Source organism: Microtus oregoni, unplaced genomic scaffold (genome assembly GCF_018167655.1).
Source record: "Microtus oregoni isolate MIOR12 unplaced genomic scaffold, Mior012 000041F_ref0000270, whole genome shotgun sequence".
In the NCBI taxonomy this organism is placed as follows: Eukaryota; Metazoa; Chordata; class Mammalia; order Rodentia; family Cricetidae; genus Microtus; species Microtus oregoni.
The window spans coordinates 6,433,995-6,506,083 of NW_024543208.1; the positions used below are offsets into that span (position 1 = coordinate 6,433,995).

General features: G+C 38.8%; 1 protein-coding gene across 1 annotated transcript; it reads right to left on the reverse strand.

Annotated features, from left to right (window-relative positions):
• Positions 1-31,957: 31,957 nt before the first annotated feature.
• On the reverse strand, positions 31,958-39,399 carry LOC121433785 (sperm motility kinase X-like). The gene is made up of 2 exons (XM_041632359.1): positions 39,009-39,399; positions 31,958-33,771 (listed from the first exon to the last, which is right to left on the reverse strand). Exons 1-2 carry the CDS (start codon positions 39,397-39,399, stop codon positions 31,958-31,960), a joined length of 2,205 nt encoding a protein of 734 aa, XP_041488293.1.
• Positions 39,400-72,089: the final 32,690 nt, after the last annotated feature.

Here is a 72,089-nt window from a genome sequence, read left to right on the forward strand (position 1 = left end):
GGGCAGAGAACTGGGCAGGTGTTTCCCAACCTGGCTAAGGACTGCTGCAGCTGCTCACACAGAGCTGTGAGCTGAGAGTGTGTAGGTGTCACAGCAAATATAGATGGCTGAATGTGTGTCAAAGGAGGCTACAAAGTGTGGCTGCAGCCAAGTAAGTGAGAGCATGGGACTACCTGAAGGCAGAACCAGTCATTCATGTGCAGCTAACTCCGGTGTTTAGAACCCAGGTGCCTGTGGAATTTAGGACCTGTGGAGTTTTGGTGGAAGCTGTAGGAAAAGCCCAGATTTGATCAGAGGGCTTGGGACTGAACAGCTGCAGGACCAGGCAGGACAGAAACTTCCATCTACACAGAACATTGAACTTTTTCATTTAAAATGGTATTTTATTATTTGTGAAGTTCATACCAATGCACTTGATCATATTTAAATAATTCTCACACAACTCTTAAGAGAACAACTGTCATCTTTCTACTCATTTTCTTTTATGTTTTTCTAAACATATCCTGGATATCAGACTACTTGCTTCAGTATAGTAAACCTACAAGGGGTCACACTCTTAATAAAAACTTACTCTGCTGCTCCTAATTCCTCTTAATTATGAACAGATTCTTGGGTAGATATAATATTTCATGCCCATCTAGCCACTCAATGCTGACACTTTATCTGGCTTGAATTTGTACAGCTATAATGTATGCTATCACAATGGTTGTGAGTTTACTAATTGCTCTATGGTACCCCATAAACTCACTTTATTATAGTTGTCTATTTCCTTTGGCTCCTGTAATATTTCCACTTCCTATTTTACAATAATGACTAACCACTGGAAAGAGGGGATAAGGCATAGATGTATTATTTAGGGATGACTAGTCAACACTTTCTTATGCTTTCTGTCTTGGTCAGTTGTGGCTCTCTGTTTTAATTGCCAGCTACTATGGGAAGAAACTTTTCTGATCATTGTTGGGATATGTATTAATCTCTGTGTATAATCATGATTGTTTGATACTTTGTTCATTTAGTAGAACAATAGTAGTGTGTTGTTCCCTAGGGCCTATGGCCTATCTAGCCATAGGGTTTTGGATCCACTAACAGTTCTAGGTATGAATTTAATCTTGTGGTGCCATACTTAATCCAGTCAGGAAGTGTTTGGTTACTTCCTTAATATTCATGCCATTATTTCATTAATGCCCATATCTTGGCATCCTAATTGCTATGCTGAACAATTTAAAGATATTTCTTAGATACATTATTTTTCTTCTTTTCAGAATACTCTACTCAGGTTTTTAGCTCATTTTTATCAAGTCTTTCTTTTTTCTTATGAAAGGAAAAATCCTGGTATAAACTGTTTCAAATCTCCCAGAGCTCTGAGAATGTAACTTCAGGACTCTGTGTAATCAACTGTACCAATTTGTATAGTTGTCAAAAGGATCCATGGAGTGTAAAATATGGCTTATATTGTTAAGGTTAGGCTGGCTGAATGATATGCTGTAGACTGTTTTTATAAAGCAAACTAGTCATCAAGAGAGTATCTAATAACTGCTACTTAGATTCAAATTGTCTCATCCCCTTTGTATTTTCTCATGTACAGGAAAAAGAAATAAGAAGTGTTTATAAGAAGTTAGATAACATTAATAGTAATTTTTATAATGCTTAACACATTCTCAGTTTCAGAGTCATGTGGATTTGCCTGGTCTGTCAATTATTTGTAAAGCTCACAACTGGGTTGAGAAAAATGCTATCACCAATTCACAGGCCTGTGAAGGGTTCTCTCACTGTATAATCATATCAGTGAGGATTCTCTTAATAGTAGAAGAATATAGCTGAAAAAAATGGACCCCATAGATGTTGTCTAAAAGTTTCTTTGAAAGCAAAGAGAAAAACAGTGACACAGCCACAGACAGGTAATCATAAAGGGCCCTAAGACAATAATAGTTATTGGATTCCTTCATTGTCATGGATCAAGCAGTAATTCAAGTTTACAAAGAGAAGAACAATTTCAGATTTTTAATTCTTATTTTATCTCATTAAAATATCTTTATAATTATTCATATTTATGTTGAGTTTTATTTGACAGCTTCTGAAATATTTTGACATCTATTCTCTCACATTCAGTGGTAAAGAATAAACAAATGGAAGTAACTGGCCTTAGTGAATTATACCATATTTCAACTAGATTTCACATTCACTTTGGGATGATCCAATTTTTTTAAAAAAAATGTATTCTTTTAAATATCTATATTCAAGGTCTGGACACATTCAATATACACCAATGCAAATGTATTAAACTCAGAATAAAGAGTTTTCATGGAAATCTCTTTATGATGAACTGACAGTCATGTTAAATTTTTATTTTGAGCTTTTGAAAAAAAATACACAAAGATAATATTGGTTACAACCACAGCTCAGAAGAGACTAGTTTTCTAATTGGAACACATTAAAGAGCTACTACATACAGCCATGGATTCATCGATAAAAATATTAACTTGATTTTTGTGCTTTTATGAAATTGCCTAGACTCTGGTACCTAGTAATCTTGATTCTATCTTTTCCTGTCTGTGAACCCTGAGGCAAGTTGATTCACTTAATTATACCTATGCCTCTTGAAATGGGTATGCATAACAGAACACGTATCACTAAGTAGCTAGAAGAATTGTGCTGATGTACTTAATAAACATATAGTACAAACTATGTATCAGAAAAAATATCTAGTGTATATAGCATTGTTGTATGTCCCAGGTACAGGTGCTTTTTAAAGGAATTTACAAAATTTTTATGTTGGGAGTGTTGGTATAGTGAGAAACTAGATGATGATGAAATAATAAAACATGATATGTGGCAAATTAAAGAAAAAGAAGTTTACCTAGGATTAGAGAACATAGGTGAGTGCTGTCAACATTTATTATGGGGACTCTGGCTTATACTTAGAGACATTAAGAAGGGAAAAGATAGGAATGAAGATATGTGTCCAGACACTGCCACCCTTTTTATTAAGAAAACAAAATATTCTCAGAAACCCCCAATAGCTTTCAACTTGGGCAATGTGCCATTCTGTTCAAAACTGGAATGCTGTGACAAAGAGGAAGAAAGGATCATATTTTTCACAGGTGCCTGTGGATCTGCATCATGGATTAAAGGATTTCCTTGATAGCACTTCCTTAAACACTTTACAATCAAAGTAAGCTTACACCTTAGCAACTTTAGATACCAATTAAAGCACATCCTTTGTCTTCTTCTTTCTGAATATAGTACATTTGTGCTTAGTGATTTGATTATTCCTGTATTTAGAATTTATAAATCACTGTGAGTTAATGCATCAATGTTGTCATAGAAGGGAATCACTGACAATTTGCTGTGGAATCTTTACAGGTATATTTAGAAGTATCCAGGAGAAAAAGGTAAAATGTTCATATGCAGCATCCCTTTGTTTTTCTTCTTAGTCCACATGTTTATCTTATCTTTGAAATGCACAAAATGAAGGAGAGTCAGTACTCCATCTCACTAAATCAGGTTCTTCCCCTCCCTGACCACAGTTCCATTTAGGAGATTTGTATTGTGAATATAATGGAAGAGACTGAGACCTTTCTCTCATTATAGAGATTTATCATTGATATTAGACCTTATTTTATATATTACTTAGACTATTCTGCATGAGGATAATGCTTCTGTCTGTCAGTAACAATTGCATCATTATTGACTGGCACAGATCAGCAGTTTGTAATATCTCTGAAAAGCTGGTATAGTGCATGTTACTGAGAGGTATATTAATGCTGGTGATGAAACGTGTATGTGATATAATTATAATATGATTAGCTGCTGTTAAGATAAGGGACCATTTCAAACTCCATAAGAAGTCATAATGTGGCAAGTATCATTTATTTATTAGCCTTTCTATATATTATTAACAGCTCCCAGAAGAATATAGTCTTCTTTTCTTGTTCTCTCTCTCTCTTTCTCTCTCTCTCTCTCTCTCTCTCTCTCTCTCTCTCTCCAACACACACCTCTTGTTGATGCTAAGCTTATGAGAAATTACACCCTAAAAGTGATATCTTATTTGAAGTTATCATGGGCAATATAGTAAGTTAATTAATTAGTTAATTGAGGGAGGAAAATATCCTAAATGTGGATTTTGCCATTCAACTGGCTGAACTCCCAGCCTGACTAAAGGAAAATGTGAATTAAGCAGAAGAATTCTTTATTCTCTGCTTCTTGTCTCTAAATACAATGTGGCTAACCCCAGATTTTCCAACTGGCATGCTTTCTTGGTCATAATAGACTATATTCCTTGATCATGCTAGTCAAAATAAACTCTACCTTCTTTAAACCTCATTTGATGAATATTTTGTCACAGTAACAAGTAACAATACAGACACAAAACACCTAGTGTATCAGATCTCCAAATATGTTGAAGGAGCTGCGGGCCTGCTTTTCATCCCGCCCAGCTAGCTTTACACCAAAAATATGAACACAATAACTGTATTCTTTTAAACACTGCTTGGCCCATTAACTCTAGCCCTTACAGGCTAATTCTCATATCCCGATCAACCCATCTCTAATAATCTGTGTAGCATCAGTCTTACCGGGAAAGATTCTAGATTCTAGCCTACGTCCATTCTGGGTCTGAGCTTCACGCGTCTGCCCAGGAGAGGGGAGCATGGCCTCTGAGCTCACTTCCTCTTCCTCCCAGCATTCTGTTCTGTTTACTCCTCCCACCTATGTTTTAACCTATGAGACGAAGCAGTTTCTTTATTACTTAACCAATGACCTTCCTCCATCACAAATATGATTGCATAAATACATTGTATTATAGGATCAATTCTATAACTCACACTGTGAAGCTGAAACAATAAGGAACTAGGCAAATTGGGAGTTAAGTTGGGGAAGTGAGGGAATATGAAGAAAAGACTGATTCTCAACTTCTGACTTTCTATGTCACTTCATAAGATTTATAAGATATACTCACCTAGAGACATGCAAAAGATTAGCTTCCTGCCCTTTCTTCCAAATCTTGCTCTCAAAAAGACAGTACATGCAGTAGAATCAAAATCCGGTTTCATAATCATTGATTCCTCAGTCTGCCCTTACTGTCAGCCACATACAGAAAGTCTGTTTTGATTACATGTTCATTCCGTTCCAGTCCAGTTGGCCTTGCTGAGCTCCCATTATATCAGTCCCACCGTCTCCGTGGGTGGATGCACCCCTTGAGGTCCTGACTTCCTTGCTCATGTTCTCCCTCCTTCTGTTCTTGGAGCTCAGTCCAATGCTCCAATGTGGTTCTCTGTATCTATCTCCATCCATCACCAGATGAAGGTTCATATTCCTCTTTTTGGGTCTGGGATATTTCACTCAGTAAAGTGTTTTCTATTTCCATCCATTTGCATGCAAAATTCAAGATGTCATTATTTTTTACCACTGAGTAGAACTCTAATGTGTATATGTACCACAACTTCTTAATTCATTCTTCTATTGAGGGGCACATAGGTTGTTTTCAGGTTCTGGCTATTACAAATAGTGCTGCTATGAACATAGTTAAACAAATGATTTATGATTGGGTATCTCTTGGGTATATTCCCAAGAGAGAAATTGCTGGATCATGAGGTAGGTTGAGAAAGTTTCCTGAGAAACCACCACACTGATTTACAAAGTGGTTGCACAAGTTTGCATTCCCACCAACAATGGATGAGTGTTCCCCTTATTCCACAACCTCTCCAGCATAGGCTATCATTGGTGTTTTTGATTTTAGCCATTCTGACAGGTGTAAGATGATATCTCAAAGTTGTTTTGATTTGCATTTTCCTGATTGCTAAGAAGATTGAGCATGACTTTAAGTGTCTTTTGGCCATTTGAACTTTTTCTGTTGACAATTTTCCGTTCAGTTTAGTACCCAATTTTTTTTTTAAACAAGAGGTGACTATTTTTTTTTTCTTTTTTTATTGAGAAAAGGAGAAAAAAAAAAAACAAGTTTCCACCTCCTCCCAGCCTCCCAATTCCCTCCCCCTCCTCCCACCTTACGCCCCCTCCTCCCACCCTTCTCCCCCTCCCCCCACTCCTTTCCCCCTCCCTCTCCAGTCCAAAGAGCAGTCAGGGTTTTCTGCCCTGTGGTAAGACCTAGGACCTCCCACCTCCGTCCATATCTAGGAAGGTGAACATCCAAACTGGCTAGGCTCCCACAAAGCCATCACATTACGTAGGATCAAACCCCCGTGCCATTGTCCTTTGCGTCTCATCAACCCTCATTGTTCGCCATGTTCAGAGAGTCCAGTTTTATTCCATGCTTTTTCAGTCACAGTCCAGCTGGTCTTGGTGAGCTCTCAATAGATCAGCTCCACTGTCTCAGTGGGTGGGTGCTTCCCTCGTGGTCCCGACTTCTTTGCTCATGTTCTCCCTCCTTCTGCTCCTCATTGGGACCTTGGGAGCTCAATCCAGTGCTCCTGTGTGGGTCTCTGTCTCTATCTCCATCCATCACCAGATGAAGGTTCTATGATGATATGCAAGGTATTCGTCAGTATTGCTCTAGGATAGGGTCATTTCAGGTTCCCTATCCTCAACTGCCCAAGGAACAAACTGGGGACCTCAGCTTGGGCACCTGGGAGCCCCTCTAGGGTCAGGTCTACAAGGGTCATACCTAAATATAATAAAAGCTATATACAGCAAGCCGACAGCTAACATCAAATTAAACGGAGAGAAACTCAAAGCCATCCCACTAAAATCAGGAACACGACAAGGATGTCCACTCTCGCCATACCTCTTCAATATAGTACTTTAAGTTCTAGCAATAGCAATAAGACAACATAATGGGATCAAGGGGATTCGAATTGGAAAGGAAGAAGTTAAACTTTCGTTATTCGCAGATGATATGATAGTGTACTTAAGCGACCCCCAAAACTCCACCAAAGAACTTTTACAGCTGATAAACAGCTTTAGTAATGTGGCAGGATACAAGATCAACTCCAAAATAATCAGTCGCCCTCTTATACACAAAGGATAGGGAAGCAGAGAGGGAAATCAGAGAAGCTTCACCATTCACGATAGCCACAAACAGCATAAAATATCTTGGGGTAAATCTAACCAAGGAAGTGAAAGATCTATTTGACAAGAACTTTAAGGCATTGAAGAAAGAAATTGAAGAGAATACCAAAAAATGGATGGATCTACCTTGCTCTTGGATTGGGAGGATCAACATAGTAAAAATGGCAATTCTACCCAATTTTTTTTAATGGAAGAAAGAAAGCATCTTTAACAAATGGTGCTGGCATAACTGGATGTCAACCTGTAGAAGAATGAAATAGATCCATATCTATCACCATGCACAAAACTCAAGTCCAAATGTATTAAAGACCTCAATATAAATCTGACCACACTGAACCTGATAGAAGAGAAAGTGGGAAGTAGTCTGCAACACATGGGCAAAGGAGACCACTTCCTATGTATAACCCCAGTTGCACAGACAATAAAAGCAACAATGAATAAATGATATCTCCTGAAACTGAGAACTTCTGTAATGCAAAGGACACTGTCATTAAGACAAAAAGGCTCAATGTCCTTTATTTATGGCTAGAAACCAAATATGACTGAGTACATCCCATGTTCTTCTTTTTGGGTCTGGCTTACCTCACTCAGGATAGTGTTTTCTATTTCTTCCATTTGCATGCAAAATTCAAGAAGTCATTGATTTTTACTCCTGAGTAATACTCGAATGTATGTATGTATATATATATATATATATATATATATATATATATATATATATATTTCATACTTTCTTCATCCATTCTTCCGTTGAAGGGCATCTACGTTGTTTCCAGGTTCTGGCTATTACAAACAATGCTATGAACATAGTTGAGCATATACTTTTGTTGTATGATAGGGCATCCCTTAAATCCTAGAGAAGCTAAATAAGAAGGTGAACCCAAAGAAAGACATATAGTCATCCTCCTGGAGATTAACTTTCATCGGGTGATGAAAGCAGACAGAGACAGAGACCCAGTTTGGAAAACCGAACTGAAATCCCAAGGTCCAAATCAGGAGCAGAAGGCGAGAGAGCACGAGCAAGGAACTCAGGACCGCGAGGGGTGCACCCACACACTGAGACAATGGGGATGATCTATCGGGAACTCACCAAGGCAGCTGGACTGGGTCCGAAAAAGCATGGGATAAAACTGGACTCGCTGAACATAGCGGACAATGAGGACTGCTGAGAACTCAAGAACAATGACACTGGGTTTTGATCCTACTGCACGTATTGGCTTTGTAAGGAGCCTAGGCAGTTTGGATGCTCACCTTACTAGACCTGGAAGGAGGTGGGAGGTCCTTGGACTTCCCACAAGGCAGGGAACCTTGACTGCTCTTAGGGCTGATGAGGGAGGGGGACTTGATTGGGGGAAGGGGGATATGGGAGGTGGTGGAGGGGAGGACGCAGAAATCTTAAATAAATAAATAAATAATAAATAAATAAATAAATAAAAAGACAAAAATTCAACCTACTGAATGGGAGAAGATCTTCACCATCTCCTAGTGTACTTTTATAGTTCCTAGAAACCAATCTATTTTCTATTTCTATAGATTTGCATGTTCTGAACATTTCATTTAAATTGAATCACACGGTCTTTTATATCTAGTTTCCTTACCATGATACTTTTAGGGTCATCAATAATACAGTTTTTAAGTGAAATAGATCCGTGGCAAGATCAGAGGAGCAGCAGATAGCAATTAACTTCAGGGATCAGCCCACCAGGAAACAGAACTCTGCTGTGTGAATGCCAGTTGACAAGACACCAAGACCCTCAGGCCAGAATGTTACTTGCTATTGCTGTGCCAATGTTTACTGCTGCCATCTTTCTCTAGTGTTTAGCATGGTGTAAATGGGTGTGAGGAGATCCACACTGACTGTATTGTAGAGTGTGTATCTCATAGAAACATCCATTCTGCTGGGCATTTTCCCTATGGATCATTATGAAGATGATTTTTTCTAAACTGTACTGTCTAGTTGATAATAGCAATATTATTTTAAATAGAAGTTTGATGATTGATAATAAATGCAGGAAAGTGTCATACAGATAGGGCCCACAAGTTTTATTGGATGAGTTGCATAGATCTTAGTTAATGATTAAGGAAAACAGTTGACTCCCAGAAGCCAGGTTGGCACAAGTTCTTTTATTCTATGTACTCATAGATTTGGGAGTGCATCATAGCTGAAACAAAGACTTAAACTGATGTCAAGTTAGATTAATATGTTTTGATAAAAGCTTTGATGTGGAAAATCCTAGAAAACAACCTAAAGTTCGCAAAGACACATAGCTGGGGGATATGTTCATTAAGGTTAGGAATCAAAAACAAAACAGATCAAATATTATTAGTTGATTTACCTTCCTTCATAAGATTGTTTGGTGACCAAAGATGATTAATTACTTAAACTCACTTCTTCCCATGACCTCCTAATATAAAAAAGCTGCTAATGAGTAGGTATGCAACCCAGAGATTTAAGGAAGTGTTGACTGTTTTTCATATATTTGTGATTTTTTAAATATTCCTTATAAGATTCTCATTCAAGATAAATAATAAAGTTAATGATTCATTCTTTGTAACCACAGCATGTAGCAAGCCAATAAAAGAACTGGCTAAGAAAAATACCCTGGTTGTTCATATTCTGTTAATCTATACCAAGTTACTTATATGGAAATGTATGTGGGTTCTTGGAATAAATTTGTTTTAATCAAGTAAAGGAAATGAAAAACATGTTTTTTTTACCCATAGTCATTACAATCATTCACTTAATGCGTAGAATTTAACCATACTGTAATTTTTATATTGCCTGAAAAAATTGTTGGGATATATAAGTTTTAGAGAAAAAAAATTAAAGAACAGAATACAGAAGAATAATAAGGAAAAAGTCAGAAGGAAACCATTAAAAGGGTGTGTGTCTTTTCCCTTAATCCCTCAGATAAAAACATTTTAGTTCACCTACCCTGTGGCCCCATCAAGACTTGTGCTGCTGGAGGCTGTTTCTCATAGCAGTAGAATTTTATTTATGGACTTGAATTGTGTTCAATTGTATGGATAGTCCATTTTATTTACCTACTATAAAAAAGAGCACGTGAGTGTTATTTCTATTTAAAGTTTTAGGTAAGACTGATACTGTATAGGACCTATACAATCCACAAGCTGAATCTTTTGGTAGTTTCTTTCTTGTAATGAAGGCCCAGACAAATCCTGGAGAGCCACTGGTAAGATTTGGATATCTAATTAATACACCCCCTAGGAAAGATGATTTTTTTTTTTACATTCTCAGCATAGGAAACACCATCTCACAGAATTTTTTTTGTACTTCTGACTTTTATGCGATTTCTACTCCCTCTTCATGAGACTTTGATGAAGGAATTGTGATGCAGATCTATCAGTCAGGACTGTGTTACAGAACTCTGACTATTGATCAGTTTTATTTTTCTAGAAAGATTTCCAGTCTTGTTTAAAAAAAAAGGTTTCTTGATGATTATTAAAAATTACCTTTATCTCCTCCAGTTCCTGGGAGAAGTAATTTAATGGCATTTTATAGAATCAGATAGCAGAACCCAAAAAAGACACAGCAGTAATTAAAATAAAAAAGTGACATTTCTGATGAACATAAATTATTAATTTCTCACCTGAATTTTTGAAAACAGATTCTGATTAGATTTCAAAAGATTACATATTATTATAAAAATAAGGTTTAATCCTGTAATAAAGGATGGTCTGATATATATGACTCCAAGAAAAGTGAGAGAGAGAACAAAACGAAATAAGTACTAAATTTTAATTACTAAGTAGATGCAGAAAGAACAACAAAGTATAATATACAAATAATCCAAACTACTCATGATAATAAAAATCCCTCTTGTTAATTTGTTTAAAACTAAGAACAGCAAAACCATGTGTGATACATAATACACTGAAGCTATCATGTGATAAGATGTTGAAAGCAATATTATAAAGTGTGGTACAAAAATTCGGTGTGCATTCTTATGGGTAGCTATTCAACATGGAATGGAAGTTATAAGCAGAGCAGTAAGGAAACTGAAAGGAATCACAGGTAGCCAAACTAGAGAGAAGAGTTAAATTTTAGGTATTTTCAGGTCTACAGAAAATGTTAAGTTTTTACAAGCAATATAGATAGATAGATAGATAGATAGATAGATAAATACATACACCCACATACATAATGTTATAACCAATAAAGAATTTAGTAAGTTCATACAAAACATGCCAACATAAAAATGGTTGAGTAGAGTAAATATACACAATAATACATATAAAATGCATGATCGACAAATGCAGTACCTGAAATTATGATACACAGAGACAAAAATGTGGGGGAAATCTCTAATATATCAAGGCAGGCATGATTTTTTTATGTTTTCTTGTGAAAAGTGGAAAATGGTTTGTGTATACCAAACTAAGATGTCATCCTTACAATGGAAGAAACTATCAACAAAGTGAAAAGTCAACCCAGAAGTTGTATCTAGAATTATGCATCTGAATATTGACTTAATCAAAAATACATAATTCAAATAAATAAATAACAAGAAATTGTCCTATTTTAAAATCAGTGAAAAGATTTAGCAAGAATTTCTCAAAAGAAAAGTACAAATATGAAAGATGTGTAAAAGTGTCTATGGTGTAAATCATCAGATTAAAACTTGAGTGAGGTATCACCTCACAATTGTTTGCATAAATACAAAATATTGTATAAATACAATATTTGTAGACAACAAATATTGGAGAAGTTGTAAAGAAGACATGGGTTGACCCTGAGAGCATGAGGTTAAATGTAAATTAGCCAATCTCACATGATCTTTTATATGCAGAAACCAAAGATCAACAATATTCTTAACTCCCAATTAGTCCCAACTAATGCCTAAAGTCTACAGAAGAGGTTTCCATATAAATCAAATGAAAAAGAATGGGAGTAAAAAGGACATCTTAAGAAAGATCCAGAAATATAGGAACATCTTCTTTCCTTTAGATGATTTTGGTTCCTTAATTAGAAGAATTAAGTTTTACTTAGAGTAACAAAATGAGTGTAAGCAAGTTGAGTCTCTCAGAACAGTCATTAAAGGCTAAAGATTGTACTGAAGGAAACAAATTTGAAAGTTATATCCCATGGTGGTTTGAATGTTAGCCCCCATAATCTTATATGGAGAGGCAGTATTAGGAGTTGTGGCTTTGGTGTAACGGATATCGCCTTGTTGGAAGAGGTATGTCAGTGTGGCAGCAGGCATTGGGTGCTCCCATGCTCAGAATATCACCTAGTTTCTCTGTCAACTGTCTGCTACTTGCAAAATGTAAAACTCTCAGCTCCAGCACCATTTATGCCTGCATGTCATCACACCCTCCCCACCATGATGATGGACTGAACTTTTGAAATTGTAAGTGAACCACCGTAAGAAAATGTTTCCTTTATAAGAGTTGCAAAGGTCATGGTATCTTTACATAGCAATAGAAACCCTAAGTAAGCGATATACCAACCTAAATTTTCATCAAAGTCTATCATAGACTTTCATGATAGAATTGTCCCACCTCTTCAGTGGACTTCATTTGATTCTAATTCTACAGAGTTGAAAATGGACAGATAAATTCTATGTACCTACCTGAAGAAGAGAAATACAATTAAAATTTAGCTATTTTAAAGGTTCCTATTATTTTAATAATGATATAATTGTCATTGCATAATGATTAGAAACATCAAAGAATCATCACTGTACTGCCTCCCATTGAACAAATGTCAATCACTTTCTAAAATTTATTTAGGTGGATACTGTTGTATCCATATACTACAAATTACAAAACTTAAGTCGTTGGTAACTTAGTGTTATAAATTCAAATAGGGAAATGTAATTTAAATGCAGCTCCCATTCTAGAAATCATGTTCTTTTTGAAATTGCTGGATTTTCCAAAGTCTTTTAATGTAATGCAAAAGGTTAAAAGAGCATTATCATTTTAACCTCCAGGACACCCTTCCTGGTAGTATCTAATTATTGTCATTGTAACAGAAGGAGTTCAGGTTCAGAATGACTGCCATGATGATATACTAATCTGAGCAGACCCCTGAAGGTGGCAATGAAACACCATCTTGCAAGAACATTTCTTGGTACCTTCCTTCTAGTTCTATTGCCAGGATTATATTCAGTGTCAAAATACCCTCATTACAACTAAATGTTCTTTATTGAAGAAGTGTCATTTTTCTTCTATATACTCTGGAACAAGAGAACTGTTTACAATATTTTGACAGGGATATTGTATTCTTGACAATATTTATTGTTGTACCAGATTTACATTGCTATTCTGATTTTCAGATGCATCACCCTAAAAAAAATAATGTAAATGTTTTTCTTTCTGGAATACTATAAATTTCTTTAACTGGTTTTAGTGACTATGAAGATTGGATACTTCTGGTTGATTACCATTTTGTCTCCACTACTATATTAATAAGGATAATGCTGTCAATAGTGAATTAGCACCCCTTTCAGTGGTTTACATTTCTTTTGACATTTCAAAAGTTTGGGGAATTACTAATTAAATGCTTGATAAACTGAATTGGAAACAAAGTGCAAATTATCTAATAGAGTATTTTGCTATCTTATCTCAGCCTGTCGTCAGGAAACAAAAAGGAAGGACATGGGAAAAAGAAGGGAGTAAGGCTTGGCTTTTCCAGTATATTTAGATACATTTGAATATCAAAATTAGTATCTACATAAAAAATGTATCTCGGCTGACGCGCACAGCGGACATCGGCGCGCGGACGCGAGCGGCCGATGCGGGATAGTCCAAGCATGAAACATTGAAGCCCACACTGAGAGCAGATCGCCACACTACAACTAAATCAAGTAGGTTTTTGGGGGCCTGGCCTGCATATTGGTAGACCTTTTATTGGCGAGGACCATGGGCAAACGGGGAGTCTGGTCCTGTCCCTGAAGATCCCCCTGAGTGGGGAGAGTGTTCTTGCGGTGGGACACAGGAAACGGAACGGGGGCATTCCCCGACCCCCTTGACCCCCCAGTTAGCCTGCGAGGGCTAGTTCCCTCTGCTGGGGCTGCTCCTCCTCTGCTGACCTCTCTCTCCCTGGCATATCACAGCTTGCGCCCAGGGGCCTCCTTCACTCCCCCTCCCTTTCGCAGGGCCGCAGGCCGCAGGATCACCCAGTTTAGCCTGTTTGGGCGCTGAATAGGGAGCTTGGGGCAGAGGGCAGCAGGAGTTTTTCTGTTTTGGTGGCTGGCCTGCAGAGGGGTAGGCCTTTTGTTGACTAGGTCCCTGGTGAACTGGGAACCTGGTCCTGGTCCTGAAGACCCTTCTGAGTAGTGAAAGAGATCTTGGCCAGCGGCAGGACCCAGGAAATGGAGAGAAGGCATTTTGTAAGTGGGGCCCCTGGGAGCAGGAAAACCTGTTCCTGTTTTAAAAGACCCATTAGATAGCATCGATAGGAGGAGATGGGCAGGAGCAGAGGCAAGAATTCACCAAACAATCTGAAAAAGAACATGAAAACACCAGAACCCAAGGATCTTACAACAGAAGGACTTAAACACCCTAACACAGAAGAAGTAGAAAAAAAAATGACTTTATGAAAGCAATAGAGTCCCTTAAACAACATGTAAAAAAACGCCCTTATAGAAATGGATGAGAAGTATAACAAAAAGTTTGAAGAAATGAGTAAATGCATAAATGATACCCTGGGAAACCAAGAAAAAATGATCAAACAAGTAATGGAAACAGTTCAAGAATTGAAAACTGAAATGGAAGCAAGGAAGAAAACACAAACTGAGGACTAGCTGGATATGGAAAATCTTGGTCAACGAGCAGAGACTACAGAAACAAGCATAATCAATAGAATACAAGAGATAGAAAAGAATCTCAGATTCTGAAGACACCATAGAGAAAATAAACACACTGATCAAAGAAAACAGCAAAGCCAACAAATTCTCATCACAAAACATTCAGGCAATAAGGGACACAATAAAAAGACCAAACCTAAGAATAATAGGGATAGAAGAAGAAGAAGAGTCACAGCTCAAAGGCCCAGAAAATATTTTTAACAAAATTATGGAAGAAAACTTTTCCAACATAAAGAAAGATATTCCTTTGAATATTCAAGAAGCATACAGATTTAATCCCAGCACTCGGGAGGCAGAGGCAGGCGGATCTCTGTGAGTTCGAGACCAGCCTGGTCTACAGAGCTAGTTCCAGGACAGGCTCCAAAGCCACAGAGAAACCCTGTCTCGAAAAACCAAAAAAAAAAAAAAAGAAGAAGCATACAGAACACCAAACAGACTGGATCAAAAAAAAATCCCCTCACCATATAATAATCAAAACACAAAATATACAGATTAAAGAAACAATATTAAGAGCTGCAAAGGAAAAAGGGCAAGTAACTTATAAAGGTAAACCGATCAGACTTACACCTGACTTCTCCATGGAAACCATGAAAGCCAGAAGGTCCTTGATAGAGGTACTGCAGAAACTAAAAGACCATGGATGCAAACCCAAACTACTATACCCAGTCAAGCTATCATTCACTATCAATGGAGAAAACAAGACATTCCAGGATAAGAACAAATTTAAACAATACGTAGCCAAAATCCAGCACTACAGAAAGTATAGAAGGAAAATCACAACCCAAAAAATCCAACATAGCCAGCACTGCCTACAATAACTCAGGCATCTAGCGACCCTTCACCAGCACAACTCAAAGAAGCCCAGGACAAGATGGTTTCAATGCGGAATTCTACCAGAATTTCCAAGAAGACCTAATACCTATACTCCTTAATGTATTTCACAATATAGAAACAGAAGAAGCATTGCCAAATTCCTTTTATGAATCTACAGTCACTCTGATACCAAAACTGCACAAAGACTCAACCAAGAAAGAGAATTACAGGCCAATCTCATTCATGAATATCGACGCAAAAATTCTCAATAAAATACTGGCAAACCGAATCCAAGAACACATTAGAAAAATTATCCATTATGATCAAAAGTCTTCATCCCAGAGATGCAGGGCTGGTTCAACATACGAAAATCTATCAATGTAATCCACCATATAAATACACTGTAAGAAAAAAAAAACATATGATCATTTCATTAGATGCTGAAAAAGCATTTGACAAAATTCAACACCCCTTTATGATAAATGTCTTGGAGAGATTAGGGAATCAAGGGTCATACCTAAATATAATAAAAGCTATTTACAGCAAGCCAACAGCTAACATTAAATTAAACGGAGAAAAACTCAAAGCCATCCACTGAACTCAGGAACACGACAAGGCTGTCCACTCTCTCCATACCTCTTCAATATAGTGCATGAAGTTCTAGCAATAGCAACAAGACAATATAAGGGGATCAAGGGGATTCGTATTGGAAAGGAAGAAGTTAAGCTTTGGTTATTTGCAGATGATATGATAGTATACATAAGCGACCCCAAAAGCTCTACCAAAGAACTCCTACAGCTGATAAACACCTTTAGTAATGTGGCAGGATACAAGATCAACTCCAAAAAATCAGTTGCCTTCCTATACACTAAGGATAAGGAAGCAGAGAGGGAATTCAGAGAAGCATCACCTTTCACGATAGCTACAAATAGCATAAAATATCTTGGGGTAACTCTGACCAAGGAAGTGAAAGATCTATTTGACAAGAAGTTTAAGTCTTTGAAGAAAGAAATTGAAGAGGACACCAGAAAATGGAAGGACCTCCCTTGCTCTTGGATCGGGAGGATCAAAATAGTAAAAATGGCTATTCTACCAAAAGCAATCTATAGATTCAATGCAATCCCCGTCAAAATCCCATCAAAATTCTTCACAGATCTGGAGAAGACAATAATCAACTTTATATGGAAAAACAAAAAAACCCAGGATAGCCAAAACGATCTTATACAAAAAAGGATTGTCTGGAGGCATTACCATCCCTGACTTCAAACTCTATTACAGAGCTACAGTATTGAAAACAGCTTGGTATTGGTATAAAAAAAGAGAAGTCGACCTATGGAATCGTATAGAAGACCCTGACTTTAACCCACAAACCTATGAACACCTGATTTTCGATAAAGGAGCTAAAAGTATAAAATGGAAAAAAGAGAGCATCTTCAACAAATTGTGCTGGCAAAACTGGATGTCAATCTGTAGAAGAATGAAAATAGATCCATATCTATCACCATGCACAAAACTGAAGTCCAAATGGATTTGAGACTGAGAAGCTTCTGTAAAGCAAAGGACACTGTCACTAAGACAAAAAGGCAACCCACTGACTGGGAGAGGATCTTCACCAACCCCGCAACTGACAAAGGTCTGATCTCCAAAATATATGAAGAACTCAAGAAACTAGACCGCAAAAGGCTAATCAACCCAATTATAAAATGGGGCACTGAGCTGAACAGAGAATTCTCAACAGAAGAAGTTCAAATGGCAAAAAGACACTTAAGGTCATGCTCAACTTCCTTAGCGATCAGGGAAATGCAAATCAAGACAACTTTAAGATACAATCTTACACCTGTCAGAATTGCTAAAATCAAAAACACCAAGGATAGCCTTTGCTGGAGAGGCTGTGGAGAAAGGGGTACACTCATCCATTGCTGGTGGGAATGCAAACTTGTGCAACCACTTTGGAAAGCAGTGTGGCGGTTTATCAGGAAATTCGGGATCAACTTGCCCCTGGACCCAGCAATACCACTCTTGGAAATATACCCAAGAGAGGCCCTATCATACAACAAAAGTATATGCTCAACTATGTTCATAGCAGCATTGTTTGTAATAGCCAGAACCTGGAAACGACCTAGATGCCCTTCAATGGAAGAATGGATGAAGAAAGTATGGAATATATACATATTAGAGTATTACTCAGCAGTAAAAAACAAGGACTTCTTGAATTTTGTGTACAAATGGAAGAAATAGAAAACACTATCCTGAGTGAGGTAAGCCAGACCCAAAAAGAGGAACATGGGATGTACTCACTCATATTTGGTTTCTAGCCATAAATAAAGGACATTGAGCTTATAATTCGCGATCCTATAGAAGCTAAATAAGAAGGTGAATCCAAAGACAAACATATAGGCATCCTCCTGAATATTAACCTTCATCAGGCAATGAAAGGAGACAGAGACAGAGACCCACATTGGAGCATCGGACAGAAATCTCAAGGTCCAAATCAGGAGCAGAAGGAGAGGGAGCACGAGCAAGGAACTCAGGACCGCGAGGGGTACACCCACACACTGAGACAATGGGGATGTTCTATCGGGAATTCGCCAAGGCCAGCTGGCCTGGGTCTGAAAAAGCATGGGATAAATCCGGACTTGCTGAACATAGCAGACAATGAGGACTACTGAGAACTCAAGAACAATGGCAATGGGTTTTTGATCCTACTGTACGTACTGGCTTTGTGGGAGCCTAGGCAGTTTGGATGCCCACCTTACTAAACCTGGATGGAGGTGTGTGGTCCTTGGACTTCCCACAGGGCAGGGAACCCTGATTGCTCTTTGGGCTGATGAGGGAGGGTGACTTTTTTGGGGGAGGGGGAGTCAAATGGGAGGCGGTGGTGGGGAAGAGACAGAAATCTCTAATAAATAAATAAATTAAAAAAAAAAGAAAAAAAGAAAATGGGCCCCTATGAAAGCCCCAATTCTCACCTCTACTGCCAACTCTATTGCTAATATGCAACTTTATTGCCATGTACTATTGCTGTCATACATTCATGAAGCTTCACCCCTACTGACTGATATTCATGATATAGATGTGTACTCACTGTTTTGCTGAAGGAGAAAGATAGTCATCAACAACCCAGCTGTAACTTAAGGACAACAGGGTCCCACTTGCAAAATGGACTGATGTAATAGTGGTACACACACTGTGGCAATAATCCGCCACTTTTGATTGGATTTAAGGCCACTCCAGGAGATAGACACCATTACTGATACTGCTCATCTGAAGAAGAAACTCTGTGGATAGGTCATGGGCTATGAGAAAACTTGTGACTATATTTCTGCTACAGGGATACAGTGAACAAAATTACTTTTGATGACAGACTACTACACAAAGAGATCAATGTCTCAAACAACCCACACAGTGAACCCTGTTTTTGTGGGAGACAGAATTAACACAGACATTTGCAAACAATGTAGAGGGTGTGTGAGGTTTTGTGATACTCAGTCCATGTATGAAGGCTTCATGAAAACTTTCCCTCAAGTTTCAGAGAGCTAGTCAGAAAAGGATGCAGAAAGATACTAAGGGCCAGAGGTATAGATGATTCCAAGCAAACAAGAAAACTGATGAACATGAACCCACAGAGACTGCAGCAATGCATACAAGCATATACAGGTTCAAGTCAGATGGGTGTTCGCTCATTGAAAAAGGTAAGTGAAAATAGGGTTCCATCCCCAAGCAAGGACACATCTGTAATCCTTTCCTGTTGTCAAAGGAAGAAATAGTTTCTTTCAATGGATTCTCACTATGTATCTTAACCATTCCTCTTGGTAGCACTATGTACGGGAAACACTGACAAACATAAAATAAACTCAATAAAAATGTGGCAGACTGTGGGTTCTTTTACTTTGTGGGTGGAACTTTTTATAGGTCTCAATTGCTTATTTTATCTTTTGATTTTTTTAGTAGAAAGAGTGAATGACTCTAGATGGGAGGGGAAGAAGGGAGGGTTCAGGGGGAATTGTGTAATGGGAAATATGATAAAAATATATTGTACATGAGATTTTCGATGATGAACTGTCAATAAAATGAACAACTAGCATGAATGTATTCATGTATGGAGTCTACCCGACTTTTCAAAAGAGTTAACACTAATATTGATCCAATTATTCAATAAGGAGAAAGGAAAGAGACCCTTTCCAACATGTTCTACACAGCATGCAGGAGCCTACAACAGACATGATGACTTGAGCTTTCTTCCCTTTATCTCACATAATCAAAAAAAACAGCACTGACTTTGACCCACAAGTTTTCCTCTTTCATATATATATATATATATATATATATATATATATATATATATATATATCATATATATGTGTGCGTGCTGTGGCACAGAAAGATTAATACACACACATGAAAATAAATAAATAAATAAAACAAAATATCTTTAAATGTATAATAAACAGAAAATGTAAATCAACAGTTTATGTACAATCCTTATTGAGAGAAATCCAAATTTTCCAGCAAGTTCAATAACGCATGAAGAAGGCCATGTTCATGTTCAAACTGAGTTCATTACTCAAGAACAGAGAGGCAATTCTAACAAAAAAGTTGACAAATAAACCATATGAAGAAGATAGAGGTTAAAAAGCCCATAGCTTCCATAATAAAATTTAAGTATTTTCCCAAAAAGTAACTACTGCAAATAAAGATGACATTATTATGTGTGACATGCGACTCTCAAAATGTAAATTTTGAGGGAACATAAGACAGGCTACTGAGGACATGGAAGAGGACTTTAGTCAACCTAGAATGGTCCACAGTGTTCTTGGAAGAGGCCTGCATTTCACAGCAAGCACAGACTCTAGACAAAAGAGTGATGAACAGAGTACTAGGTGGCTCAGAAACCAGACACGGGCTCCTGATTAGCCTGGTAGTAGAAAAAAAAGTCGAGTGGCCTATTCCCCACTCGAAAGAGGTTTTGACACACAGAGATAACATTTTGGCTCCCATAAAAGGAAAATGGTCCTGGAAGAAAGCAGTCAATCAGGCTGTACCTGGATTTTCTCGAGTAGATCGAATATGCCCCCTAAAATTCGCAGCTTCATACACTGTGTGAACTAGTCCTCAACCTGGATACATTTTGTACATTTCCTCAGTATTCCTGTGCAACCTGAAACTAGTTCTTTTCTCTAAAGTCTCTCAAGTTCATCTTCTTGTAAATACTTTCTATGATCAGTTTCCTTAATAATATCCTGATAGCAGGATTCTATTTGCCTACAGACTGATTTATTGTCTCCATGGATCTATCTCATCTTCAAAGTTCTATTCTAGTTAGTACTGTAGTATATACCTTCATCCCAACACTCAGGAGGTGGCAACAATAAGATCCTAAGATTGAGGATGCTCTTGGGATACTGACCTACTATGTGTTCTCTTGCTGATTGACATCATGACAAAAACAATGTGGGGAAGAAAGAGTTTATTTGGCTTACATGTTCTGATCAATGTCTGTCACTCAGGGAAGTTTTATCATAACTCAAACAGGAGCTGAGGCAGAAAAGAGCAAATTTGGCTACTGCCTTGCTCTTTAGGGATTACTCAACTTTGTTATACAACTAAGGACTGTCTTGAAGGAGTGGAGTCTCTCACAGTGGACTGGGATCTCCCATATTAGAAATGAAAATGTGTCCTTTAACTGGTCATCCACTGCAAAGACACAAGCCTACTTTCAGATGCTCAGCACATTAACCCTCTTTGTTAGTGAGCCACCTTCCTAGGAAAAAGCATGGATTAGGAGGAGTTTATGTTGGGTGAGTGAGTCCAGATCAAGAAAGAGAAATGCTGAAAGTTCTTTACATATATTGTTCTTAGCTTCCATTCTTCAGATGCAAGTAAAAACATGGAGGTGAAGAGCTACCTAGCAAGGCTGGATAATTTGTTTTTCTTTTTCTTTTTTTCTTTTTTTGGTTTTTTGAGACAGGTTTTCTCTGTAGCTTTGGAGCATGTCTTGGAACTCCCTTTGTAGACCAGGCTGGACTCGAACTCACAGAGATCCGCCTGCCTCTGCCTCCCGAGTGCTGGGATTAAAAGCGTGTGCCACCATCACTCGGCCGACATCTCATCTTTGAAATGCTATTCACGTGGAGTTGTGGTATATACCTTTATCCTAGCACTCAGGAGTTGGCAGCAATAAGATCCTAAGATTGAGGATGCTCTTGGGACATTCACCTACTATGTTTTCTATTGCTGATAGACATCATGACAAAAACAATATGGGGAAGAAAGAATTTATATATTCTGATCAACGTCTGTCACTTAGGGAAGTTTGGGCATGAACTCAAGCAGGAGCTGAGGCAGAAAACAGACAAATCTGGCTACTGTCTGCTCTTCATGCATTGCTCAGTTGACTTATACTACTTCAGACCATTATGAAGGGGTTAAGTCACCCAGGGTATTGGGGTTTCCCACATGATTCAACAGGAAAATGAGTCCTGTGACTGGTCACCAACTTCAAATTTGCAAGCCTACTTTCAGATTCTCAACATATTGACGTTTTTGTTAGTGAGCCATCTTCCTAGGAAGCTGCATAGACTGGGAATAGATTATAATGAGTGAGTCAAGATGCAGAGAGACAAATGCTGAAAGTTCTTTGTATAGACTGTTCTTAGCTTCTGTTCGTCAATTGTGAGTATTAAAAATTGAAGAAGAGACGGGAGAAGCTACCTGGGGTGGCTGTATAATTTGATCTATATGTGTAAGTAAGATTTTGCTATAGTGGTAGGGATATTTAGTAGGAGCTGAATCCAAACTATGTATGTATTTGTAGGGCTTTGGATGTGTGGGTGGACATATGTGGTAGTTGTTAAATCAGCCATGTTTTTTTGAGAAGAACTTAGCATTTTATTTTTTTGAATTAAAAATTTCTGCCTCCTCCCCGCCTCCCTTTTCCCTCCCCCTCCCCCCACTCCCCACACCCCACTGCCTTCCCCCTCCCTCTCCAGTCCAAAGAGCAATCAGGGTTCCCTGCCCTGTGGGCAGTCCAAGTTCCTCCCCCCTCTATCCAGGTCTAGGAAGGTGAGCATCCAAACAGGCTAGGCTCACACAAAACCAGTACATGCAGTAGGATCAAAACCCAGTGCCATTGTCCTTGGCTTCTCAGCAGCCCTCATTGTCCACCATATTCAGAGAGTCCGGTTTTATCCCATGCTTTTTCAGTCCCAGTCCATCTGGCCTTGGTGAGCTCCCAATAGATCTGTCCCACCATCTCAGTGGGTGGTCGCACCCCTCGCGGTCCTGACTTCCTTGCTCCTGTTCTCTCTCCTTCTGCTCCTCACTGGGACCTTGGGAGCTCAGTCCATTACAGCCATGTTTTTTTCACAGGCTGTGGCATAGGAGTGGGAACACAGGGAGACCAGCATCTCAATACCTTGGTGGGACTTTGGTTAGTTTGGAAGATACATTTGAAAATTCTCATCAAGCTGTGGTCTGAGGTAGGAGTTGTGGGTGAGTTTGAATCCAGTAGGGATTACAAGTAGCCACATTTTAGGCAGCTTTACATGCAGGGATGAATCGATTGATACAAAGAGCCAGACACATAGACATGCAGATATTTGTGATTCTTTGCCTATGAATCCTAGACTTGTGGTACGTGTGTGTGTGTGTGTGTGTGTGTGCGCGCGCGCGCGTGCATGTGTGTGTGTGAGAGAGAGAGAGAGAAAGTGAAGTATTAAGAATTTTGTCTTTGGTTTGGGATATTGATATAGGGGAAGCTAGCAGGACTGGAAACATAAGCCTGAGTGTGGGTCGTTAGCTGTAAGGAACGGGATACCTATTATACCCTGACACATAACCATCTGTGTGGATGTGTGTATGCTTGTATGTGTGTATGTCTTTGTTTATATGTATGTATATCTAGTGTACTGCTATATGGGAGGACTATTTGCAAAATAAGACACCTTATATGTGCATGCTCTGTGTGTGTGTGAGTGTGTGCTCATGTATGTGCATTATACTGTAGCTAACCCGACACTAGCTGGACCTGAATACATCTCCATATGATAAGCTTTTTTTATACGTAAAGTGATGCATGAGGGCACCAGTCACTTGGATGTAGGGGAGGGTGAACCATGCAGGACTTGCTATGAAACCATGTGTGTGTGTAGGTGGAGATTTACCTGTAAGACAATAGATAGATAACAGAACCAGACATGTGCCTTGTATGAATATGGAGATATGGAGCAGGGTGGAACACCTAGTTGTGATCAGGTGTGACTTTGGTTATAGGGAAGGGTTATTTCCTAGGACTAGATACAAAGACTTGTATGTGTATGTTGAATTTTCACTATAAGAAAAGTGTACCTAACAGAATTAGAGAACTGAAGTGTGTAAGACACTTCTATATAAGGCAGGCAGGGAAAACCTAGCTGGTCTTGATTCCAGGTTATGTGTGTGATTTGTGTTTATGAGAAGTGGTACCTCACAGGAGGAGATAATGAGATCTGTGTGGATGTGTATGTCTGTATGTGTTTCTGTGTGTATGTATGTGTGTGTGTTGTGTCTGCAGAGAGAGAGAGAGAGAGAGAGAGAGAGAGAGAGAGAGAGAGAGAGAGAGAGAGATTGAGTTCCAATATGTGGGGCTTTGGATATATGGCAGGAAGAAACAAAGAGGCCATGGCATATAGCCCTGTGTTTATTCTTACAGCTTTATACCTTCAGCTTGGTTGTATTTTCGAGTGCACTTTTCAGGAACTAATATTCAGCCATAGCTGACTTTCAGTGTAGGGTAGGAGATACTTAGAATAGCCACTTACTGATTTCTGTAAGACTTATGTGTATGTAAGATTTCTCTGTGAGGGGATATCATGAAGTGCTTGATATGGACTGGTGTATTCATTTATGTGTATTTGTATGCATAGAAGTGTCTGTGTTTATATGTGTGTGTGTGTGTGTGTGAGAGAGAGAGAGAGAGAGAGAGAGAGAGAGAGAGAGAGAGAGAATACTAAACTATGTAAGATTAATGTGTATACAAGATTTCTGTGTAAGGGGTTAACGTGAAGAATCTGATGTGCTGGTGTTTTCATGCATGTGTGTGTGCGTACATGCATGCAAGTGCCTCTGTTTCTGTGCGTTTGTGTGTGTGTGTGTGTGTGTGTGTGTGTGCGCACACACACATCTGTGGTGCATCTATTGTGGTGATGTGTGCTTTAGTTGTTACATAGGAAAAAAAACTCACATTACCTATCACCACCCATTTGTCTACTGTGTCAGTGGCCATAGAAGAAGGGACTCTGAGAATTATCTTGTTCCAAACCATGTATTGGGTGGTGGTGGATGTACGAGTTGGCAGATCTTGGACGGCATGAAACTTAGCCTGCGTGGAAGACTTTAGTTTTAAGGAAATGGTAAATGTAGCAGAACCAGACATCAGGATCTAGTGTATGTCTGGGGGGCCTTGACTATGGGTGAGGGCTTACCAACAGAGTCTGACACTAAGATCTTTTTCTATTGTTTCAAGGTTCTTTTGTTTCCCTTCTCTCCTCTTTTCTCCTCCCCTCTATCCCCTCTCCTCTTCTCTCTTCCTTTCTATTCCCCTCTCCCCTCCTCCACTCCTCTCTTCCCCTCTATCCCCTCTCCTCTTCTCCCCTCCTTTCTATTCCCCTCTCCTCTCCTCTACTCCTCTCTCCCCCTCTATCCCCTCTCCTCTTCTCCCCTCCTTTCTATTCCCCTCTCCTCTCCTCCACTCCTCTCTCCCCCTCTATCCCCTCTCCTCTTCTCCCCTCCTTTCTACTCCCCTCTCCTCTCCTCCTCTCCTCTCTCCCCCTCTCCTCCCCTCTCCTCTCCTCCACTCTTCTCTTCCTCTCTATCCACCTCTCCTCTCCTTCACTCCTCCATTCCCCTCTCCTTTCTCTTCCCCTTCCCTGAACTCTCCTCTCCTCTTCTCTTGTCCCCACCCCTCTCCTTTGAACTCCTCCCCTCTACTCCACTCATATCTCCCTCCTCTCCCCCCTCTCCTTTCCCCCCCTCCTCCCCTCTCCTCTCCTTTTCTACATCTACCCTCTCCTCCCCTCCCCTCTTCTTTCTTCTCCTCTTTTCTCCCCTCCATTTCACTTTCCTCTCCTCCCCTATCTTCTCATATCATCTCTTCCTCTCTTCTCTTCTCTCCTCTCCTCCAGTCCCCTCTCATCTCTTCTCTTCTCTTCTGTCCTCTGCTCTCCTCTCTTCCCTCCCCTCCTCTCCCTTCTCTTCTCCTCTCCCCCCTCTCCTCCCCTCTCCACTCCTGTCCTCTCCTCTCCCACCTCTCTTTCTTTCTCTCTCTCTCTCTCTCTCTCTCTCTCTCCCTCTCTCCAACATGTGTTTGTGTGTGTAACTTGGCTCTTCAGAATTGCGAAAACAACAGGTCCTGAATCTCTTTGCATGTGTGTTGGATTTGGATGTAGCAGAGGATATAACTAACTTAATCTGATCTGTATCCATGTATGTGTGTGTGAAGCTTTGACTTTAGAGGCAAAAAAGGCAGGAACTGATCATAGCATATCATATTTTGCATGTTTTTGTGTTTGTGTGTGTAGTATGTTCTTTTATCTAGTAAGAATGTTGGCACAGGGGAATCTTAACACAAGAAAATGTCCGTGTAAGTGCAGTGATGTGGACAGACATGCTGTCAGTTCCTGTCACTTTCCCCTCCATAGGCAAAGCCTTTTATATACATGGATAGATACCAGATTCAGCTAGTTATAGCCTCCCCTATAGCCAAATCCACACACACACAAATAGATTAAGGGCCGGCTGGGTCCCCAGTCCTGAATATCCAAATTAGACACACAAACGCATGCAGGAGAGAGAAAGAGAGAGACAGACAGAGAGGCAGAGACAGAGAGAAAGACAGAAGAGGATATAGGAACAAAAGTTCCTGAAAACAAGAGACACACAGCTTGGCCTGATCTTGCTGTATGCTGACTGGTGTCAGGTGTGGGGAACGATCCCCTTGGGCTCATACTGAGCAGTGTGTGTTGGGAAACATGGTGGTGTGCAGCAGGGATTCACAAATTAGTATATGTAGTATTGCAGTTAGCAGAAGCTTACCACTGACACAAACCTAGAATTGTGTGTGGATTTTGCAAGGGAGAATGGAATACACTTGAATTTCTAGGTATCAGGTCCTGTTGGTCTATATATCCTACACACACTGCTATATATCAAGCCTGTTTATGTGCCTTCTCTGTATTCCATGTTCAAAGTGTGCTGCTTGATTTCAGTCCCTGAAGAACTCCTAACCATTCCCTCCGCTTTCACTGCTGCAAACTAAACTACCCTGTAGTCCACAATGAATTGGAAGTTATCATCACCTTCATGATACGTGAAAACTATGCAGGAAACTCTCTGACCAAGTGACAAGGGGGTGCACTTTTTGTCTAGTAGCACTAAAAACTGATTTGAAGGTGTGGTGGGAGCATGTTCTAGTTGAATTTGATATACAGTATGTTTAGGGCTTCATGGTTGGGGTCCTGCAAGGCCAGATATGAAAGAATTCACATAGGGCAGTTTGAGAGCTGGTATTAAGCTGGTTCTAATACCACCCAAGGCATTGAGATGGTGGCAGGCAGGCAATGTCAAGCAGTGTCAATTACTAGCAATGCTGTTTAGCACAGCATATGGGAGGGGACATTTGTATAGGATCTTTACTACTACTGGTGTGGGAGTTATTGGGGGAAGGGACATCCTGAACTGCCATAGTAATGGATATGGGTGACAATATATGAGTGTATGGGTAAGAAAAGTGTCAGGTAAGGGATGATATCTAAATGGATATATGGATTGTGGCTGCGAATGTCCATCAGGGTCTGACAGATAGCTCTTTTGGGATATATGTGGTTGTCAGCACAGCCTGGCTCCATGTATTCATTGTGAGGCAGCAAGGGTGGTGTGGTCTGCATGGGTTGGCATTTAGCATTGAGAGTGGAGCAGTGCTGGGGAGTGTGCAATGCTAGGCTCTCTGGCCTCCAGCAGCAGCATGGAGACTCATGAGCTCAAGCAAGTCTTACATCTGTGCTATGCTCAGCATCCCTCTTCTCCTGGGCTGGGGTGTTTGAGAGTGAAGAGTACAGTTGACTGTCAGAGGGGGAAATGAGCCCCCAGCTTTGGAGAGTCTTCATTCTGCTTCCTTATCATATCTTCACACAGTAACGTTGAGGGTCCCATGGGTGTAAGAGTGGTGAGCAGTACACATCTAGTTATCAGCCTGGACACTCCTTCCTGCTGCATAGCACTGAACCATCATCTTATCGTAGAACAGGTATTTGTTGTCTGCTGGGCTGTGACAACAGTGTCCAGGCTTTCTCTAGATATCCTACGATACAGTCTCCCTCAGCCATGCTTCAGCTTTTGTATTTTCTTGGCTAATGTCATTAAAGCTCGTGTGGCCAGAGTTTATCTTCTGTGCTGTCTCTGTCTTCTTCCTTAAGAGGCTGAAACTTATGTGGATCTCTTCTGCATCTCTTATGTGAATTTTGTAGTGTTTGCATGGGGGTCAGCTGTAGTAATTGAATTTGTGTTCAGTTTTCTAATGGGTTCCTTATTGTTTACTTTTGCATATTTACAGACTTTTGTGGACAGATCATTTTCTCTGCCTTGATTTCCAAAGGTGGCCTGATAAAATCTGCTGATGTGATGTAGGTGGGTCTCTTGCTGGGATTTGTGTTTGAATCCATGTTTCCATCTCTGTTTCTTCTTTGTCCAACTCTGTGGATCTCTGGGGCTTTGTGTGAAGGGCTGGAACCAGAAGTGCAGGGTCTGGATGAGTCGCTCCTGTCCTCTGCCATCACTTTTAGGATTAGACCCAGTTTGGATGTTTCGGTGCTTGGGTACCAGATTTTCAATTTCTAGTCTATCTGAGAAACAATCTGTCAGCTTAACAACAGTGACAAGAGTGGAGAAACAGGGGTCTCTGAGTGTTTATACTTCTTTGGATAAAAAATAAATGTTCCATTTGCCAACTGGTATAAATTCAGCAGGAAATCTACTTTGGTATTTTGGTATTTGTTGTTTGTGTATTTTCTCAGTATAAGTGACTGACATCAAGTGTACCATCATCATGTGACTGGTGGCCTGACAGAGAAGGTCCAAGAACACTGCCCTTTTCAGGAACTCCAGTTTAGAGGCTGTGCACACATGCACTCGTGTGTCCCAAGGCTCTGTAGTGGCATGTTCTTTCTCTGCTCAGGTAGTTTTCCAGGGTCATCTCTGAGGAAAGAGAGGCATAGGTGACATTTTTACACTATCCAAAAACACACAGCATGAATCTACGCTGGAGATTTAAAGGTAACATACATTGGATGGCTTTCCTAGGGGATCCTTCTGTTATCCTCAGATCTTGATGAGAATTGGAGCAGGTTCTGAAGTTGGATGCTGGAACATGAGCCATCTCACTGCCCTGCACAGAATGTCCTCCTGAAGCTGTGTAGAACTTCTGAGTTTTCCTGAACTCAGAGACGACCTTTTTCATTGCTGACACCAGTGTTGAGTGTGCAAGTCCTCAGGTTAGGAATCCTTTGGGGACACGATTCAGGATGTGGCCAGGCACCTACAAGAGATGGAATATTGCAAATCAATGAGAAAACTGGCTGAGAGTTCCACATCCACAGGCACACGATCTGTGGTCTTGGCAGATAATGGCAGGTTTACTTTATGAAATTCAGGGACTAAAGAGGCAAATATAATGCTCATTGTCGTCCAAGGTGACATTCCCTAGGCCAACATCATGAAGGTGCGTCAGGGACAGCAGAAGGCAGGGAATAATTCCTCATTACAGCCCTGCAACTTTTCAGGAATCAGGCTCTGGAAACAAAGGAGGAAAAGCATTTTCCCACCAGCATGTCTAAACATAGGCACTCTGCTTCCTGCACCTCATCTCACGTCCTCTTGTCTACATTAGACAGGATACATACTTGGTGAAAATGAGCTTCCACAAAAGATGATGTCCCAAAGAATCTGCAGATAATAGGAGAGAAAGGGTGACCAATAAGACACCTGGAGTTGACTTGGGAAACTCCATGTGACCCACCTGTACCAAACTGCTCATCACAGCTGTGTCAAGTAGCCGGTGGGTGTACTTAATCATTGTGCCAACCAAATATGTCCAGAAGAGCATCTAAGGACTCAGTCTTGTGCTTTATGAGGAGGACACCCGTGGACAGCTTTGGGATGAAGCGTGTGGAGTTCCTCCTACAAGTGGCTGGTAATCATGGACCCTGCCCCTGCTTCATCTAACAGGGAGGTGGTAAAGGAGGGAAGTGATGGAAGTGGGGGTCTAGAACTCACCTGACTTTTGTTCTCTCAGATAAATTGCTAAAGATAGATACTTGCTTTAGTATCAGGGAAAGTCCTCGTTAGTCCAAAGGCAAATGTCAAAATAAACACCACAACTGATCATTCTGAGATTTGCCCTTGTAGAGAGTCTGCCATGTGAGTCTGGATCCCATGATTCTCATTGGTTGTATCTCCTTGGTTTCACTGACCTGGCTACAACACCCAAGTCTCCTTTCCCATGCACTGCATTCAGTAAAGTATATCACAAATGATACTTGCCTTAGTAATCACCCACTGATACAGAGCAGGTATGGCCACATAAACAAGAAGGCCTGTCACTCCAGTCTGGTTTTCCTTGCAAGACGGTTTGTACTCTTGTTCTCATGGTTCTTCAACCCAGTACAGACTAAGCATCTTGCCAGTTGCAGTGATTTTTCTTCCATACAGGGGTAAGATGATGTTCACCCGTTATACACAAACTGCTCCTCCATAACAGCTAGGGGCAGAGGGGAAAGATGAGCTACTTGCCCCAGTTTATATCAAGATCACTCTGAATCCATGACCCTGTTGTCTGTCCTCTTACCTTGTTTCCTCTGCATCTTGAGCTTAATGACCATGTCCCTGGAGTTGAAAACAGTTGACTCTGGCAGCCTCACGCTTATCTTTCTGTGGATCAGTGTCAAGGATAAAACACATCACAGATACCTCTCTAATACAACAGGATGAAAATTAGTGGTCTCAGGGTTGCCTTCAGCCATGAGACTCACAGATAAGCCCTGGTATTCAGTCCCTTCTGAGTGGATACTCTTCATTACATCATTGCTTCTGTATAGAAGCTGTCCATGACAACACCAATGCAACTTTCACAAGAGGATCCTAGCAGAATGCTTCTAATCTACAGTCACGAGATTCTTTCCAGGTCTGACCCTCTGACCCGTGATGTGGGATCTAACCAAAAAGGAGTTCCAAGACTGCAGACTGAGTTGTGTGTTCACTGTTCCCCAGGATCAGGACAATCAAACAATACCCACCTTGCAAACTGGAGCAACATTCCAGAATTCCTTCTATATAGTGGTAACCATTTCCTTTCTGCTTGCTGTCACTTTCCTGTTGAAGGGGCCATAAGTAATGGCCCCTTCACCAACAGCTAGACTGAACCAGCATGCAGTGGGTGTGTCTCCCGTGAAAAGAGGGAAATGGATACAGGCTGCCTGCAAACACAACATAGGGAGGGGAAGGGAGGGAGGAGGAGACTCACTTCTGTCCAGTGTGGGAAAAAAAAAATCTCTCTTGGCCTTGACCTTGAAGGGAAAGACAGATGAATTAATATTGATATTGTATGTCATGGAAGACCAGCACATTGGGTCTTCTAATTCAAGAGTATCTTTGGGGAGAATTTTGGCACAGGGCTGCTCTCAGAGAATGATGCTATTGAAGGCCAGCCATTGGACATACCTCCTTTTAATAATGGTTGTCTGTGGAAAAGCCTGTGGTAGGTGCTGGACTTCTCTGTTGGAGTACACAACACTCTGTCATCTGGACTTCCTGCATGGCTCCCAATTTGCTCCCAATTCGGCTATCTCAGTCAATAGAACTAGAACCTCATCTTCTACAATGACTCAGTACATTAGATGATAATGACCTATGGAAGGCACAGTCTTAAGAACTTTGAAATATATTCTTCAGACTCTTGATTCGTATATCCTTCTGGATCATCTGTTTTTCGTTGGCTCTTCTTCCTATACTCTTCGTGGTCTTTTTGGTTTTCTTCCCTCAAAGCCTCTGATGCTCTACAATTCTTTCTTCCTTTAGATAACACTACTTCTGACTGCCTCTAAAGCCTCTACTTCCCATAAACTATTGTCTACTTTAGCTTAAACATTTCAGGGTAAATGTTGTGGTGGGGTTTTAGAGCATTCCTTTTGAAATAAGATTTCCTAATTTACCTACCCTAACTATCATACAATGGTCGCAAAGGACATTAGAAATCATATAGATTAATAAACACTGAAGTGCATCTTGGGCACCCCATTTAGCTGTGTGTGGGCACCTGCACTGCTCTCTCCTTCCAGTGGTGCCTCTTTCTTCTGAGAAACATAGCTTTTTCTTGAGAGTGGCAGACAGCAGCACAGAAATCTCACACAACTCCCAATTCTCTTCTTCACCCTTTTCCAGCCTTTGGACAAACTGCTGGCAGAGGCTGCACTTACATCTTTGGGAAGGACAGCTTTTAAGTTGTTCTTGGATGTTGTCTGAAGGGAAGATCTCTGAGTGACATGGATTTCAGTGGTGCTCATACCCTGAGGTGTCTCCCTTTCCTTTCTTACAGAGGGTGTACTCTGAGCATCTGAGCTATTCTTTGGGGTGCTCACTTCCTGGGGTTTCTCACAGGACAAACACTGTGCAGAAGAAATGCACTCAGAGACTGGGCTTCTTGAGGACCACTCATTGCAAACCACGCTACCTACTGCCAGACTTTTGCTCAGGAGAGGAGTAACCTCAGAAGGACTTGTGGGTACTGGGTGGGGAGGATTTTCTTCCTCCAGCAGGCAGCACAGGGTGGCAGGCATGCTCAGACTTCTGCTCCACTGCTTGCTTGAACACTTCTTGTCATGCCCCTGATGTTCAGCCAGCAGGGCGAGGGTGGGAAGGGTAGGCTCACTCACTCTCCTCTTAGGAGGAAGGGACATGAGAGGATCTGCTGATGACACAGCCACACAGGCCTGCAAGGAATTAGTGATAGATTTAGTGTGGTCCTGAGGTGATCCATGGTTTAAAATGAGGTATGTGGCCATGATGTTATTGAATTTTTTCTCACGTAGACAATCACTAATAGCCTTGGGATGGTAGCCCATACCCCACATAGCCTGAACAATGCTGGGATTTGGTTTGTTACAGAATGACTCTGAGGATGATGGGAGTTTCCAAAATTCTTCCCTGTCTCTGATCCACTGGTGCTGCCTAATGTCATATATTGTGGGCCTCTGCTCAGGATTCACAGTGAACAAGTGCACAATGAGGTGCACAAGCAAACGGTTTTGAGAGAGTGTGTAAGGAATGTTGTATATGGGATTCAGCATCACCTCCTTCATGTCTGGATAGGTTCTTGCTTCGAATGGGAAGCTCGCTGTCACCATTGCATATAAAACCACTGCCATGCTCCAGATGTCAACTGCCCTTGCATCATACTCTGTGTCATAAAATAGCTCTGGAGCACAGTATTCAATAGTGCCACAGAATCCCTTGCATCTCTGCCCAGAGCTGACTCTGATGGCCATGCCAAAGTCACAGAGTTTGATGTTTCCTTTGCCATCAAGCAGGATGTTATCAAGCTTGATGTCCCTGTGGGCGATGTCATTATCGTGGCAGTAGTGCACTGCACACACAATCTGGCAGAAGATGTGTTGGGCCTGTTTATGCTGAAGAGGGCCACCCTCCTCAATGAGCGTGACTAGGTCGCCATGTGCAGCAAACTCCAACACCATATAGGTATGGTCTTTGCTGTCAATGATTTGGAAGAGCTTTATTATGTACGGGTGGTCTAATTCTTTCATGAAGTTGAGCTCTTTCCGATTATTACCATCACTCTCCTCACCATTCGCAAGGATTTTAACTGCGACTTTCATATTTGTGAGGCGGTGGTAAGCCAGCTTCACCTCAGCAAAGGCCCCTTTGCCGAGGGTATTTAGTAAGACATAGTGATCTGTAATTGTCTCATCTTCATAGGTGCTGGCATTCAGGTTCAGCTGCATGGTCTCCTCCTCTCTGGTCTTGCTAGAAAGCTTCTTGATAATTTCCATGCCAACACCAACTGAGAAAATCAGATTAAAAACAATGAGAAGTAAGTCAAGGGGTAAAGTTTTTAGCTTTCTGTTTCTTCATGCACAAGTGTGACAGATGCGAACAACCTTTCAGTGAACTTCTGGGTCACAGAAAATAAGAATAAGCCAAACTCTAAAGAAATCCTGAGAAACGTACTGAAGATGAGAACTAAACCTAAGGAAATAGACCAGAGTGAACATTGCAATGACATAAATGCTTAATTATTGAAAAGAACAAGCAAAGCAGAAACAACCTTACCAAAAGTGATCAAAGAGGAGAAAGTTCAGTTTAAATTTATAATCAAGTTTTGGTCTTGTTACAGTAAATATGGCTACTTCTAAAACACCATTTGGAAGATTTTTTTTTTGACAACTAACATGGGGTTTTATTTTGGTATGAAAATGATATCCTATTCATTCTGTAAACATATCTGAAGAGAAAATGAATTAAAAATTCTATGCAAACCAAACCATTTCTGAATCAGTCTTTAGGAAAAATTTTGAGTCTTTTCTCACTGCTAAGTTCTCTTTAACCTTAACAATGAAATCATGGAATCATATACACTTGGCAAACATTCGTAGTGAAAGTAAAGTGTTCAAGTGAGAGCAGATAATCAACATTCCTGCAGAGACAACGAAAATGAGGGAGTAGAAATAATTGTAAGGCACAATTTGCATATCTGCTCCTATGCTGAGAGAAAGGAAATGCCATTTCTAAGTAAAACATTCTACATTACCGGAGTCTTACATAATCCTTATCACCCTATGACATTAAATTTACCTATTTTACTGTTCGCCAATTGTATATTTTGCTCTGAGATAGTTTGGTGAATATAATGATATCACACTTGTCAATACAATAATGGAAAGTGGTCTTTAAATAATGTGGAATATTATTCTGTATTAGTCACTTGCTTTCATGCAAACATAATTGATAGAACATTTTTCAGAAATCTATGGCATCAATCATGTTTTAAATTATTTGTACATTTACGACTGCTTTTGAGATTTTAATTTTTATAATTTTGATATCATACATGATTATTGAATTTACATTATTATATTTTTCTCCTTTTTAAAGATCTGACAATGTTACTTTGAGGGCAGGTGTAAAAAGTGTGATGTTTTCTGAAAACATAATAATGGAGCCAATGTCCCAAGATTTCTCTTTTCTCTATGTAGAGATATAACAAAAAGGCTATTTAGGATTCAATAATGTCAACACATTTCTCATTCAAATTTCTCAAGTTTCCTAATAATATTATTGTTCCCTTATTTAACAGTAATGTGAAGTTTTTATTCTTCTCCCATATATTATATTATGACCCAGGTTTCACTCTCTCCCCTGCTCCAGGCTCTCCTGCCTCTTCCCTCAGGTTTTCTGTCCCTTGATCTCCCCACAGAACAGGGCAGGCTTCCCAGAGACATCAACCAAACACGCCATAATATTCTTCTATTAAACTGTGTACATACTATCTTATCAAGACTGAACTCAGATACCTAGATGAAGGAAAAGGCACCATAATTAGGCCTAAGGATTTGCAGCCACAGTCACCCACTGTTAGGAATCCCACAGTGACATCAAGCATATGGAAAACAACATATATGCACAGGATCTAGGAAAGATCCCTGTCTCACAGGCTCCCTGACTTGGGCAATTATGAGTGCCAGTCAATTGATTTTGTAGGCTGGATACCCACGGTGTCCCTGACTCCCTGGTGCTCTGATCCTTCATTTGGAAGCATTTTGGAAACCTATGGTCCCATGAATTGTGAAACTGGAGCAAATGGCAAATTTCTAAGTATATGTAACCTCTTAAATCTCAAAAGATGGCATATAAAAACCTATGAAGATTAATAATGAGAATATAGTTCAAGATTCTTTGAAAAAAATCACAAGGAAAGCGTCTGAGTTCAGTGACATGACTGGGTTCTTCTTCATAGCAGAAAGTCAGCCTCATGAAAACCCCGATGCTCACACCTACTGCCAAAACTCTTGCCATTAAGCAACATTACTGTTGTGTCCTATTGGTGAATACAACACTCATGGATGTCAGCTGACATGGTGCAGTAGAGCAGGTGCTTCAACAGTTAGAAGCCTCCCCAATTCTGACTGACACTCATGATACAGAAAAGTACTCTGTATTCTACTGAAGGAGAAAGATAATCATCAGCATCACGCAGCTCCAAACCCTAGGACAACAGTGACCCACTAGCACAATGAACAGATGTACTATTGGCGTGAGTACAATAACAGTAACCAGTCACTTTTTGATTGGATTTAATACCCCTCCAGGAGATGGGCACAATTACTGACATTGCTCACGTGGACAAGAGTGGATACTGAGTGGATAGTTCATGGGCTACAGGAAAACCTCCTACTATTATTCAGCAACAGGAACACAGTGAACAAAATTACTTTTGATGTCAGATTGTTACACAAAGAGATCAATGTCTCAAACACCCCACAGCAGTGAAGCCCTTTCTTATGGGAGATGACACTCACCCCGAGGCTCACAGCAATGGAGAGGGAGTGAGAGGTTTCATAATACGCTGTCCTAATTGGAAGTCTTCATGAAAACCTTCCCTCAAGTTTCAGAGAGCTAGTCAGAAGAGTGGAAGGAAGATGCTAAGGGCCAGAGGTCATAGATGATTCCAAAAAAACAATGAAACTGATGAATACATGAACCCACAGAGACTGCTGCAATACGCACAAGCATATACAGGTTCAAGTCAGATGGGGGCTCTGTCACTGAAGAGGGGAAACAGGGTTCCATTCCCGACCAGGAAAACATCAGCATTTGTTTCCTGATGGCAAGAAGAACCAGTTTCCTCCAACGGATTCTTACTGGGTAACTTCACCACTTTTCTTGGTAGGACCTATACCCTGGTATTGATGGCAAACACAAAATCAACTCAATAGAAATGTGGCAGACTTTTGGACGCATTGTTCTTTTGGGGGTAAATTTTATAGGTCTTAATTTTTATTTTGTTTTTGTGTTTTTTATATAATAGAAAGTGTATAAGACCATAACCATAGGTGTTATGGGAAGATAGGGTGGTGTTGGAGGAAATTGGGAATGGGAAAATGATCAAAATACATGGCAAATAAGACATTCAATGATAAATTCTCAAGAAAATAAAAGACTGGTATGAATGCTCTCACGTATGGATTCTACATGACTTTCAAAAAGAATTATATAACTATTCAATGATGAAGAAGGAAAAGACACTTTTCAATATGCTCTACATAGCCTACAGGAGCCTATTACAAGACCAGGCGATTTGAGCTTTTCTCCCTTGAAACAACATGTTGTCATAATACACTGACTTCCATAAGAGTGTGTTGTGTACTTCCCATAGCCAAGAGGATAACTATATGTTTTTCCTTGGGTTCACTTTCTTAAACTTCTTTAGGTTCAGCAATTATAGACTCCGCGACCATTATTTATGGCTAGAAACCAATTATGAGTGAGTACATCCCATCCTCATCTTTTTGGGTCTGGGTTACCTCACTCAGGATAGTGTTTTCTATTTCTATCCATTTGCATGAAAAATTCGAGAAGTCATTGTTTTTTTACCTCAGCATAGTACTCTAATGTGTATATATTCCACACTGGGATGGGGGTTAGGGGAGATGGGGAGAGAAAAGTGAGAAGGGGAGGATGGGGGGAACTTAGGGAAACAGGATGATTGGGATAAAGGAAGGTTGGATCGGAGAGCAGGGAAGCACAATTCTTAGTTAAGGGAGCCACATTAGGGTTGGCAAGAGACTTGAACCTAGAGTGGCTCCCAGGAGCCCAAGGCGATATCCCCAGGTAGTTCCTTGGGCAGCTGAGGATAGGGAACCTGAAATGACCCTATCCTATAGCAATACTGACGAATATCTTGCATATCACCATAGAACCTTCATCTGGTGATGGATGGAGATAGAGACAGAGACCCACACTGGAGCACTGGACTGAGCTCCCAAGGTCCCAATGAGGAGCGGAAGGAGGGAGAAGATGAGCAAGGAAGTCAGGACCACGAGGGGTGCACCCACCCACTTAGACAGTGGGGCTGATCTATTGGGAGCTTACCAAGGCCAGCTGGACTATGACTGAAAAAGCATGGGAGAAAACCGGACTCTCTGAACATGGCGAGCAATGAGGGCTGATGAGAAGCCAAGGACAATGGCACGGGGTTTTGATCCTACTTCATGTTCTGGCTTTGTGGAAGCCTAGACAGTTTGGATGTTCACCTTCCTAGACATGGACGGAGGGGGGAGGACCTTGGACTTTCCACAGGACAGGCAACCCTGACTGCTCTTTGGACTGGAGAGGGAGGGGGAGAGGAGTGGGGGGAGGGGTGGGTGGATGGGGAGGGAAATGGGAGGCTGGGAGGAGGCTGAAACTTTTGTTTTCCTTTTCTCAATTAAAAAAAAAACAGAGTGTGTTGTGGCACAGACAGATAAATACACATGTATCTAAATAAATAAATAGAAGAAAATATTGCTTAACGTAAAATAAGAAATTATAATCCAACAGTCTATATACTTGGACATGAGAATTCATATTAAAAGTACTTGAAATTTTCCCGCAAGTTCAACAGCACATGAAACCAGTTATGTTCATGCTCAAGCTCAGTTCATTACTGAAGAACAGAAAGACAATTATAACATAAAAGACGACAAGTCAATATATGAAGAGGATACAGTTTACAAGGCCTATAGCTCCAATAATTAAATTAATCATTTTTCAGAAAACTGCTGCAAATGCAGATGACTTTGTTATTTGTGACATGATAGTCTCAAAATGTAAATTTTGAGGGAACCTAAAACATGCCACTGAGTACCCATAAGAGGACATTGGTTAGTGGGGCGCAGTTCACGGTCATGGGACCTGGGTGTCTCAGCTGGCACAGACTCTTTAGACACAGCAGTGATGAACAGAGTCCTAGGTAGCTCAGAATCCAGGCTTGGGATCCTCATTAATCAACCAGTAGGAACAAGGGCCAGTGGCCAAATCCACACCCCAAAGTTACTTTGACAAAGAGAACAGTGTGGGTCCCATGAAAGCAAAAGTCTTCTTGGAAGACTACAGTCAATCAGGCTGTACCGGATGTTGTTGGAGTAGATCAGAAAGTCTTCCTCCAAGAGTGGCTTCATACACTCTCTGTAGGTACTGCCTCTGCCACTGGTGTCCTCGAAGTGAAAGCTCGGCCTTCAGCCTTCCAGGACTAGCACCAACTGTCTGGTAGCCACTCAGCTCGTGCTATGCAGCCTGATCTGTAACCTGATTGGTGACGTGTACAGAACTGAGCCAATCGAATTGGGTAGACAATCAGGACTCCCTCATTGGCCAGGTTGAAATCATGTGATGCATGTTGCACGAGAATGCGTTGACTGCACGTGGAGTCCTGTGAGAACAGAATTAGAGCAGAAGGCTTTGTTTTTTGTGTCTTTTGTGTTGTGACGCTGGTCAGCATCACATGCACACTTCTTCCTTTCCAGGATTCCCTTTCAGTTGTGAAAATGGACTTGGTTTCTAAAGGTGGGATTTGTGCTGTCTTTTTCTTGGCTTTCCTTAGTGAAAGGATCATCAGGCTATATTGGTGCACTGTTGTCTTGTGAACACCCATAAATGCAAGATCAACAGGACCCCAGAAATTTTTGTCTTCAAAGAAATAATAATCTATAATGAAAAGTCAGGCTCTTTTCAAAATCCAGCATCCATCTATTGAGTACATGCAGATCTTTCCTTAAGAGCAGTGTTTCGGTCTATGTAAAAGCCTTTGCTGTATAAACTCTAACGTTACATTGTCAACTACTCATGCCTTGTTATACCGACACTGGTCATTAATAGCCTAAAATTAAAGCAGCACTAAACACAACTATATCAAACCACTCTTTTCCTTACTGACTTTCCTCGTTTTTTTCTCGGTTTTTTATTTTTTTTTAATGCAACCTTACCAAAACTGATCAAGTAAAAGAAAATACTGTTGAAGTCTTTAGCCACATTCAGTGCTGTTACAGCAAAAATGGCTACAACTGCTCCCAATTTACTCATGAGATCTTGTCTTTTTCTACTTTCTACTTTCCATGTAGATTAGATCTATGTCAGTGTCTCTTAGTGTCCTCATTGTTGTCAAAGTTCTTTGGGATTATGGTCTGTAGGCTTGTTTTCTTGGCTTTGGACCTGAGGGGAAGGTTGAAGGGGAGAGGGGAGCAGAGAAATATGTAGAGCTCTATAAATTTCAATAAAATAAAATGGCTATGACTAAAGAATCATTTGGAAAAATTTTTATTATTTACTAATCAGAGATTTTATTTTGCTATGTAGATGATAATATATCTATTTTGTAAACATTTCTGAAGGCAAAATTTATTAATAATTTTATGAAAACAAAACCATTCCTTTACAATTCTTGGGAAGGATTTTGCTTCTTTCCATTAGCTGGAACAATGGAAATTATAGAATCAGAGTCACTTAGGAAATTATAGACTACAAATAGTAACTTGCGGATCAACATCCCTGAAGATATAACTAAATCAGAGCGAACCGTATGAATTATGATATGTAATTTACAAATGCTACTTTATGCTGAGGGAAAGAATTGAAATTTCTTATAAAAATATTTCCATTACCAACAGTTCTTTAACAGTCTGTGCCATCAAATTTGTCTAGTTTTCAGTTACAAGATTTTATATTTTCTCTGAGATTCTTTGGTGAATATGATGATATCATTCTTTTTGATACTGAAAAGTGGTCTTTAATGTGAATATCATTCTGTGTTAGCCACTTGCTTTCATGCAAACTTATTGATAAAATATTTTCCAGATATCTGTGGTATCAATGATATAATTTAAACCATGTGCCCATTTTCAACTTGTTTCAAATTTTAATTTTTCATCTTTTAATATTCTTTAACAATTTTATACATGACTATTCAATTTACATTATTTTATACTGCCCCTCCCCACCAAGTACCCATGTTCTTTAAGGGCAGGTGTAACAGGTGTGATGTTTCCTGTTAAAATAAAATGTTTGAAGCCAATGTCCCAAGGTTTCTCTGTTTTCTACATAAAGATAAAACAAAAAGGCTGTTAAGGAGTCAATAATGTCAACATATTGATAATTCAAATTTCTCAAGTTTACTAGTACTTTTATCTTTCTTTTTTAATAGTCATGTAAAATATTTATTCTTATCTCATATATTCCCTCTGACCCTAGTTTTCCCTCTCTTCCCCTATGCTCTCACCTCTCTTTCCCAGATTTACTTAACCACCATCTCTCCTCAGGAAAGGCAAGCCTCCCAGGCATATCAATCAAACCCAGTATAATATGATTCTATAAGACTGTGTACATGGTATCAACTTATAACTAAACTCTGATATCAAGAAGGAGGAAAATGTTACCTTAAGTAGACAAAAGGATCAATGACTAACCTATCTATTAGGAAAAGGCAAATTTCGAAATATGTGTAATATACCAAACCTAAACAGATCAATAATGAGAATTATAGTTCAATATTCAATTAAATTGCAATTTAAAAATTGCAAGAACAAAATTTGGGTCCAGTGACAAAATTGTGTTCTATCATTTTCATAGCAGAAAATGGGCCAATAGCACAGGAGATCACTTCCTACGTATAACCCAGTAGCACAGCCATTAAGGACCTCAATGAATAAATGGGACATCCTGAGACTGAGAAGCTTCTGTAAAGCAAAGGACACTGTCACTAAGACAAAAAGGCAACCCACTGACTGGGAGAGGATCTTCACCAACCCCGCAACTGACAAAGGTCTGATCTCCAAAATATATAAAGAACTCAAGAAACTAGAACGTAAAAGGCTAATCAACCCAATTATAAAATGGGGCACGGAGCTGAACAGAGAATTCTCAACAGAAGAAGTCCAAATGGCCAAAAGACACTTAAGGTCATGCTCAACTTCCTTAGTGATCAGGGAAATGCAAATCAAGACAACTTTAAGATACCATCTAACACCTGTCAGAATGGCTAAAATCAAAAACACCAAGGATAGCCTTTGCTGGAGAGGCTGTGGAGAAAGGGGTACACTCATCCATTGCTGGTGGGAATGCAAACTTGTGCAACCACTTTGGAAAGCAGTGTGGCGGTTTATCAGGAAATTCGGGATCAACTTACCCCTGGACCCAGCAATACCACTCTTGGGAATATACCCAAAAGAGGCCTTATTATACAACAAAAATATATGCTCTACTATGTTCATAGCAGCATTGTTTGTAATAGCCAGAACCTGGAAAAAACCTAGATGCCCTTCAATAGAAGAATGGATGAAGAAAGTATGGAATATATACATATTAGAGTACTACTCAGCAGTAAAAAACAAGGGCTTCTTGAATTTTGCATGCAAATGGATGGAAATAGAAAACACTATCCTGAGTGAGGTAAGCCAGACCCAAAAGGAGGAACATGGGATGTACTCACTCATATTTGGTTTCTAGCCATAAACAAAGGACATTGAGCCTATTGTTAGTGATCCTAGAGAAGCGAAATAAGGAGAACCCAAAGAAAAACATATAGGCATCCTCCTGAATATTAACCTTCATCAGGCAATGAAAGGAGACAGAGACAAAGACCCATATTGGAGCACCGGACAGAAATCTCAAGGTCCAAATCAGGAGCAGAAGGAGAGGGAGCACGAGCAAGGAACTCAGGACCGCAAGGGGTGCACCCACACACTGAGACAATGGGGGTGTTCTATTGGGAACTCACCAAGGCCAGCTGGCCTGGGCCTGAAAAAGCCTGGGATAAAACCGGACTCGCTGAACATAGTGGACAATGAGGACTAATGAGAACTCAAGAACAATGGCAATGGGTTTTTGATCTTACTGCACGTACTGTCTGTCTTTGGGGGAGCCTAGGCAGTTTGGATGCTCACCTTACTAAACCTGGATGGAGGTGGGCGGTCCTTGGACTTCCCACAGGGCAGGGAACCCTGATTGCTCTTAGAGCTGATGAGGGAGGGGGACTTGATCAGGGGAGGTGGAGGGAAATGGGAGGCGTTGGCGGGGAGGAGGCAGAAATCCTTAATAAATAATTTTTTAAAAAAAGAAATAAAGAAAAGTTTAGAGTTATGTCTGAAGGACTTCGGGAAATGCTGTTTGTCATGCAGTGAAATCAAACCATGAGAAGTCTCTTAGGGCTCTATTAAATGTATCTTACCAACGAAACTAACAGCTCAACTAAGAAAACATTTGAACTGTTAAAAATTAACATAAATCTAGGCATAATAGCTGTAATCCCAGCACTCAAGATTGCAAATTTGAGGCCAGCCTGATCTACATGATTAGTTCAAGACCAACTGGGCAACATAGCAAGACTCTGACTCAAAAGGATATAAATAAATAAGAGCCAATATAATTCTTAGTTCCACATTTCAGCACCAGGAAAGGAGAGTGAGTGTCCAAAAGTACATGAGAATATAGCGATTTTTCACCTTTTCGCCACGGCAGCCGAATAGCTCCTATTGCCACAAGCAATGTTCTAAATGAAATAACAATGACATTTATTTTGCTAATTCCTCAGAAATTTTATGATTTATTATGTAGAGTAGCCTAAGCAATCCTTTCTGATGTAGTCGTTTTTATTTTGAGATGCCCATGAAATGCCAAGAAACAGTTCAATGTACCTGAAGACAATGACAACCTTCTCTCCAGAACCTCAGCTATCTACACTGCTGAGACCACCAGGCTTCATTGTAGTTCCAAACCCATGAGCACAGGTAGCCCTGGATAAATTCTGAGGGTCACAGAACAACAACAAATGAGCATGCATATGGTGAAAGAACTGGAGTATGGGCAGGAGATAATGAGGACTGAGGGGCTGGAGAGACAGCTCAGTGGTTAAGAACACTAGCTGTTCTTAAAGAGGATGCAGGTTCAGCTCCCAGCCCACACAGTCTGTAACTTCAGTTCCAGGGTACCTGACACCCTTTTGGCCTCTGCAGGCACCAGACATGTACATAATGCACAGACACACATGCAGGCAAAAATGCCCATACACATATTTTTTAATTTAACAAAAAAGTGGCAGTGAAAGCAATAAAAATGTATTACATATAATACATGAAATTGTCAAAGATAGAATTCAGTAATGAAAAAGAAAGGCTGAAAAAAAAAGAAAAAGAAAGGCTGAATACATGAGTGTGGATCTCAAAGGAAAAGACTAAGACTGGTGTGGGAGGTCCTTCTGCCTGTGTGTTGCTTCTATTGGTTAATAAATAAAGAAGTGCTTTGAACATATAGCAGGGAAGAACAGAACTAGGCAGGGAAAGCTAGGACTACTAGAACTCATGAACAATGGCAATGGGTTTCTGATCCTACTGCACGCACTGGCTTTGTGGGAGCCTAGGCAGTTTGGATGCTCAACTTACTAGACCTGGATTCACCTTCTTATTTAGCTTCTCTAGGATCACGAACTATAGGCTCAATGTCCTTTATTTATGGCTAGAAACCAAATATGAGTGAGTACATCCCATGTTCCTCTTTTTGGGTCTGGCTTACCTCACTCAGGATAGTGTTTTCTATTTCCATCCATTTGTATGCAAAATTCAAGAAGTCCTTTTTTTTTTTTTACTGCTGAGTAGTACTCTAATATGTATATATTCCATACTTTCTTCATCCATTCTTCCATTGAAGGGCATCTAGGTTGTTTCCAGGTTCTGGCTATTACAAACAATGCTGCTATGAACATACTTGAGCATATACTTTTATTGTATGATAGGGCCTCTCTTGGGTGTATTCCCAAGACTGGTATTGCTGGGTCCAAGGCTAGGTTGATCCTGAATTTCCCGAGAAACTGCCACACTGCTTTCCAGAGTGGTTGCAAAAGTTTGCATTCCCATAAGGTCTCTTTAATAATTGCCAATCTTAAGTCTGTGTTGCTTGTTTTCTATTCAGGAAGTTGTCTCCTGTGACACATTCAAGGCTCTTCCCTCTTTCTCATCTATCAGGTTCAGTATAACTGGATTCATGTTGATCCACTTGGACTTAAGTTTTATACAGGGTGATATATATGGATCTATTTGCATTCTTCTACATGCCAACATCTACATATGCCAGCACCATTTTTTGAAGATGCTTTCTTTTTTCCATTGTATAATTTTGGCATCTTTGTCAAAATCAAGCTACCACAATTATGTGGATTTTTGTCTGGATCTTCAATTTGATTCTGTTTAACAATATTTCTGTTTTTATATTAATAACATGTTTTTTTTTAGCCTAAACTAGCAGTCTCCTGTGAACAGATAGATGACTATCACAATTGTCATCAGAGAGCTTTCATCTAGTGACTGATAGAAATAAGTGCAGAGACCCACAGCCAAACATTAGGCCAAACTCAACAAATTCTCCTGAAGAGAGGGAGAAAGGATTTTAGGAGGTCAATGACATCACAGGAAAACCACAGAAACAACTAACCTGGCTCATAGGAAGTGAGAGTCTGGACCAACAACCAGGATGCCTGCATGGAACTGACCTAAGCCCTCCATATTTGTATGACAGTTGTGTAGCTTGGTGTATTTGTGAGAACTCTAACAATGGGACTAGGGGCTAGTTCTAACACTTTGACTAGATCGTGGGAACCTGTTCCTCTTAGTAGATTTCTTTGTTCTGCCTAAATAAAAGGGGAGGTGCTTAGTCTTATTGCCATGTGATATGTCATGCTTTGTTGATACACAAGGGAGGCCTGCCCCTTTCAAAAAGAAACAGAAGAGGAGTGGATTGCTGGGAGTGGCATACAGACAGGAGCTAGATGAAGGAAATGGGAAAAGGGAAGAGAAACTGCCGTTGGGATATAAAATAAATAAGTTATATAAATAAAAAAGATCTATATGGGCCAGATATAGTGCTCCCTGCCTTTAATATCAGCAGGAGACAGAGGCAGGCAGATGTCTGTGAGTTTGAGGCCAGCCTGGCTTAAAAAGTGAGTTCGAGAACAGTTAGGGCAGTCACACTGAGAAATCTAGTTTCAACAAACAAACAACAAATTAAAACAAAACAAACAAAAATGAGGGAGCCATTATGGGGTTAGCAAGAAACCTGGCCCGAGAAAAATTCCTAAAAATCCACAAGGATGAACCCAGCTAAGACCCTAAGCAATAGAGGAGAGGGGGCCTAAACTGACCTGGCCCTGAAGTCAGACTGATGATTATCTTAAATGTCACCATAAAACCTTTGTCCAACAACAGATGGAAACAGAGTCAGAGAACCACATTGGAGCACTGGACTGAGCTTCCAAGGCCCAGTTGAACAGTGCAAAGTGTGAGAATATGAGCAAGGAGGTCAAGACGATGAGGGATTCACCCACTGAGACAGTATTCCTGAGTTAATAAGAGCTAACAAACTCCAACTGGACTGGGAGTGAACGAGCATGAGATCAAACTAGTCCTACGGAATGTGGTTGACATTTGGGGAAGACTGAGGGGCCGCTACAGAGGCACTAGGATTTGTCTCTCTTGAATGTACTGGCTTTTTCGTTTCCTATTCTCTTTGGATGTATACCTTGCTCAACCTAGATTTAGTAGGGCGGGCCTTGGACTTTCTATAGAGCAGGGTGCCTTGCCATCTATGAAGATTGGAGGGGAAGTGGTGGTATGGTGTGGAGGGAGTGAGAGGAGGGGAGAGTGTGGGAATTTGGATTAGTATTTATAAAGTAATAAAATAATAATAATAACAATAATAATAATAAGGATCTCCAGTCAGAAGGGTTAGGGACACACAATTATAATGAGATGAAACACTTATAAAGAATTTGGCTAAAGTTCATCTAACTCTGAAACCTGAAAGTAATAGTTTTTGAATCGACATGGGGCAGGTATGGTCTTTAAATGAATTTTAATGTAATCTCTTTAAATACTAATGGCTATTATAGGCAGTAATGTTCTCTGAATGTCAGGGTATGGGGGGTTGTTAGCATTATTATTAAGGAGGAAAGAACAAATTTGGCTCCTTAATTTGAGGCTAGCTGAGAGCAAGCAGAAATTTTCAAGTTACAAGCCATGTTTAGATATGTGATGTAGCACAATGACTAAGCCTCTGTACACATGAGGATGTACTTGACCACAGGCATAACTCAGTGTGTATAAGTTGACCATGCTTAGCACTACATTCTGTCAGCATTCATGAACCATAAAACACATGAGGACCACTCACTCATGACATTTTTCTTCCTCAAGTCATACTATTATGTATAGTGGGTAATGTAATAAATACTATATTTCAGCATTTTGTAAGAAAATCCTAAAAATGCTGATGCAACTAAAATTTTTAATGTACAAAACTGTCATTTTAAAGAAAAAATAAGCAATAATGAGCAGAAAATAACTATTTCATAGATAAGTGCAGTGCAAGCGTAACAAGATGGAGCAGTTTAACAATGGCTTCTAGAAAATAAAATTCAAATTTTCTAATGGAAATCTACAAACTAATACAACTTTAATTACATGGTTATATTTTCCTCTTTTAATTACATGGTTGCACTTTCATCTGTTAAATACATGAAAAGGAAAATGCCTTCTTTGCTCTGAAATATGTTCATTAAACTCTATTTGGTCCAAGGATTAAAGGTATTAAGAGGGTGTTTGTTAAAGATACTGGAAACAGATTACCTTAAATAAATATAAATGAAACTCCAGGAAGCTCCCTGCATCTGGGAACAAAGAAAAGTCAGAATGGGAGTCGGGGTGGTCATGCAGGAAGTGTTCATAGTCAGGTGCTTAAAGAAAACTGGAAAATATTAAGCAACTAAAGACCAGTTATGGATATCTAGTTCAAATTTTGGCAGCAGACAAGCTTCATTCAGATACCCACTCTACCAAACCAGCAATGAGAACATCAGTCTTGCCTGCCTAATTTCACTAATTGTGAAGAGGACTAACAGTGAGACAGTTTTCCTCAGGAAGGAAATAGAAATATAACATAAACTAAATCCTGTTGGTATTTTGCCCAAAATATCTGGTAGCTCTCAGGAAAAGGAAATAATATGAAAGATTATCAAACAAAAATAAGTTTAAATAATTTTGACTTATTAAGGGAATTGAATCTATATTTTGTTTTAAATTTTATTTTAGTTTCATTTTATTACTATATGTGTATGGATGTTTTCCATGCGTGTCTTCATTTATCATGCATTCTTGGTACCTTCAGAGATGAGAAAAATTTTGTATTCTTTGAAAGTGGAGTTTGGAAAATTGTTAATCACTATGTGGCTGCTGAGATTTAAATCCAGGGACTCTGGAAGAACAAACAGAGCACTTAATCAAACATTTAAAAGAAACTTTCCACTGAAGCAGAATAAGTCACAGGACCCTAAAATTTAATGCTACTTTATTTATAATTAAGTCAATAGATGTCAGAAACTAATTTGAAATATGACCCATATCACTATAGATTTGACTTTTAAATTTTATCCTTTTCAATTATAAACATTAATTTTGAATAATATTGTGTGTCTCCTGAATAGCACAGATAAAAACATTACTGACTAGTAGCAAAGTGCCTAGGAAACATTATTTTCATTATGACAAAATAGCTGCCTGTTTCATTCTCAGTTGTTCAGCCCCAGAATAACCACACAGAAACTGTATTAATTAAATCACTACTTGGCCTATTAGGTTTAGCTTATTATTGACTCGTTCTTACATCTTAAATTAACCCATTTCTATTAATCTGTGGATTGCCATGTGTCTGTTGCTTATCGACAAGATTCTGTTTGGCATCTATCTCTGGAGGGCTATATGGCTTCTTGCTAATTCTTCCTTCATTTTCTCAGCATTCAATTTAGTTTTCCCTGCCTAGCTCTGTTCTAGGCTCAAAGTACTTTCTTTATTCATTAACCAATAAAAGTAACATATATACAGAAAGACTTCCCACATAATCTCCCCATTTCTGTTTAAATGAAAGGGAAGATTTTAACTTTAACATAGTAAAATTATATATAACAAGACAGGTCTCTAGAAAGAATTATAGTTTCAATTTTTATATCTATATTATCTTTAATCATAACTAAGGAAAATTACAATTATAACTATCTTTTATTCAATACCATCAAAGACTCCAAAAAGATATATTATTTAAGTAAACAAAAAAAATATTATAAGCAACTTCCAAAACTCTAGAAATGACAAAGACATCTCACTGCCTAGATAGTCACCAAAAGTTCCTCTGTATCACTGGGGCACCATCTTCAGCCTGAAGGTCCATAGTATCTGGCAGACTTTTCTTTTTATTTTAATGTATTTATTTATTAAGGATTTCTGCCTCCTCCCTGCCACTGCCTCCCATTTCCCTCCCCCTGCCCCGATCAAGTCCCCCTCCCTCATCAGCTAGAAGAGAAATCAGGGTTCTCTGACCTGTGGGAAGTCCAAGGACCGCCCACCTCCATCCAGGTCTAGTAAGGTGAGCATCCAAACTGCCTAGGCTCCCACAAAGCCAGTACGTGCAGTAGGATCAAAAACCCATTGCCATTGTTCTTGAGTTCTCAGTAGTCCTCATTGTCTGCTATGTTCAGCAAGTCCGGTTTTATCCCATGCTTTTTCAGACCCAGGCCAGCTGGCCTTGGTGAGTTCCCGATAGAACATCCTCATTGTCTCAGTGTGTGGGTATATCCCTCGCGGTCCTGAGTTCCTTGCTCGTGCTCCCTCTCCGTCTGCTCCTTATTTGGACCTTGAGATTTCTTGAATATCCTCCTGAATATTAACTTTCATCAGGCGATGAATGGAGACAGAGACAGAGACCCACATTGGAGCACCGGACAGAAATCTCAAGGTCCAAAGCTGGCAGACTTTTCAATAAAACAGAAATTGCAAAGACAGTTATACCTATATTGGCACTTTGCAGGTCACTTTCTTTTGTGTCCTGCAAAATGTCTTACAACTCTTTCTTGAAGTCGGAACCCTTAAAGACCATCTCACCTTCTTTAGGCAAGTTCAGCAGTCATTTTTCTGTGGGTACTGAATGTCCATTTTATCAAGCAGTACAGGCACGAGCATTTTCTTGCCCAAATGGCTAACAAACTCCATAAAGAGCATCTTTGAGGCCCATTATCCTCTTGAAGTTATTGGTGCTACCAGGAGCAGATGTGTTTCATTGTCATGAAAAGTCCTAAGTTCTTAAACATTTAAATGTCATATTCTATAGTCTTTGAAAGATCTGAAGAATATCTATCTGAAATACTTGCTGCCAGAAAATGGAGCAAGAAACTATGTAAAACTCTGTTTTTGTTTGTTTGTTTGTTTTTTTGTATGTGTGTGTGTCTAGAATTTCTTCCCAAACTCTCTCAGGTTTTAAGTGGATTTAGTTGGCCCCACATTGAACATCAATTTGCTATAGAAAGGCCACTTGTTCATTCCCATCTGCTCAGCCCCAAAATAACCACACAAAAACTGTATTAATTAAATTACTGCTTGGCCTTTAGCTCTAGCTTCTTATTAGCTAGTTCTTACATCTTAAATTAACCAATTTCTATTAATCTGTGTATTGCCACATGGCTGTACCTTACCAGCAATGTTCTGCTGGCACTGTCTCTGGCAGGGCTACATTTCTCCTTGACTCTGCCTTCTTTTTCCCAGCAGTCAGTTTAGATGTTCCTGCATAGCTCTGTTCTAGGATCAAATCAGTTTCTTTATTAATTAACCAATAAAACAACACATACACAGAAGGAATTCCCACATTAGCTGAGGTGCTTAGTGTTAGAAATATTAGGACTGGAATCAACTGTTTGACTTCCAACCTGGTCTGTTTCGACTTAAGGAAGTAAAACATATGTGGACAATCAGCTTTTGCTTGGGAAGGAAAACATTGCACAGAACTTGTTTCTATCCTTAAAAAAGTAAGCTAACAATTCTGGACACAGTGAACATTTATTGTGTGTTAGTTCAGCATCTTAGAAAACTATGTTCTTAGGCTTCCAACCAACTATAAAGGTAAGGGAAGGCAGCTTTTCTTTCAGGATCCCTCTGCAGAAACTAAGTCTTAAATTGGGAGATTCAAAATGTGATGAATACCTTTGTGTATAGTTAGATAGATAGATGATCATTCAATAGCTAGATAGATAGGTAGATAGATGATAGATAGGATAGATAGATAGATAGATGATAGATAGATAGATAGAAATATACATATATACATGTATGCATACATACATACATACATAAACTTTACCTATAGGAAAAGGACAGTGTGTATATTCTGGGACCAGATCTACAGCTGAAAATAATACCAAAACACTAAAACCTCAAAACAAAGGTTTGATCACAGCAGTTTTTAATGCTTCTCATTTACTTCTCATTCAAGTGTTGCACCATAAATAAAGACAGATTTCTGTTTGAAAGAGACAAGAATACAAATGCCTCCTTGAGATACACAACAGAAAGAAAGTCACTTAAAAGCAAGAATGAGACAAAAATTATCAAGATTCACCAGTAATAAAATTCATTTCCTAAATAGATAGCAATGCTAGCAAACTCTGAAACCTAGAATGTACTGAAAATATTCATAGCAACAACAGATTCCAATCTAGATTTATTTTTGCCAAGACTGGTTCATGCCTCAAACTGAAAGGTAAAAGATGTGCCCCCTCAAGCATAACTGCTAGATACCCTTCTACACACAGCCTGACTTCAATGAAAGCAAAACTTGGCAGTACTGCAAAAAGGAAGAAATGAGCCACCAGACACAGATATGAAAAAATATTGAAATTTTCTGACAAGGTACTAAAAAAAATACTTAATATTTTGAAGATATTTTAGAAAGGATGTAACATGCAAAATCAGATAAATAATTCCAATAAGAGAATAAAAATCATTCAAAACTTTAACCAAAAGGAAAAACTACAGGAGAGATGACTTGATAAATGTCAGAACCATCAATAGATATGCCACATACAAACAAGGAATTCAGAAGATGTGCCAATAGAAATCACCAAAAGTGAAATGTACACAGACGGATGCGCGCGCGCGCGCACACACACACACACACACACACACACACACCACTCTGGGAAACATTGAAGGGTTTTAGCAAACAGTCTGATAATGGCAATTAAAATACATAAGGGAGAAGAGAAGAGCCAGAAAGAAAAACAGTTTGAAGAGTGGTAAAGAATGTTCCAAAATAATGAGAAACATCAAGATACAAAACAAGAATTAAAAGAACACAAGGTAGAGTTATGTTTTTGAGACTATAACATAATTACAACATTTTTCCCTTCACTTTCCTCCTTCTACACCCACCCATGAAGCCCTCCCCACTCTCTGTTAATTCCGTGGTCACCTTCCTCATTGTTATTGCATATATATATATATATATATATATATATATATATATATATATTAGGAGATTTATTTTTAAAGTAAAAAAAGACAAGGAAAATTTATAAGCTCTGAGTACCTCAATATTTTCAGATATAAATTGCCAGTGATAGGAATGTTTATTCCATGGGTTCAGTTAAAGAAAACTTATAAATTGTTAATATTATAGAAGATACAATAACTATGTAATTATTTTTGCTATGTAAAAGTACAGCTTAAACCATAAAGGAGTATCAGTCATCAAAAGCTAATGGATTAAGCACAGACCTCTGCTAAATAATGACCAGCCTCTGGAAAAGTTAGCTTGTCTGTACATGGCAGCAGGACTATGGTGCCAAAAGTAAGACACTATTGTGTCATCATCAGAAATGTTTGACAAGAGAACTTCACAAATTGCTATTTTCTATTTAGGTAGGAGCTTGGTTATTAAGGTAGAATCAATGGCAATACAACTTCAACTGAAGGATGGGATTCTTTTTTAACACATTGTTTTATTTTTTAAAAAAAAGAAAACAAACTATCTTTTTTCACTATACATACCAACACAAGTTCCAATTTCTTCCCCTCTTCCCATTCCCTCCTCCCACTCCTCCCACATACCCACCACCTCACCCCCATCCAGTCCTCAGAGAGGGTAAGGTGTATTGCTTTGAGGAAGATTCAAGGCCCTCCCTACTATATCTAAGCTGAGCAAGATATTCCTCCAAAGAGAATAGGTTCCCAAAAAGACAGTATATGAAGTAGGGATAAATCCTGATCCCAAGGCCAGTGGCCCCTCAGTCTGCCCCAGCCATGCAACTGCCATCTATATGCAGAGGAACAACTTGAGTCCTATGCTTGCTCCTTCCCAGTCTGTTTGGTGTTGGAGAGCTTCCGTTCGTTCAGGTAGACTTTTTTCAGTGGGTATACCCATCATGATCTTGACCTCTTTACTCATATTCTCATTTCTCCCACTCTTCAACTGGACTTAGGGAGCTCAGTCTACTGATCTGATGTGGTTCTCTGCCTCTGTTTCTATCAGTAGCTGAATAAAGGTTCTATGGTGATATTTGAGATGTTCATCAGTCTGACTATAGGGCAAGGATAGTTAGGGTCTTAGCTGGGGTCATCATTGTGAATTCTTGGAAATTTCTCTAGATCCAGGTTTCTTGATAACTACATAATGGTTCCTTCAATCAAGATATATTTTTCCTTGCTCTCATCTCTGTCCTTCCTTCATCTCAACTATCCCATTCCCTCAATTACTCATCACCCCTCTTCTCCATTCCTGTTGTCTGAGTTTCTGTCCTGCCTGGGTTCTGTCCTCCCACCAGATCCCACAGCTGTTTAGCCCTGAAGAAATCATACAGAGGTCTATATTAATGATAAATTGATTGGCCCATTAGCTAAGACTTCTTATTAACACTCATAACTTATATTAACCCATTATTCTTATCTATATTAGTCACATGGCGCGGTACCTTTTCTTGAGGAAAAACATCTTTAAAAAGGCAAATTGCAATTAAAATAGTTAATAGAAAGAAACACAGGTGCCATTAACATTTTTATGTTCTTTTGTTTTATAGCATAAGTAAATATATCTCACAATTACCACCTCTATATTGCTTTTATGAAACTTTGGTATCCCAAAGTTATTCTTTGATGTCTATTTTTGTTTAAAACCACTAAAAGTAAACTCGGAGCATGGGTACTATAGGAGAGGGTTAAAAGGGAGGGGAGTGGAAAGGAGAGGAGAAGATAAAAATATATAACTCAATAAAATCTATAAAAAAGAAAACAAATTAAAAGAAAAGAGAAACAGTAAAAGTATATATTTCCTCAGCATACTATTTTTGTAATGTTGTCTATTCATATTTATAATTCCCTAGTGTCATTCTCAAGTAGAGTAGTTTATACAGAGACTTCTCATTCATTACCTGACTGTTCAGACACAAATAATTACAACACTGTTAAGCCAGTGACCCAGAATAATGTCTGGCTTGCTCCTACATCTTGAATTAACTGATTTCTATTAATCTATTTATCATCATGAGGCTTTGGCTTACTGGTAAGTGAATGGTTCCTGTGCACACCTTCAAAAAATTGCTTCGCGCCGGGCGATGGTGGCGCACGCCTTTAATCCCAGCACTCAGGAGGCAGAGGCAGGCGGATCTCTGTGAGTTCGAGACCAGCCTGGTCTACAGAGCTAGTTCCAGGACGAGCTCCAAAGCCACAGAGAAACCCTGTCTCGAAAAACCAAAAAAAAAAAAAAAAAATTGCTTCGCTCAACTGCCAACTGAGATGAAACTAGCACACAGGTTATACCATGAAAGACCTAATTAACGACGCCCCCTTACAACAGGTAAGGGTCCAGTATCTGTCTCTTTAGGCAGCTAAATGTCATCTCTCTGACTTGACCTACTATCTATCTCTTTATATAGATATATATTTCCTTCAGCCTGGCTATATTCTGCCCTGCCACAGGCCAAAGCAATTTTTTTATTACCCAATGCTATTAAACATATTGATAGCATACAAAGGGGAATCTCACATCATCTCACCTTTTCTGCCTAAGTAAAGAGGAATGTTTTAACTTAACATAGGAAAATTACATATACAAAATATTTATCAAGGAAGAATTATAGTTACAATATTTAGTCCATTTACATTTGACAAATTAAGGAAAATATCCTTAATCATCTCGCCTGCCTAAAGTTTTATATCTAATTTATCTTTCTTTTATCATAACTATGGAAGGATGTAATTATGTGTCTTCAACTCTTGAAAGACCCAGAGTGACATAATATTACATAAGTAAACAGGAAGTTCATTGTAAGCAACTAGAATTGACAGAGATATCTTGCAGTAGTCCAAAGTTCTGTAACAAAAAAAAAAAAGTTCTGTAACATTGGGACATCCAACTGCAGTCTACAGGACCATAGTATCAGCCAGAATTTTCAATGAAGCAGAAAATTTGAAAGATAGTTTTGCCTATATTGGTAGTTTGTCGGTCACTTCTGTATCCTGCAGAATATCTGGCAGTTTCTTCTGTGAAGTAGGAACCCTGAAGGACTATCTCACTTTCATTAAGCCAGTTCAGCAGTCATTTTTCTGTGGGTCCTGCATGTCCAGTTTATACAGTGTACGATCAAACAGTCCAGGTAAGAACAAGGTTTTTGCCCAAATGGATAGTCTTGTCACATTGAAGGCAAATTCCATAACAAGTTTCTTCGATGTTCATCAACTTCTGTAAAGTAATTTGTGCTTCAAGAAGCAGGCATGTCTCACTAATGAGAAAAGTCTAAGTTCTTAAAACATATTCTGTAATTCTTTCAAAAATATGAAGATTACCTATCCAACTGAAATATAACTTTGTACATCTCGAAAACCTAACTAATATGACTATAGTTTGACTGTTATTTATGATTATCTACTTATTAAGATTAATGTATAATCTTAATTTATACATTATATTATAAATGAACTATATCAACACAATACTTTAAATAAGAGCAGAAATATGTATATACAGTATAACAAAATTAACCCTAAATTTGTATTACTACACCAAGATCCATATCAATGTAAAGTATACATCTCTATATCAAATCACCATTTTTTTAATATTTTGGGATTTTTTTTAGAAATTGGCTGTGACTATTAATCATTTATAATTGACCTCATTTAAATGAAAACAAAACAAACATTTATAAACAATCTATTTGAGAATGTGGGTGTAGTTTTCTCCAAACTTCTTTCTGTTGTTTTATGTGTGGAGTATTTTAAGGGTTAATGGAGACCTTTCAGTGGGTCTTGTTCTACCAAACCACATTACCCTTAAAGGAATCCACATGTTCTCATCTTCTGTAGAAATAAAAGCAGAACCTCTTTTCCAAAGCAACATATCCTTAGACCAAAATTTTAAAGTCTAGATACCTTTATGTTGGTTTAACTTAGCAGTTCTCAGAATCAAATGTCTTTCTGCAGTCAAATAAATTTCAAAGAAAACACAATAATATGCATAATCCAGACTCTGAATATTTTTGATCTTTACATGGCTGATTTTTCTTTACTCCTTGAATCTTTGACTGTTTGTATTCTTTTATATTATTTTACTGTCTTCTTAAAGACTTTGTTTCTTTTTATAACTGTCTATATTCTTTTTCCTTTCTCCCCTAATCATGCATACATTTTTAAACACATTCTGTCTTGTTTAGAGGTCTTTTATGTCTGAATATTTCCTACTGTGTATCTGAAATCCTTTTCTGACAGGGATCATTTTAAAATGGTAAACAGTGTAGCTGTAGCATCCCTGAATGCTGGTTCCATTTCTCTTGACCTTTCAATATGGCACGGCCAGCTCTAGGATTGTAGGGTAGGATCCACACTCACCACTGCAACTCTAGGAAGCATCATGCAGCACATAAACCCTTTCTGTCTGGATAGAAGCAAAATCTGCCATCCAGTGTACTGCATGGGCTGGGAAATGTCTCTGTGTATGCGGGAATCTGCCATGCTTTCCTGATTGTACACACCTAGTGGACCTGATACACCTGCTTTCCCACGCAGAGGTGCTGAGCATCAGAGATGGCTTAAGCTACTTTCCTTCTATTTTTTTTTTTTTAGTTTTACTATGATATTTTATTTATTTATTTATTTATTAAAAATTTCCACCTCCTCCCCTCCTCCCATTTCCTTCCCACTCCCCTTACTCCCCCTTTCCCTCCCTCTCCAGTCCTAAGAGAAGTCAGAGTACACTGCCGTGTGGGAAGTCCAATCCCCACTCCATCCAGGTCTAGGAAGGTGTGTATCCAAAAGAACTAGGCTCCCAAAAAGCCAGTACATGCAGTAGAATCAAAACCCAGTGCCATTATCATTGGCTTCTCAGTCAGCCCTCATTGTCAGCCACATTCAGAGAGTTCGGTTTAATCACATACTCGTTCAGTCCCAGTCCAGCTGGCCTTGGTGATCTCCCATTAGATCAGTCCCACTATCTCCATGGGTGGACACACCCCTCGTGGTCCTGACTTCCTTGCTCATTTTTTTCCCTCCTTCTACTCTTCATCTGGACCTTGGGAGCTCAGTCCAGTGCTCCAATGTAGGTCTCTGTCTCTATCTCCATCCATCACCAGAGGAAGGTTTTATGGTAATATGCAAGATATTCATCGGTGTGGTTATGGCATAAGGCCAGTTCAGGCACCCTCTCCTCTGCTGCCCAAGGACTAGCTGGGGACATCTCCTAAGGTCTGATCTCCAAAATATATGAAGAACTCAAGAGCGGGGCGGTGGTGGTGCACGCCTTTAATCCCAGTACTCAGGGAGGCAGAGGCAGGCGGTTCTCTGTGAGTTCGAGGCCAGCCTAGTCTACAAGAGCTAGTGCCAGGACAGGCTCCAAAGCTACAGAGAAACCCTGTCTCGAAAAACTAAAAAAAAAAAAAAAAAAAAAAAAAAAAAAAAAAAAAAAAAAAAAAACCTCAAGAGACTAGACATTAAAATTCTAATTAACGCAATTAAAAATGGGGTACTGAACTTAACAGAGAATTCTCTACAGAAGAAGTTCAATGGCCCAAAGACACTTAAGGACATGATCAACCTCCTTACCAATCAGGGAATTGCAAATCAAAACAACTCTGAGATACCATCTTATACCTGCCAGAATGGCTAAAATCAAAAACACCAATGATAGCTTATGCTGGAGAGGTTGTGGAGTAAGGGGAACACTCATTCATTGTTGGTGGGAATGCAAACTTGTGCAACCACTTTGGAAATCAGTGTGGTGGTTTCTCAGGAAACTGGGAGTCAACCTACCTTGGGATCCAGCTATATCACTCTTGAGAATATACCCAAGAGATGCCCAATCATACTACAAAAGCATTTGTTCAACTATGTTCATAGCAGTACTATTTATAATAGCCAGAACCTGGAAACAACCTAAGTGCCCCTCAATAGAAGAATGGATAAAGAAGGTATGGCACATATACACTTTAGAGTTTTACTCAGCAGTAAAAATCAATGACATCTTGAATTTTGCATGCAAATATATGGAAATAGAAAACACTTTACTGAGTGAGATAACCCAGACCCCAAAAGATAAATATGGTATGTACTCACTCATAAGTGGATTCTAGCCATAAACAAAGGACAATGAGCCTATAATTCATGATTCTAAAGATGCTAAATAAGAAGGTGATCCCAAATAAAAACATGTATTTATCCTCGTGGATATTGGAAGTAGATAAGATCACCGGGCAAAAGTTGGAAGCACGGGGGTGAGGGTGCGGTGGGGGGAAGTGGTGATGATGGGGAGAGAAAAGGGAGAACAGGAGGATTGGGGAGAACTTGGGGGATGAAATGGTTGAGATGGAGGAAGGGTGGATATGGGAGCAGGGAAGAAGATATTTTAATTAAGGGAGCCATTTTAGGGTTGGCAAGAGACTCAGCTACTTTCTTTCTAAACCACAAGCAGACATATAACATCCACACCTAAAGTGTGTGGTTAGCCATGTGGGTTAGCCCCAAATATATGGAAGCCATTTTGTAGACAGAGACTGTTCATTTTTTTCCCAATTGCTCAGACCTGAATAATCATTCAAGTATATTAATTACTACACTATTCAGCCAATGACTTAGGCATATTTTTAGCTAGTGCTTACATATTGAATTAACCTATTTCTATTAATCTATGTAAAAGCACAAGGCACAAGGCTGTGGCTTACAGTATGTGTCTCCTTCAACAGCTATATGACATTTCTCTGACTCAGCCTACTTTTTTATATCTCTTTCAGCTTGGCTATATTCTGCCCTGCTATAAACCAAAGCAGCTTCTTAATTAACCAATGTATAAAACACATCCATAGCATATAAGGAAAATTCCACATCACAGTAATATTTAAAGTGCTAATGTAGGACTCTTATCCTCTATATTCTTACTTAGCAAAAACTGGGGAGAATTATTATTATCTGTAAGAAACTTTTGCCTGTAAAGCACAAAATGGGGATGATTCTTGCTATGTTCTCAATTTTCATTAATCTGAAAATTGGTTTAATGTAATATTCAGCATTTTTCCCAGGGTGTAATTGAAAAACAAATCTAAAAACTAACAGCTAAATCAACTTCATCAGAAGCACAGTTGCAAACATCTATACACGTAGGGCTAAGTCAGTGCTACTTTAAAATGTAGTCTTTTAAGCTGCCAAACATGTCTAAACCGTCTTGCCTCTTGGAGTCATTATTTGTAAAGAAATAATGCCATCCCAAACAACAACTAATACATCAATTGTTGCAGGATATTTTTTCTCACTGTGAACCCTGAGATTTGCATTATTTACTGAAAATCCTGTTTATAACCATAATCTGGCTCAACACTAGCATAAACCTTTAATACAAGATCTCTCTGCTTATTGTAAAAAATGATTAAAAAAAGACAGCCATAAGTCAAGAGGTGAAACAGTCAATTGACAGGAAGTGGTCATAAATAAAACCATAAAGAATAAGAGGGAGTCGTGAGGATGTACAGAGAGGAACGGAAAAAGTAGAGAGAGGAAGAATGAGTTTGAGGAGTTTTGCTCAAGATGGCTTATGAGAAAGGCCTTTTTATGGGATGACAGCAGAGGAAGAATCAGCTGGGTAGTTTTTGTGCTCCTCTGAGACAGCAGGTTTTCACTCCAGAATCTGGCTTCTGAGTCTATTGATAAAGTAGGGCCATATAGACTTAGTTAAATATAACTTCCATGAAGTGCAGATTCCAATGAAACCTGAAAAAAGAGTTCTGTGTACAACATTTAGTAATACATAAATACCAATAAGAGAGTCAGTCACTTTGAAAGGTAGAATGTGCCATTTGGTTTCCTAATTTCTCTTTAACCACACTTTAAATCCTCTGCCCAAGAAAAGAGTACTAAATGTGGAAGTAATTCAGTACACAAACAAAAATCACAAAGAAGGAGATTTCACTTCTGATGAGTTCTATGGGCTTCTGAGAAACAGAGACAACTTTATTGATTCATAGAAGAAACATATTTTGTAATCTTAGCTCTCTAGAATAAGTCTCCTCTTATCTTCAAAAATTATACTCTTTCATATTGGGAGGAACTACTTTTATTTTCTCTGAGGATAGGAACTCCATCGTCTATGAACCAAGAGAAAAGCTCTTACATTCTAATAAACTCTTTAAAGAAGAGACTACAATAGCCATATAATAAAATTCAAAATCTAAAAACAGTTTTTGCATATAAAACATATGCAAAAATGCTCCTGTGACAAACCAGTCTACTTCCTTCTTCCCAAAACAATATTCCTGTGCTGTAGGTCTCTTCTTAAATGCTCATCATAATTCCTTATTACACGCAGTGGCTTTGAGAGATTTGCACATGCAGCATTAGTTTCCAAGAGGAAATTGTCCTTTAGAAGTGAAAAAAGTTGGAGTGGGAGTGAATTAAAAATAAAAAATTAATACATCCTGCCTTTAGTACTGATTTATGGGGAATATATCTTCTTAACTAGTCTGGGTTCTTTCTATTTCTCCATGCATTAGCTTGTATGCTTGATATTAATCTACTTGCTTGTGTAGAGTTTTTGTTTCTGAATAAGGGAAAGAGTGATATCAAATTCAAAAACATCTGCAATAAACATATTAGAAAGATTGAGCTATTTAAGATATAAAAACCTAGAAAAATTAAACAAACATATTTAACAATGTAATCTTGGCTATCCTAATTACTTATGTGCTCTAAAAATTTTCAAATAGTAAGTCTTTAAATAATAAAGGGACAAAGGGGAAAATAATGGTGCTCAGGTGTGAATCTGAAATCTGATCACAAAGCTGCAGCCTCAAGGTATAATTGCCTCCATTACCACATTCTGCCTGACATGGGGTGTGAGTCATGGAAACTGGATAGAAATGAAAAGAGAAACCCTTTCAAATCAGACAATAATGCACTAGAGACCAGGTATCTAAATAGCTACTTGAAATGTAAAAGCAAACTTCTCTTTTATATTACGCATTCCGTTTAGCAACATGTCCTACTCAACCTAAGCCACAAAAGCCTATGCTAGAAAATTGCCACAAAAGAGTTCAGTGTTCTTGCAAATCTTCACATAAGGAACCACTTTACTCCCAATAGTAAAGTACTATTGGGTGTAAAGTACTTCCACTGCACTACAGCATAACAACCCATGTTATAAATGAAGTCCACATTAATCTGAAGGATTCATTATACACTACATAGTATATTTTGCATACTCATTCCATAATTCATCTGTATAAATAACAAGTGGTCAATGATCAAAGCTGTTTTTTCAGTTAATCCTTCTTAAATCTGAAAGATTTGAAAAAGTATTTCATATAAAAATATCTAGTACCAACAACATTGGACTGTATTCTTTTGCTATTTCCCCCTTTTATTACCAAGATTAATGAATAAACTATTTTACTATTCCACAATTGTGAAATCCAAAGATCTCAGAAAATTGGGTTTTCAAAATTAATATGACAACAAAATCTGATTATTCCTAACTTTCACTGAAAATGGTGCCATGCTGTACCCAGCCTTTTTCATTGTTACACATGTATGATAAATGTTCAAAGACCTCCCAGAGTAAATATTAGTCAGACTCTTCAGAATACTATTTTTGATGAGATTTTGACCTTTGGCTTTCTATGATTCTTTTGACATCTCCAGAAATTCTCCAGAATCCTACTGAGTTATTTTAAGATGAACACTTGACCCTTAGTACTTGATCATCCTGAGTGTGTTGTTCAGTTCCTTTTCACTGCCATGTCGCTAGTTGATTACCATGGGCTGTCCTCCACAGCGATCATATCAAAAAAGGTTACTAAAAGCCCTCCATTGACTTGGTGTTTAATTTTAGTCATTGTCTATACAATCACCTTGGCTTTTCATCAAAAATCTAATCTCTTTTATCTGTTGCTATAATTACTAGATAATGTCTATTTTTGTTACTTTGACCATTTTCTTGCATACTTTTACTTCAATCACATATATAATTCCTTTTTAAAACTCTGTAAAATCCAAAATAATACTAGGAAAATGATTCGAAAAATCAAATTGTATTTCTGTTTGTATATGTTTACTGTATTTTACATGGCTTACCTATCCTGTATAACTGAAAACTGGCAATTTATGCCTTTTAATGAAGATTCATAGAGTCGTATGACTTGCATCCCACATTCTGTCACTAGTGGATCATTTAGATCTAGTAAATCACACCATTATATGGTAATACTAACATATATGACCCTAAATTACCCCAATTTCTGACATTTAGCCTCCCAAATAAATAATTATCTACTATGGATGTAGACATGTAGGCATGTTTAATATTATTAAACACACACATACAAAAACTGACTGCTGACTAGATTGTGGGTCAAAAATTGAAATTTTAAAAATAGATAAAAATAGATAATTTTATGAGGGTGTATCAGTTTAATAGCTAAAGCAATTTATTACATTTTAAAATAAAAAAATATTAAATGATACTGCCCAATCTATGTTTAATCTTATTTTATAATATAGTCATAGATACACACACCTTGAGTTGTTAAATTTCATCTAAAGTATACTAGGCCTTTGTTTTAGCCATCTCCTTATGCTTAGTTTAATTCAACCTATGAAGATGCTCTTTCAGACAAGTCTTACTTACATTAAAGCTTCATCCCTATGGTTCTCATTGCGCATTTGCAGTTTCTTCAGTATAAAACTATGTTCCTTCCTCCATGTAGAGTATGAAACAGATTCTGAAGACCACAATTAGAAAAGAGGTGTCTGTGTCAACATTGTTTTTAAACACTGGGAAGGAATGAGCAAATGCCCTCAGTGACCCCCATGGTATATGACTAAAACAAAAGCCATGTATAGTTTAGCTCAGATGAAATTTCGCAACTCAAGGTGAGTGACCCTCCCGCATTTCATCAACATAAAGAACAGCTGAGATTTATACACATAGGGTAAGCTAAAGTGTACCAGCATTGTATCAGCAGATCACAAGCATGCCAGAAAGTACAGAGTTTCTTTCCCTATGTGGATGTGTAATGGTCTGAGCAGAACTTGGGCTGATCTTCTTTCCCTGGACTAATCTTCAACTGCACTTGTCACAGAAACATGTAAGAAACATGCTAAATTTTTATTGAATTTTTTGTGTCTATGGTATTTTTGGTGTGCTTTGGGTTACATGTTAAGTTTCCAGATTTTCTGAATTAAATTCCACTATGTTGTATGCATGCAATTTCAGATACTGACGTTCATATTGGACCATGTACTAAAAAGAACCAACTGGTAAGACTCCAAAATATTCATGTAAAACCTCTTTTCTTCAATACTGTCTTAGTCAATGTAGCTACTTGCACAACTTTTCTTTATTTTTAATTTTACTCTTTGAGTGAGCTTTTCTTAGGATGCTGTTTTGAGAACTTGTTGTAGTACATGTAGATCTAATATAAGATTTTTGTCAAGGAAGAGTTTGAAATTCACTTAAAATTCCATTAAATTATTATATAGTTTCCTCTCATTATAACTACAATTTTGTACATATACAATAAATTTTTGGAGAAGAAGTGTGTATTGGGACAGGAACATTAATTTTTAACAAGTCTGTATTGTGAAACATTTTCATTTTAGAAATTTTTGGCTGGCTATTTTCCTGTTCTTCATTTTCCCAATATCAGCATCTGAATTGAATTGGTTATTGACTATCATATTCTCTTACAAAAGGAAAATCCATTGGAATGTGGTAAAAGACAGACTCCAGAGGGGCTTAGCTACCTGTGAGCAACAACCAGAACACAAAGAAGAATCTTTGAACTACGGGGTCTGGAGATGTATCTCAACAATTAAGAGTACTGGTTGCTTTGCCAGAGGACTTTAGTTCAATGCATAGCTGCCATATCAGGCAGTCCACAATTACCTTTACTTCCTTCTCTGGAAGATATGATACCTTTGGTCTCCACAGTCATTTTCATTCATGTGAAAATACCCACATACAGATGCATACATGAGCATGCACTTAAAAATAATTAAAAAATTAATAGAACAGATGGATTCGAATTTCTCTTCACATTCTATCCCATTTAGCTTTCCTAGTAACTCTACCAGCATTGCCATTCATCCATATGTTTATACCAGAAACAATCTGGTTGTCACTGGTATCTTTGTATGTCTGTTATTTTGCACAAAGCCATTGTACATTTTACTTCTTAATTATCCCTCATAAGTGCCATCCAAGATTACTCTTTCCACTTCTGTTCTATATTATCACTTCTGGAATTATATTCTCCTTAAATAATCCTTGAATTATCCAAATTTTCTTTATTCCATATTTTTTTAAAAAATTACTTTTCATTTTACATGCCCATCCCAGGTTTCCCTCCCTCCCCTACTCTCACTCTCTCCCCCTTCCCATCTCCTATCCAATCCTCAGAGTGGGGAAGGCCTTCCTTGGGTGGGGGGAGTTACCAAAATCTGACACATCAAACTAAGACAGGATCAAGCCCCTCCCTCATATATCAAGGCTGAGAAAGAGATATCCCATCTCAAGGAATAGACTCCCAAAAGCCTGTTCATGTATCTGGGATAGGTTGTGGTGCCACTGCCATGCCCCCCACAACAGATCAAACCACATAACTGTAACCCACATACAGAGGATCCAGTTGAGCTCTATACAGGTTTCCTAGTTGTCAGTCCATACTCAATAAGCTCCCACTAGGTATTGCCAGCTGTATCTGTAACATCAAACTTATTTACTACTTCATCAAGATTACATTAAAACCCAAAATCTCTGTCTCGTATCAGAAGAGCCACCTGATATGTAAAAGAAGAAAAATAAGTATTTAAAGACTAGTATATTGCCATTAACCTCAAAATCCTTTGGTTTTATTTTGACTCTTTGACAGTCTTTTAAAGGTAGTTAAAATTTATAAATTTTATATATATATATATAATTTTAATATACGTACAAATATTTTAAACTTTTGTCATGATATTAATGGTCATATAGAGTACTAATTAATTCTAAAAGAGGCTTTCCCTACCTTCCTGTACATAATTTTGCATTTGAATATCAGTTTCTGCAGTGAATCATGACCATACCTAACAGCAACCTGTGAAATATCCAAAAAAAGGATGGGGCTCAACAACCATGATTCAACCATGACTATGATAGCATCACTAAGCTGAAAAACATCAACTAAAGATGGACTTTGGACTACTAATTGCTCAGAGAAATTTCATGGTGGCCAGTTGAGATGTTCTAGTCTCACAGGCTACTCTAGTTAAGACTTGAGACAAGCACTGCACTTTCTCATTATGCAGAAACTGGACAACAAATAATAAAGCTACCTTTCCCAGGACTTGAAAATTAGCCCAAATTTTCTTTTCAGGTTTCCCTAAAGATTTTGTCTCCCTCAGACATCAGGAATTATATTTAATAATACAATGCCCATATTCCCAAGAGGTGAAGTATGTGGTTTTTAGTCTTTCATTGGGCTATAGATAATTGTCATTATTTAGGGGGATTGATTACAAGTTGTTATTGGTAATGGTTGGTAAAAAGCTAAACAAAAGAGATTAGATTTATAATTCTTGTTTTGGAAAAAAAGGGATACATATATGATAGGATAAAAGGGTATATTATTTAATCTACTCTGAAAATAAAAAAGGAAGCATATAGATATGATAAAAGGGTAAATTATTGCAAAGCCTTCATACCAAGACCAGATGAGGCAACCTAATAGGAGGAAAAGAGTCCCAAAAGCTGGCAAAAGGGAAAGTGTATCGCTATTAAGACTCACTGGGAGAGGTTCCCAAATACACTAGTTTGTGTTAGTTAATGTAAATGCAGAGGACTTAGCTTAGACTTATACAGGTCGGTGGTTGTTGCTTCAACCTCTCTTGGCCTCTATGATCCCAATGTATCATGATCTTATGGTGTCCTTGACCCCTCTATATCCCAGAATCCTTCTTACCACTCTTCTTTTTGGATTCTCTGGCTTCAATTAGTGTTTGTCTATAGTCTTTGCATCTGCTCTTATGGTATGCAGGACAATGTCTATCTCATGACAATTGGGTTATATACTGATCTATCAGTGTAGGAGAATATAATTAGGAATCATTTCCTTGACTATTTTCCTTTTTAACCAGTCTTACTTGGGGTTATCCTGGGTCTCTGAATTGGTCAGTCTCTGATTGCTGGCCATCCACACCCTGTTAGCATGAGTTCCTTTTCATGGTGAATGGGCTTAAATTTTTAACACTCATTGTTTAGTCATTCTCGTATTCTGCGTATTCTATACCACCATTACCCCAGCACATCTTACATACAGGACATATTGGAGGTTTAAGGTTTTGTGCCTGAATTGATGTCCCAGTTTCACTGCTAAGGGCCTTGCCTGATCATAGAAAATGCCCTGTTCTGGCTTTGTGTCCCTCATTACTAGGCAACTTCTCTAGGTGAACTTACATACATTCCAGGGAGTTTCCACAGCACTAGGTTTCTACATCACCCCCCCCCCCATGTCCTCTAATTCGAGCTGTCTCTCCAAGTACTTTCTCCCCCTACCTAAACTTTCCTCTTCCAATTCCCACATGTCCTCATTCCACCTGCAAAATCTCTTCTATTTCTCCTTCCAGGGAGATCCATGCATTCCCCCACCTTAAGCACTCCTTATTATTTAAGACTCTCTACTTCTGTGGTTTGTATACTGTATATCCTTTACTTAACAGCTAATCTCTGCATAAAAGTGAGTACATAGCATGTTTGTCTTTCTGGGTCTAGTTTACTTCACTTGATTTAACTTTAATAGTACCTATCAAGAGAATGATTTTTTTGGACTTCCTCAGTGTCTGTTGTTATTTCCTCCTTTTCATTTATAATTTTTGTTAATTTGCATGTTCTCTGTGTGTCTTTTAGTTAGGTTGGATAAGATCTTTTCCCCTTGGTCTTCTGATTGGTGTTGCCTGAACTTCTGGTAGTCTGAGTGATCTGTGGTAGAGTAGGGAGTCTCCCCCAGTTGGAAGCTGCAGTAGAGCAACTTAAGGACATAAGACATAGGATAGTGTAGGAGGATGCTGAGATAGTGGGAGAGTAAGGGAGTTTGGCTGGTGTGCAGCCTATTTTGACTTCTCTCAGTCTCTAGTAGAGCAGTTGAAGGAAGGGCTTTGGGGGTTAGCCTGTTCTCTTAAAGAGCAGGAAGTCTTGGCCCCAGCTGGGGAATGTGGTATGGAATTTGAAGTCCATGGACCTGGAGATAGGTTAAGGGGATGCCAAGATTGTAAAAGTGGAGGCATTTGGTTTGTAGGCAGCCTACTTGTACTTCTCCAAGAATTTGTCATTCCTGGTAAAGTATGGAGTCTCAGCTCCAGTTGGAGGCTAGGGCAGAACAATTAGGAGGGGTGGGAAATTAGAATAATTTGGGTGGACTCTGAAAGAGTGAGTGAGGGAGGGAGTTTGGTTGTCAGGCAGCCTACATGAACTTCTCCCAGTCTGTGAGCTCTCTTGAACTAAGTATCTTGATTTATATATGTTATAGCAACCATTCATCTCTGTAATGAAACTTGCCAGGTCATGGGTATGATCTTTTTAATATATTCATGATCTTCTTAGGGGGATCTTGAATTCAGTTTGTAAGCATTTTGTTGAGAATTTTTGCATGCATACATACCAAGAAATAGTCTATAGTTTTCTGCTTCTGTTGTATTTTTTCTGATTTAGGTATTGGGATAACATTTGTGTCATGAAACAAATTTGATATATTTTCTTCCTTTTGTTTTGTGGAACCGTTTGAAAAAGTGAATACTGTGTCATCTTTGATAACTTTGATAAAAGTAAGCATTGACTCTGCCCAGTCCTAAGATTTTCTTTCTGTGACCAAAAGCACTATTTAAAATTATATTCTTTTAAGCACTTATGCTTCTGTATGACATGTAAAAAGTGCTGATGTACTATGACATTTCTGGGAGAAATGTGAACAAATATTACTCACCCCAGATAGGAAGCCAAAGAAAAAGTAAAGAAACAACCCTACCAAAGAACACATTGTCAAAATAATATGTTTATTGTGGTTGCTTGCATAATTATGGGGTTAGAGATTACATGCAAAAACACAGACAATTCAAAGGCAGCTGAATTGTAGAAAATGATATTTTAACATAGATGGTGATTCATAAATGCTGCAGCACTCACAATGTGCAGGCAGTTGGACAGGTTAGGGGGTCTCTTCTCCTTAGCATTCCTTAGTACTTTATACAGCTTTTTCTTTTTTCATTTGTTTGTTTGTTTGTTTTTGTTTTTGTTTTTCAAGACAAGGTTTTTCTGTGTACTTTTGGAAACTGTCCTGGAACTCACAGAGCATGCCTTGAACTCACAGAGAACCATCTGCTTCTGCCTCTCAAGTGCTGAGATTAAAGGCATAGATGACCACTGCGTGACTTTCTCATGGAGCTTTAAAAAGAGGCCTTGTGCATCTTTTAAGTTTTAATGTCTTTTTGAGACATGTGAGTTCTTTACTTTCTGAGACTTAATGAGTCTTCCTCCAAAATGGAAATGTTCCAGGAAAAATTGTTATACAATACCTTATCCGTTTTCTAACTCTTACTTTCTTTCTACTTTCCTCTTCCATTTTGTTCCATGAGTCTTATAGGGGGTGATGTAGATATTCATCTAAGGCTAAACATTGAAGAACTGTGCTGAAGCAACAGTTGCTTGTTCTCAGGGAGGTAATTGGTGGTTGTGGATCTCCGCAGTACAACTCCTATTGAGAAAATGATGTTTCTCTACACCACATATTGTGACTAACAAGTGGTTTATCAGTGAATGCACAAATGTAGAGAAGCCAGTTTGGCAGGAATATCACAACAAAAATAATAGCAGTTGCTTCCCAGTTAGGGCCTGTGACCTCCACCAACACTGATTTTCCTACAATTTTTTTTCCCTACAACTTTACAGTCTGTGAGAATGCCCTCATTTAGGAATACAGTGTACAAGTCTGAATTTAAGTCAAACAATTATTTTAATGTTTACTATCTCAGAAGTTTTTCAGGGTATCACTTGTGTTTTTCCCAAACACAAAACTTCCAAGGGTCCCTGACCCTTGTATTCCATTTAACTATTTTTCTATACTTGCCCCTTTTGGTACAGTTTTACATGTTTCAAATAGGTTTCCAATTCTGCACACTATTCAGAGATTGACAGTATGTCATATATATATATATATATATATATATATATATATATATATATATAAAGAATTATTTTTACAGAGTATTCTAAAGATAATGAATCAAAGTCCCAGGCTACCATCCCATGATAAAGAGTAGGGTTGTGATATAACTTTAAGGAAGTACTCTGAAAGTCCACTATTGCCTATTCAACCAATTGTCAATTTGTCTCATGAATCAGCAGCAAAGGGAATACTAAAGAAAATTTAACCAGGTACTACACAGCATGAAAATATCCCATAATTTGCACCAGTTGCTCTAATAGAAGAATCTGGAAACATGGATTGGTAGCACCTCTTCATTTCTCTGTAATCCATGGTCATTCTCCTTTAGATGTCCTTTATCCTGAGTGTTCCCATGAGGCTCTGTGCATGTCCCATCACTGATTAATTCTGTAGATCTAGCAGAGCTACTTACTTTGGCCTAGAACTGAGAGCAAATCATTGCCAGCTCCTTTGAGTGATGTTTGTGCCTGCCAGTATTTTGGGTATGCCTGCATCTGTCTGCATGGTGCTGGCACTCTCAGCTGGCACAGCATTACAGTCACAACTGATATCTCTCCATAACAACTGACTGCTAAGAAGGTTCCTAGCTGTGAAAACAGCCTTTACCCTTGGTAAAGAAGTATATACAGCAAAGTCGGAAAGAAAGCTTCTTTTTGCATATATAAGAATCATTCTGAATTCATACAGTTCATGTTCATGCACTGAGCATTCCCTATCATAGTTTCTTTCTTGTTTTATTTTTTATTTTGTTTTTCATTATTTTACACTATTTTTATTTAGTTTTTTTAGAAAAGAAAATAAACTATCTTTTCCATTATACATTACAATCCCAGTTCCCATGTCCTCCCCTCCTCCCATTCCTCCACCATTTCCCCCAATCCATGTCCTATCCACTCTTCAGATAGTAAAGAATATTAACTTGGGGAAGGTCCAAGACCCACCCCACTATATCTAGGCTGAGCAAGGTATCCATTCAAAGAGAATGGGTTCCCCAAAAAAACAGTATAAGCAGTAGGGATAAATCTTGGTGCCACTGTCAGTGGCCCCTCAGTCTGCCACAGTCATACAGTTGTCACCCATTTTCAGAGGGTCTAATTTGGTCTTAAGATGGTTTCTTCCCTATCCAGCTGAAGTTGGTGAGCTCCCATTAGTTCAGATAAACTGTTTCAGTGGATAACCCCATCATGATCTTAACCTCTTTGCTCATATTCCCACTCCTCCCACTGTCAACTGGACTTTGGGAGCACAACCTAGTGCTCTGTTGTGAGTCTCTGCCTCTGTTTCTATCAGTTTCTAGATGAGGGTTCTGTGGTGACATTAAAAATACTCATCAATCTGACCACAGGGCAAGGCCAGTTCCGGCACCCTTTCTTCTATTGTTTAGGGTCTTTGCTGAATTCATCCTTGTAGATTCTTGTAAATTTCTCTAGTGTCAGGTTTCTTGCTATCTCTGTAATGCTTCCTTCGTCAGGTTTCTTGCTATCTCTGTAATGCTTCCTTCGATTAAAATATTTCTTTCCTAGCTCTCATCTCTGTCCTTCCTCCATCTCAACTATCCTAATTCCTCAAGTACTCCTCCCCACTTCTCTACTTCCCTTCTCCCCTTTTTGCCCACTTTTCTCCTCCCACCTCTGTGCTCCCACTTTTGTCAGGCAATCTTGTCTATTTCCTTTTTACAGGTGGATCTATCATTTTATCACCTTGTTATTTAGCTTCTCTAGAGTCATGGACTATATGCTCTCTCTCTCTTTTTTCCTTTATTGCTAGTATCCACTGATGAGGGAATACATACCACAATCATCTTTTTGGGTATGAGTTACTGATGTGGTAGAGTCTTCTGTTTTGTGTTGATTTCATTGGTTAAATAAAGAAACTGCCTTGGCCCTTTAATAGGACAGAAAATTAGGTAGGCGGGGTGACAGAACAGAATGCTGTGAGAAAGAAGACGAGTCAGGCAGTCACCATGATTCTCCCACCCAACACAGATGCAGGTTAAGATCTTCCCTGGTAAGCCACCTCACAGGCTACACACATTATTAGATATGGGTTAAATCAAGATGTGAGAGTTAGCCAGTAAGTGGATAAAACTAATGGGCCAAGCAGTGTTTAAAAGAATACAATTTGTGTGTTGTTATTTCAGGTAAAGCTAGCCGTGTGGAGCTGGGTGGGAATGCAGCCCACAGCAGCTCCTACTACAAGTTACCTTCCTCAGGATGTTTCTGCATCCATTTGCATGCAAATTTCATGATGTAATTGTTTTTTAAACGGTATTAGTATACTATTGTGTAAATGTACCACCTTCTCTTTATCCATTTTTCAAGTGAGGGACATCTAGGTTGTTTCCAGGTCCTTGTTCCTGAGTTTAGCGGAATTGTGTTGGGTTTCTCTCCATTTAATTTAATATTGGCTGTTGGCTTACTGTATGTTGCTTTTATTATGTTTAGATATGTTTTGTATCCCTGCTCTCTCCAAGACCTTAATATAAATGGGTGTTAGATTTTGTCAAATGCTTTATCAGCACCTATTGAAATGATAATATGTCTTTTTTTTTTTCTTTAAGTTTATTTATATGGTGGATTACATTGATAGTTTTTCACCTGCATCTCTGGTATGAAGCTGACTTGATCTTGGTGGATGAGTTTTTTGATGTGTTCTTGGATTCGGTTTGCCAGCATTTTATTGAGTATTTTTGCATCTATGGTCATGAGTTAGATTTGTCTGTAATAGTGCTTCTTGGTTGAGTCTTTATGTGGTTTCAGTAT

Bases quoted from the DNA above. Each gene is read 5' to 3' on its own strand.
- LOC121433785 (XM_041632359.1), bottom strand. From the start codon at position 39,399: ATGGGTGTTCACAAGACAACAGTGCACCAATATAGCCTGATGATCCTT. The intron at 33,772-39,008 runs GTTGGTGCTAGT...TGATTTTCTCAG, and splicing joins AGCTGAGTGGCTACCAGACA to TTGGTGTTGGCATGGAAATT.